Here is a 72,089-nt window from a genome sequence, read left to right as displayed (position 1 = left end):
TACTCATGAGTATACAGTAAGTAATAACCATTTGTGTATTGTACTACATTTGAGTAATGTTTGTGTATTATTAAGTGTACTATACCCATTAGTGATTTAATCTACTGACCTTGTACATGAAAATGCTCCATGTATTTTCCCTCTTGAATAAAGACATTCGATTTTCTAGACCCCATACGTTATTAAAACATTTGTTTATTAGTTTGTAATTGAAAAACGTTTACAGTAAAGCTATAAACCTAAGAAAGATTTATTATAAAATTGTATATAAATATAAAAAGAGGCTTAGGTACTCAACGTTAATTGTTTTTTTTTTAAATTTAAAAGTGTTAACTAGTTACTGTAAATACTCCAAACTAGCTTTCCTGGTTCTGAAGGTAAAGTAACCTAGCCTTCATTTAGACTACAACGAGCAAAGACGGTTTGGACTGAAGATTTGCATGCTGGGTCTAAATAACCTAACTAAGCCAATTATTACAAATTTCTTCGTGTACTTAAGATAAAATACCTGTGAAATCACCTGTTATGGAGCGTTTTGGTTGAAGCAGACGCAACGTTGAATATTTGATGATGTTTAAACGATAATGGTCTTGCTGTTTGCAATGTCTTAACATCAGAAGAGAACTATTTAGAAACGGTATGGACTTTAATAATCACAACTACTATTTGTTCTTCTTATTTATGGGTTAACCGTTCTTAAGGATTAAGTGAAGTAAGATTGTTAGGTATGTGATGGTAAATCACAAAAATATATCCTAGACAAAATCACTGTTTTAGAATTCTCACAAACAATAAACAAATATTTTATAGAACTAAACCTTCTTTGAATTAATTGAGACAACTAAATGTAGTAATGTCTTTACTTATGTATTTAACTAAAAGTGCTTTACAGCCTCTAAAGCTTTGGTTTATAGAATCTAAAACTGTTCTTGGATACTAATTCATGGATAATAAGATAAGCTTTCAGTCTGAAGATACTGTAATCTTAAGGAAATGTGACGGATGTAAACAACTACTTGAGATCCATCAACACTTTTAATGGTCATCAAAAATAACAAGAAAACTTTGGAAATGTTCATGGTAGTGCTCAAATCGTATCTTAGTTATGTGAAATAATATTTTAGATAAATAACTAAATTCAAAAACATTTTTGACTTTTGTAAAATACAAATTTGTAAATTATTACAAACTCAAATGGATTAATTTTATTACAAATAACAGGCACCTAGCCTTGTCTAATTTCAAAAAAATTTTGATCTGTTGTCAGGAAGCAAAGTTAAGAATTACATAATACCCCGATAGGCATTATTTGTGATTAGGATATAATTATACATCTAAAGGAATGAGGTAGTAATCCCTCAGCCAGTTATAAACTTGCACCTCAATATGTTCTAAACGGCAAAACCATTCAGTAAATTCGTAACAGCTTCACAAACGACTTACCTAGTAAACATTATCGTTCAAACCTAAATGGATAAACTCTAAGGTTATTGTTGTATCTAACGTAGCTACAACAATATCAAACAATATTAGCTATGGAATTCGAATATGACTAAAAAAAATACATTTACGTTTAATCAATCATTGAAAAAATTGATTATTGATCGCATTGACCATTGAAATTTCCTTTTTGGATTATCCATATTCGTTATAGTATGTGCAATTATGTGTTAATAGTATGTTGGTGATTCTTGAATCACTACCTTGAGCGTATCCTTTGTGATGTAATTTGAATTATCGTGTTAATTGACTGTAACGGGAATTGCAAGAAGTAGTGTAAGTAATAGTAGGGGCAGAGCTAGTCACGTGGTTAAAGCGCGGGCCTTTTGTCCTGACGCTACAGGTTTAAATACCGTCAACCAATATAGGATTTTAGGTAATAATGTTGCGAACCAGTGGTTTAGGCTTAGGTCCTAACTTAGTATACGTGTCTATAAAACAGTATTTGATTGAACAAATTTCTTCTAGAAGAGGAGAACGGATGTGATTGGAGATATTCTTTAATAAAAAGCCAAAGATAATTTAATAACGATTAGTCGACTTACTGACGTTTGCATAAGAGTAAATATATAGATTTTAATTACCAATCAATTCTGATAAACGTAAATTTAACCTTTAAGGTTACGTACACATTTGGTCGGGGTTGAACAAAAGATTTCAAGTAAGGCTGATCTTCAAAGTTGATTAATCTAATTTACCTTTCCTTCTTGGTTGAACTAACATTGAAGTCGAAAAGTCATTAGTAACGCTGTATTCTCACAGGAATCGGGATTTGACGTGGTTATGTTTGAACTATTTTGGAATTTGTTAAAACGTAATATAATAATTTAATCCAATAATTGTAATTTTTAAGATTACCTACTCTAAATTATTTTAGCATATCTAAAATCAAGGAACACATTTAAGGAATAGGGCTAGTTTACAAATATTCAAAAGGTCCAGTTTGCTTAAAGAATAACACTTACCTTGCAAAAAAAAAAAAAAAAAATACTGCACTTGCATACGCTAGAGTCTGTACAATTAATGTTGTTATGTTAGATAACGATTCCCGGACCTTGTAGATAGCTTTGTTACTAGCCATTATTAATTCATATCTAATTCTCCAATACGTTCTCCTCACCCAACAGTTTTATAGATCTTAACCTACTTAAGACTCCAAACCATTGTCGTGGCAACAATTTTCACATCCCGAAATGCTACTTGTGATTGACTAAAAAAGCACCCTAAGTCTCCAGTATAGACGTCCATCTCTCACTGCATCAGCCGGAGGTGTTAATAATAAAAATGGTTTATAATTTAGAAAATAACATAGCTGTTAAAATTCTATTAATGACAATATTGAAAGTATTGATTCCCTTAGATATGAATTAATAATGGCTAGTAACAAAGCTATCTACAAGGTCCGGGAATCGTTATCTAACATTACAACATAAATTGTACAGACTGTAGCGTGTGCAAGTGCAGTATATAAGTAGACAGTATGTGAGATAAAATTCATTGAGTTTTTTGAAAAGGTTATTTAAAAAAAATAAAAATACCAATAACAAAATATCACAGAATTTGTTGTCGCGTCTTAAGAAGAGCAAGTTTTAATTAAAAGAGCTATTGCTTAAGGTAAACACCCTGCAAAATCATTGATCAACAACCTCTTTTCTTAAGTCTTACAATTGAAGGAAAGTAACGACAAACTTAGATTAGTTTTTAAACATTTTTAATTTTATGTGAAACATGAAATAAGATTGTTTGATAGTGAAATTATTAGTGGGCTTAATATTACTAAAAAATGTGTTTAAACATTCCGGGGCTTAAAAAGATTATTGGACGGTTAGCGATAATTTTGCAATTGAAATCATCTCGCCAATAACAAAACAAATATACAGGCATAATATTGAAATAGAACTATTTCATTTGCAAGCATTCATTGCATAGAACTATTATCAACTAATGCAAAACATAAAAAAATACCAATACATATTTTGAATACAACAGCATTCTGCGAAACCATTATTTAACTATAATGCAAGTTTGTTTTCCTTCCAATTAAAACAATATGTTAAGATAAATTCGATTTTTTTTAATTAATTTAAATTCATGAGATAAATGAAAATTTTCAATAAAAGATGACAGCAGGATCTTTTTATTTACATTGTGTGAAATTTGCTCGATTACACTGAACAATTCAGCTTCATGCTGAACAATATGAATATGCATGAACAATGTTAATTTGTCAATTATTCACTGATTGGTTTGTGATCCTTTCATCACAATATGCTAAACGCAGACTTCCATTGCTAAATATTGTATACACATTAGTTATATTTTGTTTATCAAAATAAATGGCATTTACATTGTGGGCATTTATAAACAAATTTAAGAGCGATTGGCAATAAACGAAATATTGCCAAATATTCTCAATATTGGCCAGTAATTCAGTAAAAGTTTTTCTGCAATACTTTGAAGTATTTAATGTTTGTAAGCAAATAACACATATAGGACTGGGTGGTATATTTGTACTTGGCAAAAGTCTCTCATGATGACATGCACAAATGGCTTTACGTTTAGTCAGTTTTTTGTTGTAAAATTTTTTTAGACCGGTAAAAAATGATTCTAGGAACTTTTAAATGTTGAATAAACTTTCTAAAAACATTCGTTAAATTAATGAGAAATCCCCAAGAAAGATTTGCCAATGAAACACTGTCGTAGTTACGAAAATTTACATATACAGATGCTTTTTGAAGTACCTTCCATCAAATATAGTTTTAACCAAACTGCAGTTATTTTTATTAATAATTATAATGTGGCCAAAACCATTGAAACTGAAAAAAGTGTTCGGTGTATAATATAATATTCTACTTTACATTCTGTTACAAAATGGCATGTGAATGAAAAGCACAAGACATGTGCTCTCTTGGGAATTTAACATTGACAGGCTTTCAAATGTGCCGTGTCACCAACGCATTGTAAAATATACGCATTGTAGGAAAAATGGGATTAAAAAATTAGAAATTTTATCATAGAGAAAGTGAAATGTTATTACCTACTACCTGTTTCATTTGGCATCAAGATTAGCGTTTGAGATTTATTTAGTCTTAAGTTAGAAAAAAAAATTCTTATTTGATATGTTATTATGTAATAACTGCATGACCGTACAATTTTAAGCTGCAAATATTATATTTTTATGTGATGTAGAATTATCCTTGAGTAGTTTAGGAACTAATACTATTATGATTCATATACCTCCAGTCTCTAGTTCAAAGTAAGTTGATGTCTGCGACCTAGGTTTTAGCACGAGGTTATGCTATAATCAGGCGTTACAGTTCGAAATGTTCAGTCCATTGGACGACACAAACACGGATACAATTGAAAAAATAACCAAATGAATCGATTGGTATTTACAAGAGAAAGACGAGTATCTTTTTTAGTTAATCAGGCACAACTTCTTGTAAATTTGTTCGTATCCGAGTTTGTGTCGTGTGAACTGTGTGTAGCAACCAAACGGCGTCCAATGGATTGCATATTTCGAATTGGAACGCCTAATGATAGCACAACTTCGTGCTAAAACCTAGGTCACACAAATTGACCTCTTTTGAACTGGGGACTGGAGGTATTTAAACCATTTTATTAGTGTAAATATTAGTTTATCTACAGTCAGTCAAGATGATAAATTATCTCGCTTAAACAATTTACTCATAGGCCTACAATGGTACTAAAACCGAGCTAACAGATTTTAATATTCTTTGTCTTGGAGATTTATTAGTATCTATTTCCAAAAGACCTATCTTAAAACCTTGGATGTCCATGGGGCGCATTCCCCGGCGATGCAAGGATATAAATATGTCTATATTATTTGATTTGTTATCTACGACTATTGTATTTAGACAGTTTAATTATATTACAACACGAGATAAATGTTTTAGTTTTAAGTGCATAGGCTAAATAAATTTTTACATGTAAAATTATTTTAGGTAAAACTATTTGGTCTCAATAGGGTGTAACAGAAATGTATCTTTGCGAAAATGAAATAGTTGTCGTGTGCTTGTTAGTACTAAATTGCTTTAAGTTTTATAATTAAAAGTAAAACTTAATTAAACTTTGTCTTTATAAGTCGCCTCGTTGTCGTTTTCTTGGCAAACTTGTTATTTCTTGAATTCTTCAGAGTCATTTGTCATCGGCTGGATTACTTTAAAAAAGTTTTAGTGGTCTTATGACGTGATTAAATACATCGTACCTGTTAAAGATAGTATGAGATAATAAATGCAATTATAAATCTTATTGAACTCGATTTTATCCACCCCTTAAAATAAAACAACTTAAGATATAGCTGATTAGATATAGCCTAATTCAAGTTTAGAAAAACTACATGGTAAAAATATTTGTTTGATTCGCTTGAAAAAGTTAAGATTTTTACAATGAACACGTGAAAAGTAGCCACTCATTCATAACATTCTCAACTGATTACATAAAATTTACAAGACCGACGAAAAAAGCTAATAAACACACTTTAACTGACATACATCCCAGAATTCCTTTGATTTTTATACACCCAAATTTTGTATTTAATTATTCTGCTGTCACTAGCTAACCATGTTTAATTTCTGAACGATTAAACCCCTATATAGAGGACATCATACATATAAACATACTATTTTTTAAAAGGTTGGCAGATTAGAATAAAACTAACTACAAATATTAGCACAATAATGAAAATTAACTGCCTTTCAACCTAAGCACCTTTCAACTAAGTATACGTATAAGTTAGATTATCACCTGACCTTGACGAAAGAATGTTCTTCTTGAAACTCATAATTTTTTGTTGGATAATAGATGAACTATAGATTAAGTTAATCTTAACAACCAGGTTTATGTAATATCATAAACACAAACATGGTGACTGATGGGATTTGTACCCGACCCTCCTGGATAGAATGTCTGCGCTTTTATCTCTAACTATACCAAAATGTACCAGATGGAAATTAATTGTCAATGTGAACTGGGGACGACGTAAACGATTTGGAAATGCACCATTTCATTAATCTTTTAAATATGGATTTACGTACTCTCCAATATCTTTCAATTTCGTAAAAAAAATTTATGAATTGAAGGTCTGCTTGGAAGGATTTAAAAATTATCAAGTGCTATCAAGAATTAAAATACATAATTTAGATCAAAACCTGTATTTATGTACGGTTATAAACTATATAGATATATAATATTATGTACATTTTTCCTCATTTTCCTTCTACAGTTATAAAAGAAGACCTTAGTGATAATGGTATCAGTAGGCGGCTGCGAGAAGACTTGAATAATACATGACATGTCACCTCTAGATATCCTCGGAGGCTTCTGCCATTTCTTGTAGTTATTATCGTAAAAACATGATCTAAATATTTTTATACTTCGATATACATTTAAACTTTACGAGTTTAACAAGTGCAATTTTTATTCAAATTTTAAGAAAATAATCTCACACTAATATGTTTGTTTAGGCCACTAATTCATTCGCTGAACTTTTGTACGGGTTTTGCATTTGTGAGCTAAAATTCTCGAGTTACGTTTGGACAGCATATCATCAACACAACACATATCAATAAATAGAGCACACATAATTTTTATTCCAGTTTTATTTAGAATTTCTAGTTTATGAAACGTAGATGCTAACTACTAGTTCAGATAGGTTGCCACTGGCCAATCATAATTTTATTTAGAATAAATATTCAGTGTATGGTTTTTTTCATTTGTCTGTGGTATAATGTAAATGTAAACTTTTATAAATAAATTATCGTAGCTTTTAGGCTCACAACTCATAAGTCTAAATATCTTCCAATACTTAGACTCTGATTTAAATATTGCCAACCACCGATGTTTGTTTATAGTTATGTGTAAATCTCGTAGTAAACCCTGATTAGCCTCTTGATGAACTTTAGCTGTATGCCTAATAACCTAGGAGAAAAATATATGCGTCAAAGTCATGGAGAAGTTTCTCCGTGTGAAGTCCGTTGACTGTAAGCCATGGATAGTAAAGCTTCTGTAGTGATACCCTTTATGATACATTTTAACAGACATACCATGTAGATATTATACTAGTAAACTCAACAATATTTAGTACATTAATATTTATCTAAATAACATAATTTGCTTCAAACTAGTCTGTTTTGAAAAGTAATGAATATATATATATATATTTTTAGGTGGATCAAGCTTAATTCGAGGATTGAACGAAAGGTATGAGCTAAAGAGTGGCGACATTCAAGCCACCTCGTAGGCGATCTAAATATTTAGAGAGGACAGTTCATGGGTTATTCATATCGCATCTCCATCGCCTTTATACATTGTCAAGTGTACTGCCCTTAGAGATATGTGCACCGTCTACCTCTGCATGATAAACTGGTGCAATACACACAGTACAATACACCAATAAAATACATCAGTTTTCTTATCTTACTTTGGCTACAAACATCTTGTGACAATCTGATATATGCTATACATAATGTTTCTTTAATACACATTACAAGTCAATAGAATGAAAAGATGAATATTCTTTGCATTAGCTTTGCTAGTAAATGGTTAAAACTTTTAACTGCAAAATGCTTCCAACAAAATTGGTTTGAAAGGATGGAGCACCAGTTAGTTGCCTACCATATTTAATTTGATATATATCTGGAAGCAAATTCCCTCACTTTTTGGTACTGTCTCAATGTCCCAAAGTACGGTGGAACCCCTTCTGGTGAAAATTATTACTTTTAAGCTTAAGCGAAATCAAAACTGTTTAAGCAAATGATTCTGTATAAAGGATAGAATTGTTACCATTTAAGAAGGATTATTCGTATGCATGGAATTGCCTTCGTTAATTCGCATACGCGACTTCGGAGCGTACTCCTAGTATATAATATTATTAGAAATTACAACAATACAATATCTCTATTGTAACTAGACTCCAGGATTGTTTTTGACATTACTTCAGGCTAGGCTTACAGGTTGCGGAATGTTCACTGAGACAAAAGCTATAATTGAATGGTGGGATAAGAATCCGGGGCCTCGTGATAAAAATTCTGTGCTCCCTACAACATACAGTATCTTTTTAATATACGAACTAATAAAAAAAACTCTTTTATTAGAAACAAGGTAAATATTCTAAATACTTGTGAAAAGCATTTGAAAATAAATCTATTTATCTGATAACTTGTTCGACCAAGCTTTGAAACAAATATTAATTTTTAGCCCTGGTGGCTAAAGGCTACCTTCTTAGTAACTAAATATTTGCTTCGTTATGAAAAAATGGTCTTTTCAGAAAACATTGAACCAGTTTAGTATTAATACTCATGCCGCAAATAGGGCTAAACAGATTTCCCTTAAAGATTTTGATTATAAGGGACTAAGGGCTGGAGAGTCAACAAAAGTGAGCTGTCAAGTGGTTATTTCCAGCTGTCGGCCAACCACTCGACTTCTCATCAAATCCAAACAAAAACTGTCTTCGAACCCTAATTGGAATGTTATAAAAATCGTAAATTTAACCTTGATGAAATTTAACAATACATCATCTACCTAGATTAGGTCGGTCATAGGCCTATGAGTGAATAATGATTCAGAATACAGCAAAGCTATGAATAAACACTGTTTTAAATGTAGATAATGCGTGACTAATTTTACAAAGCTGGATCAACAGATTTGAAATAGGCTTAAAATGTAACTATGGAATACACATTGCAATGAGACTAACAGTTGTTTATTTCATATAGACAGTTATACATACTGTCCACCTTGTTATTTACATTAATATTTTCTGTTATACGTACAAGTTACAGAAATTACTGGAAAATACATTTCAAACAGCAAACATTCGGAATAGTGTAATTTTTTTAACAAAGACGATTTTATTCATATAAATTAGTTAACAGAACTTTTGCAAATTCTTAAGTTTACTAACAACCAACGTTCCCCCAATTTCTTTTGTTAACTACGGATATTTAAAAAGGTTGGAATTTTTCATTATTGGTTGTATTGGTTGTATTGGTATGTATTGGTTCATTATTGGTCATAATTGTTCATTATTGGTTGGTTGTTCATTATTGGTTGGTTTGTTATCGCCTATTTCTTGAAGCTAGCAATGAAGGAATGTAGTTATTTTCTATTTAATATAAGGAAAAAAAACAATTTCATTATACATTATTAAAAAAAACAGGAAAGCAAAGGGGAGTTCCCAGATCCACAGCTAAAAAGAATTCGTCCTAAAAAAAGAACAGATTTAGTTGGGTAGCTTTGGTTTGGAAAAAATCACAGGTAAAGCTAGACTGGATAATCAATTTAGCATAAACCGTGTTCATTAATTTATAATTTTTTTATAATAAGCAAGTATAAAATCACATTTTATAAATTTACTGAAAAGGTCGATTCTTAAAAAGCGTCCCGTGTAAGCCAGATAAGCAAGACACCGTCATTCAAGCCACTCCTACAGTATGACGATATAAATATTTAGAAAGGACAGTTTATGCTTTATTCATAGCGTATCTCCATCGCCTTTGTGTATTGTCAAAATATTGCTGAAAACATGTACAGCCTTTAAACATTCCTCCGAACCCGTATACGTAAAATAATTTGACATAATATGTTTGACATTAGGGATAAACAGTTTTGAGGGCCCGAATGTACTACAGTGATTAAACTCTCTGTTTATTCTTTCGTGGACCAAAGTTCACAAATTGTCCTTAATTATGTATTAAGTCATCATCGTTATGGAAAATTAAAAGAAAATATTTTTGTTGGATAATTTTACAGTAAACTTAAATAACTTTTTAAACCACTTGTCTACTGCCAAGCACCATGCACAATAATCAAAACTAATATGAATGCCTGGAAACCTACAAGTAATATCAAGAACTAACATTCCATAAATTCAAGAAACTGAAATTGATATCTTAGAAATTTAAACTTCATTTTTTTTGCAACACCCATAAATACGGGTTATTTTGAAATAAATTTACGTATTAAAATCTAGAAACAAGTATCCCAAGGTTTTATTAGAAACATTTAACCGTAAATATTTTGCAAACTGTACAGTTTAGACTTTACAGTTTGTATTTATTACAAAAAACTATTAATTTTACATTACTATTTTGAAAATATACAAAGTTAAAAAAAAAACACTGACAAATACTTTTTCTAGTTTACCATTCATGAATAACACTTGAACATACAAACTATAAAAGGGTGCAACCAAAACAATCCTCTTTGCTGATTAATTGTTTATTTGGAGTGTATCGTTTCAGTTAGATAAATTTATTCCGCGGGCCACCTCATGCAGTAGTGTTCGGAGTGGCTGGAAGCCCGTCCCTCAGGAATACTCCATAGACTTGTCTTGCATTCGTAACGTATTCGTGTAGTCCAACTGTTAGCACACGTTTGTACTTTGAGGAAAAAGGAATACATAAAACACACCAAATACTCTGAGTTGAAAATAAGTGAGTACATTCAAAGAATTAATTATTTTTTAAATTGTAATTGAGGCCAAGAAGCCAATCAGTGATGGGAAAATTTGAACGCAATTACTAGATGAGTGTCAATGGTTAAGTTTCGGGTTTGATTAATTTTTTTCTTAACACAAATCATACATGTCCATTCGAAAAAAGGCAAGACATTTTTAATTTAACATATTTAAAAGCTTAAAAGTTCTTTGGATTAATTGAAGCATAAAAAAAAAAGGTTCTTAAAGGGCTCTTATACAGATACTTATCTTTGAGAGTCGTCATTGATTCAAAGAAAACCACTTTACCATGGACCTGCTTGAGACGATGAAGTACGCTCATCCTTTAGTTTGCTTTGATCAGAAACATTTCTATTAAAGTAATATAATTATGATGATGAAAAAAACTAATTGGCTGAATTATCCAAAAAGAGCCAAATATATATTATTTTTTGTTGTGGATTTCATTAATTTGAAATCTTACACATAAAATATGGTACCGGTAGCACATAAAATGATTAGACATAAAATCAAAATTTTTACATAAAAAATAAGTAAAACTCATTTAGGTCAAAATCCGTTACGTGCCCACAAATCTATTATTCCAATTGAACTTCTATAACTAATTGAAACATCTTATAGGTAATAAATAATTAAAAATCCAATATTTTTGGAAATGACTTTTGATCACATGCTATATAAATTTAGTGAAAACAAAAAAAAATAGTAAAATAACTACTGCAAATTTTAAGCTAATTGAGAAGTTTGGTTGGTTAGATTAGGTCCCTATCCCAACCAAACTTCTCAAACAGCTCAAAATTAGTTTTTTTGAATATCTGAATTGAATTAATCGTAATCTCATTGTTGCGACTAAGTTAACAACAGTGATTCATTAATACGGCTGCTGGAGACGCTACAGCGAACCGTGATTTCTCCCAGACAGATAAGATAAGACCAAATGCCTTCGTAAATACCTCGAAATAATTCCATTCTACTAAACAAAGTACTCTGTTTTCCTGGATAGGCTTCCACGGTCACTTTTTGTAGAATCGTGGTCTTCTGGCGACGACTGTGTCAAAAATGATGAATCACTAACACTCACTAACACTGACTTGATTTTTCATCTGTGCGGAGTCAAGTCGCCCTGAAGATGGCACTCTGTATCGAGGCCGAAACGTCGGTGAGTGTTAGTGATTCATCATTTTTGACACGGTCGTCGCCAGAAGACCACGATTCTAAAGTACTTTGTCATTGAAGAACTATATTTTGTACACTTAAATGTGCATATCAAGTCTGGAGTTGTGGACACGTAACCGATTTTGACTCTTATTCCCAAAGATAAAGCGACCGTGTAAAGATAACGTGGACCTAATCCTCGTACTTCTAAAGCTATACAATTTTTATGTGCGCACTTTAATACCTTTTGAATTATTAACAAATAATGACATTTATTTATTTATAGGCTAATTTGAATTATTTTTTGTGCCGGAATTTAAATATATACAATATACATTGATTCCACGTTTAATACATGCATGTTTGAGCTTATTTATCGTATTCACTAGTTATTTCCATACAATGTGCTGTGTTGTTTAGTTTGATTTTAGCTTGTAATTGACTTTCAAGCTTAACTACAGAGAAACATATTCAGTTTTGGAAAATTGATTCGATGTTACACAATTTATATCAAACAAAAATATGTATGGTACTGAGATGTGACGAATTTTAATAAACAATATGTGCAATATTAATGAAAAATTAAATCATATGTAATTTATGGTTTTAGACATAAAATTGGAGTTGGCTGTTTGCGATTGGTTTTACTTTCATCCTGCATCAGTCTAATAATTAATTTGGTTCCCTCAAAAAATGTTTAGTTAATTAATTATACAAAATAACCCTTATTAAGTCCTGGCTGTTAGTGATAGGTAAAACCACCAGTCAAATGTAACAATTAAAACGTGAAGTCATACGATTTAAGTTTTCCACAATAGCTCTTATTAAACCCCACAACGCCATTTTGGAAATACGAATCTTTAATGCCCAAAATGAGTAAGCTGTGCTAAGCTGATTATCGTTTAATTCCAATACCAAGAAAAGATTATAATTAAGACGCTGCATTACCACTCATGTCTCGACGCACTCAAACAACATAAATAATTCTCGTGGAGTAGCTTTCTGAGAGAAACGCAATCCCTTGTGTATAACGTATGTGCTTGTGTTATCCAACAGGAATTATACTGCAAATACTATTTACTAAGGCGTTCGTAAAACAATCGAATAAAACATTTTTATAAATAATATATATTACGAAAACTAAAATCTTCAAAATAATAATAATTGGGTAGATGTCCACATTTCTTACCGTCAGGCATCTGACACATAGCCAAAGCACCTGATTAACCGGTAATTTACTTGATGAAACACAAACGCACAAATCTCTCTCGGAAGCCACAGAGTAATACATTTTTTAACATTGTAGGTATGGCAACAAGTAAAATAACATTCTTGTGTAATATCAAGTAATAAATAATTTGTAAAAAATATTTGAATATTTTTTTGTCCCACAACAATTGTTATTATTTGGTCCACGTCTGATAAATCTTTGGACGGCACAACTTTAAATATTCAATATATATTGGCATTCAGATGCTCAGTTAATTCTCTATTTTAGATCTGAAAAAGTTCGCCAAAAACATTCGCCTAATCAATTTGGATACCCATTTTTCCTTCGACGAATAGTCACTGATGAACGTGTATGAATTTTTTATCATGATAGCAAGTTTTACCTCTAATTAAAATATAATTAAGCTGTTTAGTCAATTTTTTGAAGATATTAAATATAAAAAAAAACAATTTATTTTTGTAATTACTTAAATTCCGAAAATGTAACCGTTATGATTAGGGTAAACAAAATTCTAACTTATGCTTATTCTTAACAGCGCATGCCGTTTCAGCTCAAGATAATTCGTAAAATGAACAAGACTTTTTAAGATAAACTAAGAAAATGTTAGTTTACAAGAAAAGCTCTCATGTAAAATAGAGCAGGTGTCTGTTGTGCTAGAGCCAATAAAGACAAAACTTTTCACGCTGCAACTTTAGATAACTACTTCTGTTAGCGAAAGTTTTACACCACCTACACGTTTTATCGACTTTTTTATAGAAGTAAATTTTGAATAAAGTTACTAATTTTACCTATTTTAGCGAATTTCCCATACAGGGAATAAGCTATTACCATAGTACTCATGATATTACCTGGACTCGGGTACGATTTACTTTTTTGTTTTAAGGTCACCAGAGGCCAAAAACACCCTACCTTAAAATTCATATATATGCGTTTGTCCCTTAGCACGATAACTTGAGCAAAAATTATCCAATTTTGATGAAACTTGGTAAAAACGTGTAAACCTATGTTTGTTCGAACGAGTTCGCGAACCAGCATGATCAGACTATGGGAATGGGGCTTTATAAACGGGCGGTTTTATGGAGTAAAAATTGGTTTTACCATTTTTGACAAAAAAAAAATAAAAATGCACAATTTCTTTTCAGTCCATTTCGTAGAGCTTAAAAAAGAAATAACTTTGTATATTGAAAGATTGTTGTATGCCTAACGGTTACGGAGATAATAAAAAAAAACTTTAAATATAAAATTCCCATGTTATATTTATGGAGAATAAATAACTGTTGTAGTTTGCTTGTTTATTGATATATTTTAATCAAATTTGGCAATTTTGTTTATTTCATACCGGTACTAAGCTATCAACATTTCAATTACAACACACCTCGACACCTTCCCTGTAGCCGCAAACCTAGGTACTCATTAAAAATAATGTTATTTAAATAGGAAATAAAACTGACAATTTTCAGGGAATATTTTAGTAGAAATCTAGCCAGTTAAATAGAAATTCGCATAGTCTGCAGGTTTGCTGTTGCGGGGATATTTTACCTTTACTACATACTTAGGTCTGCCATATTTACACATGAGTGTACAGTAAGTAATAACCATTTGTGTATTGTACTACATTTGAGTAATATTTGTGTATTATTAAGTGTACTAAAACCATTAGTGATTTAATGTCCTTGTCATGCTCCATGTATTTTCTCTATTGAATAAAGACATTCGATTTTCTAGATCCCGTACGTTATTAAAGACATTTGTTTATTAGTTTGTGATTGAAAACGTTTACAGTGAAGCTATGAACCTAACAAAGATTTATTATTAAATTGTAGGATTAATATAAAAAGAGACTTAGGTACTCAACTTTAATTGTTTTATTATTTTAAGTGTTTATTTAAACTAGTTATTGCAAATACTCCAAATTAGCTTCCCTCGTTCTGGAATAAAACTAACCTAGCCTTCATTTAGGCCTACTACAACGGGGGAAGACAATTCAACAATTGTTTTTGGCTGAATATTTGCATCTTGGGTCTAAAAAACCTTACAATGCTAATAAAAATTAATAGTATTACAATTTTCTTCGTGTACTTAAGATACTTAAGACCTGTGAAATCACCTGTTATGAAGCTGTTTGGTTGAAGCAGACGCATCGTTGAATATTTTATGATGTTTAAACGATAATGGTCTTGCTGTTTGCAATGTCTTAACATCAGAAGAGACCGATTTAGGAACGGTATGGACTTTAATAATCACTACTTCTATTAATCCTTTTTATTTATGGAATAACCGTTCTTAAGGATTAAGTGAAGAAGATTGTTAGCTACGTTTATGTATGTTATGGTAAAACACATAAATATGTCCTGGAAAAAATCACTGTTTTAGAATTCTCATAAACAATAATGAAACAGTTTAAAGGACTAAACCTTCTTTTAAATAATTGAAACAACTAAATATACAAATTTCTTCACAAAAAAAATAGTTAATCTAAAAGTGCTTTACATCCTCTAAAGTTTTGGTTTATAGAATTTGAAACTGTTCTTGGATACAAATTCGTAGATCACAAGATAAGCTTTCAGTCTGAAGATACTGTAATCTTAAGGAAATGTGACGGATGAAAACAACTACTTGAGATCCATCAACACTTTTAATGGTCATCAAAAATAACAAGAAAACTTTGGAAATGTTCAAGGTAGTGCTCAAATCGTATCTTAGTTTTGTGAAATAATATTTTAGATAAATAACTAAACTCAAAAACATTTTTGTCTTTTGTAAAATACAAATTTGTAAATTATTACAAACTCAAATGGATTAATTTTATTACAAATAAGTGGCACCTAGCCTAGTCTAATTTCTAATAAATATTGACCTGTTGTCATGAAGCAAAGCTAAGAATTACATAAATAAACGATTGTTCACCCCGATAGGCATTATTTGTGATTAGGCTATAATTATACATCTAAAGGAATGCGGTAGTAATCCCTCAGCCAGCTTATAAACTTGCATCTCAATATGTTCTAAACGGCAAAACCATTCAGTAAATTCGTAACAGCTTTACAAACGACTTACCTAGTAAACATTATCGTTCAAACCTAAATGGATAAACTCTAAGGTTATTGTTGTATCTACCGTAGCTATGGAATACGAACATCATTAGAAAAATAAATTTACGTTTAATTAATCATTGAAACAATTGATTATTGATCGAATTGACCATTGAAATTTCCTTTTTGGATTATCCATATTCGTTATAGTATGTGCAATTATGTGTTAGTAGTATGTTGGCGATTCTTGAATCTCAACCTTGAGCGTATCCTTTGTGATGTAATTTGAAATTTCGTGTTAATTGACTGTAACGGGAATTGCAAGAAGTAGTGTAAGTAATAGTAGGGGCAGAGCTAGTCACGTGTTTAAAGCGCGGGCCTTTTGTCCTGACGCTACGGGTTTAAATACCGTCAACCAATATAGGATTTTAGGTAATAATGTTGCGAATCAGTGGTTTAGGCTTAGGGCCTAACTTAGGATATGTGTCTATAAAACAGTATTTGATAGAACAAATTTCTGCTAGAAGAGGAGAACGGATGTGATTGGAGGGATAAAAAGCCAAAGATAATTTAACAAAAGTTAATCGACTTACTGACGTTTGCATAATAGTAAAGATGTAGATTTTAATTACCAATCAATTCTGATGAACGTATGATAAACGTAAATTTAACCTTAAAGGTTACGTACACATTTGGTCGAGGTGGAACAAAAGATTTCAAGTAAGGCTGAACTTCAAAGTTGATTAATCTAATTTACCTTTCCTTCTTGGTTGAACTAACATTGAAGTCGAAAAGTCATTAGTAACGCTGTATTCTCACAGGAATCGGGATTTGACGTGGCTATGTTTGTAGTATTTTGGAATTTGTTAAAACATAATATAATAATTTAATCCAATAATTGTAATTTTTAAGATCGAATACTCTAAATTATTTTAGCATATCTAAAATCAAGGAACACATTTTACGAATAGGGCGGTTTTACAAATATTAAAAATTTTTTTTGTTAAAGAATAAAATTTACCTTGCATAAAAATACTATAGTTTCGTAAATAATTCATAGAATAATTATCATACGTATGTATAGATAAATGACTTGAGATGTTCATACTTACTTCAAAGGTAAAGATAAATTGAAAGACAACATGTTGATTCTTTTATGTAGTTAAGATATACAAACTAAATTTTACAGCATGCTCAGTACAAAATAACGTTCCGCAGTGGTCGATTCATATTGCTCAGAGTGAGAACGATTAGTGTTGTAGCACTCGTGGTTGTTGTGTTTTGTTACGTTGGTCACATTGTAAACCGAAGATAATCCGATTAATGGATCGTGCAAAACTATCTAACTTTTATGAAGTTGACTTAACACTAGAAACAAACGATTCCAAGTCTGGTTATAAGAAACCATAACGATTTGTCACTAAACGATTATTTATACATAATGTAAAGTTTATAGATATCATGTATAAAGAATAAAAACTTATAGGAAAAATAGGAATGTAGTAATAACAATTCAATTTATTTGCTGTTTTAGTTTGTGAGGGTCTAAGAAAAAAAACACTAACAAATTTTCAGTACTACTTTACAAATTGTGTTGAAACCTGTTGAACTAGGTGTTATACTAGTTAATATAAACCCTAGTATAGGTGATTAATGTGTTTTATGAATTCTAACTTGATGAAGTCTTAGTTGTCTTCAAAAACAGTTTTTCGTAAACAGAACCCGATTAATTTATTAACCTGATAAACTGATAAACCAGATTAAAATTGATAAACATTTTTTACCTTAGAAAGATGATAGGGAAACAACTGTTGTACGATGTAAAAATAAATTAAGAATAAACATGTGTTGTGTAAAACTTCGACTTCAAGTCACGTGATTCCGCAATGCAGAAACGACAAGACTTCCTGTATCAATCAATATACAATGACAACATCGAGCCATGAATCATACATTTATATAGCTTCGATGCAACATTACAATGCAACTGTACCATGCAGCTTGTACAGAAATAATATTTCTCCATGTTTTGTCATGTTTTTTTTTTTTTCTTTTGGAGATTCTCATAAGAAATGAGATTCTAATATACATAGTTTTAGTGGATTCGGGGATTCAATTGAGGATAGAACGAAAATATAGTAACAATGATTGCAAATTGAAATATTCACATGTACCATAAAAGGTAATAAATGGTAGCTCAAAAACAGAGCCTTAAGCCAGATTTTCCTAGACGCGGAAAAGGAGCGCGGAGAGCGGAGGGCGGAGAGCGGAGAGCGGAAAAGCGATTAACATGGCATTCCGCTCCGCTTCTAGGAAAACTGTAACATTAAATTACCTTAGACAAGAGGAGTCCGCTCTCCGCGCTCCACTTCCACGCCTAGGAAAACCCGGCTCTAAACAATGACGATGGTCAATAAGCTGATATAATTTAATAGTTTACTCGTGATTAACTAATTAAAAATTCTAAGGGTCCATATTTAAATGTTGATTTGTATTTTAATCTTCAAAAAACGATTTTTTTAAGAGGTTGGCGGCCTCTTTTAACCTTGCATTTGCCCGTCCACATAGACTAAGCGTCCGTGCGTGGATCGTTTACAGCAAAGCAAGGAGTGAGCCGGTACAGTACAAAGGTGAACTGTACTGATAAATTTACTGTACTGATAAATTAGTTAATAAATAAATAAAACCATACATTATTTCAAAAAGTTGAAATTTTATATTAATAATTTCTATAAATAATCGCTGAAAGAACTTGTTTATAGTTTTTTTTATTCATAGTACTCTATGGTGATTTGTAAAAAATAGTTTTAATTCAATAAATTAGGTTACAACTTTACTGGAGCAAAACTTTTAAGTTTCAGTTTAAACAGGTTAAGATTGTAGCACAACCGGGCAGAAATTTACAAACTGATTCCCGAAAGTACAGTTTAAAACTAGAAACTGCTTGTAACAAGTTCTTATTACTTTGTTCCTCTTGGTCAATCCGAGTCTTTGTGATTGAATAAACTTAGATAATTTGTTTGTAACAAATATTCTAAACTTTTGTAGACTTGTATTCTAATAAAGATATAGCAAACTTTTATTACTGGGAAACTGAATATTTTACATCACTTATCATATTACCTCGTACGGATTGCTACCTACATATACCTTGTGAAATGTCGTATATCTCTACTAAAAACGTTTCAAAACAGTACAGAAGAAAATCCGTGAAAAATAAGTCAACTCATTACAAATATTACTTTGTAGATGATTTATAAATGGAGTGGGACACGGGCATTATTATTGAATTAATACATATGATATTGGTAAGGCAGACATAATGATATCAAATGGGTTTATTTGCTTATTTATGGAGCTATAATCATGCAGTGGGCACGGAGTGGGCACTGTACTTGGTTTGCATATCTTAATAAGTTGTACGATTTGCAACAACATAGCAAAAGAGCGATTAAATAAGAATCAGCATAACATTTAAATGAAGGGCATTATTTTGACTAGAATTGATTTAGACACGAGTTAAGTTCTCATTGTTAAATCATAATGAATTTTAATCATTGTTAAATCATAATGAAATTAATCGTAGAATGAAATTTATAAACTTAAAACAACTTAGGCATTAGAATATCTATAAATTAATAAGCATATAAAGCCCATGCTGCTTTTTGTATACTTAGTCGGTTTTCCATATTTCCAAACAATAGTTTTAAATGCAAATAACAATTATAAAACATCCTCTGTGTTATCTCAGTATATTTTGTTTTTAACAAATTTACCGCACAGTTGCTAAGCTCTTACCGTAATAAAGCTCTTACCGTTGGTCTCATGTAATTTCATATATCTCATGTTGACCATCTCATGTTGGTCTCATATAAATGACCTGGACCTGGGACCGATATACTTTCATCGTTTTGATGTTCCCTGATGTAAAAAGCACCATCCATTCGGATTCATAAAATGTAAATTATTTTATTTTGATGTTATTTTGTACAAACGTGTAAACTTAAGTTTTTTCGAACGAGGTTTTTTAACAATTTAATCAAAACCCCAATTTAACCTTCTCTGTAGGAGAAAACCAGGTGAAGCTGGTCCAGTCATAGAGCGCGGGACTTCGGCCCCGAAAGGGCCCAGAAAAAGCTAGGGACGACATCATGGTTCTTGTCATTCATCTAATGGGTCTGATAATTATTGGAGTGTCCAATCGAAATCGAGCACCATTTACCATCTTTTATATGTTTTTACCATCTTGTCAATAAGTCAAAGAGTATAAAGTATTATTACAAGTAGTGTTATTTGACGTATTTTTGTACATTCAGATAATTTAATAACACGTACGATGCTGATAAAGAAGTTAAATAGGGAATAAATCTGTAAGACATTTTTATTGTATTACTCACAGATATTATATTTAATTATTATTCCTTTTGGTTATGTTCAGTTTATATAGTTCTAGTATCTGAACATAGTATCAGTCGTTACAGTACTTGTTTCCACAACTCTCATGCCGCTGTCTGTTCCACAGTTTGCTAGCAACTTTAGCCATTAGCTTAAGGTTATAAATTAGCTACATATCATAATACCTGGACTAACTTTTGTTAGTAGATATAATTTTTCAAACTCTTTGTTTTCAACATAGGGTCACCGTTTAATGTTTGAGCTCATTTTCATAGTTTGAGATTTGAACTCGGACCTCAAGTAAATGTTTACAATAACTCAACATACAAGACCAGCCAAGCCACGTTGTAATCAGGTTAAAGTCAGTAATTTGCAGTAAATGTTCTGCATTACATTTTTATTTTATAAAACTATTGTCCATTCCTGCAGCAATGAAACCTACACGTTTGGTATATTTCAGGTCAATTCACTACAGTTTTCGACTGTATTCGAACGCTGTACGTGTTGGTAAACTTGATTAGTTTGTATTACACTCCGGTGAAGCAGAAGCAGATCCCATGTAATGCAATGTATGATATTAGGTCAGATACATAACATTCTGATTGAAATCCAGGATCATCAGAAGCAATCATTACTGGATTACAGTTGTATTGGCTAACTTACGCATTGTCGTGTTGTCAATTAACTAACAGTGAGTATCCGAAATCCAATAAAACATTGGCTATAATGTGTTAACATGTAATGTTGATATTAAATCATGTAGCATGTGTTTTTGATAGCTAGTAGGCTGTGTATCTATTGGAAAAGTTAAACAAATGCAGAGTACCGTGTAGCATGTCGTAGTAAAAGGTATTACTCAGTGAAATGTTTGAACTATTTTTGTCTAGAAACAAAGTTTATGAATTCCAATACATGTTAATATTTTAGGTACCTACTTAGGTATTATACGGAGGCCACCCTTATACAGCGCGCTGGGGCGGTTATGTTAGGTTGGGTTATCATAGTAGAAAGTATGACTCGTCTGGTATCGTTTTATTCATAACAAAACGAGGAAAGTCCTACAAACATATTTATGATAACCCAACCTAACATAGCCGCCGCAGTGCTATGTTAAAAAATAGTTAAAAATATAGTTTAAAATATACTTTAGCTATCTAGAATATAATAAAATAATTATAGAAATTTTCTTCAACTATTTTTGATGGAAGACTTGTAATATTAACAGGTATACCTTTGTCTTAAATATGCGTATGAGGAAATTCTTACAAAAGTGAAAATTTGTTAATGTGTACATATCATTTTATTCAGAGACGTCCACACCTTGACAGCATTCTGGATTGTTCTCAGCTGTTTGGCTGGATTTAAATCAAAACTGTTTGAGCCATTTTGGTACAAAATTGATTTTTTATGAACATTTATGGAAAAATAGCAATTAAGAAACACATTTCAAATACTTTATACATATACAAGGAGTCCACAAAGGGACTGCTATTTTTGAATTACCATATCAGACGTACAAAAGACGCTACAACCTTTAAACTCACAGTTACAATAAATACCTTCGAGTGTATTTTTATTATAATTTTCAACCAATACAAATGGTGGAACAACAAATAAGAACTGAAATAGCAAAGCAAGTTTGCTAGCCCGACAACAAAAGCGCACAGAGATTTACGGACAATATTTTGAATGAAGGCATATTATTAAAATTGATTTAATTTATCATTTAGCACTGGCCAATCCCTTGATTTTGTTTAGTTGAGAGCGGTGTAAAAAATAATTAATTTGAAATGGGTTTGTAAATGTAATTACTTTATTACTATTTTAGTGCTCCGCCACTTTGTATTTTATCAAAATCAAGAGGGATCCTTGTGTTTTTAAAATATGTATTAGTTGCTGTAAAGAAGATTCAAGCTTGTAGCGTGTCCGAAGCATTTGCGATGTCAATATTAAAAGATAGCACTTCTTGGGAGAAAAAAGGCCTAAAAAATAAACACAGATCTTGAAAGATTTAATTTTGTACAGAAAATTTAAAATAAAAATATTAAAAGACGAGCCAACTAATAATTGTCAGAAAGAAATATTACTCTAATCTTTGTCTATTCACTGAAACCATCTTACTAATATTAAAAATGTGAAAGTTTGTGTGTTTGTTTGTTTGTTTGTTTGTTTGTTTGAAGGTCAATCACGCTTTAACTACTGGACGGATTGGGCTGAAATTTGGCATGATGATAGCTCATATTCCCGATTAACATATAGGCATATTCTTATCTCAAAAATCCTTTCGGGCTCCACCCCAGTGGCTCTGTAGTTTCCCATGTTAACCTTATGAATATTCATATTTAAAGGGAATTAAAGAATTTAGTCAGCTGTTTCAACTAAAAAAAATGGTTCTATGATATGCAAAAGTATTAAAAAGTTATAAGATTTACCAACAGGGTGCAGCAATATTATTTTTTTGCATTTATGAAATCACCTAATTTGAACTAAGCAGCAACAAAACTGTGATAGGCAATGAGAGGATTGTTTACAGTTATGTTTATGTTTTCGATTGCATGAAAAATTTGTGATATTTTGCAAATTATTAATAGTTTATTTTTCTATATTGTTTAGGTGAAGTGGAAGAACATTATGGCTATAATATATACCGTTATTTTAAAGAAGCAAATTTTATCAAACTGTGTCCTTCCCATTGCAAACGCTAAGTTGGAGTATAACTGCAATAAGCATTTTACACTTATATTCTAACCCCGTACGAAGGACGGGTACTCTGCTAGTTAAAAAATAAATGAAACCATAGGCTTAAGATTTCCCTAAACTGTATTATTAAGCATCAAAACATTTATTTAATGGAAACAACAGAGACACACCTAAGTAAGTCGAAGGCCCGCTGAGGATACACCTCTTTGACAACTTGGAGAATTCAATGTTAGTTCAAGCGTTAAGGAAAGGCAAATTAGATTGTCTAGCCTTTGAAGTAATCCGGTTCAGATAATCTATTCAATGTTGGCCGTCTTTCGTAGTCCTCATTACAAATGATCGAGAGAGTTTACACAATTTGTAGACAGACAATTATGTCATGAGTTTACAGATTATGTGAGTACAGAAACCACGTAAAGTAATAATTACATGTGTTTTAAGATAAATTAAAAACTTTTCATAAATATGAAAGTTAGAAAAATTGGTTAGGAACGTTATCGTTATCTACAAAACCCATAAAATGTGTGAAAATAATAGTTTTTAGCTATAATAGTTTGTATCTTATAATAATTAAGGTCATTTTTTTAAACAATTTTGCATACGACTATAGTTTCTATCCTAAGAATGTAGAGAAGCGGGCTGTGCTGGTTTTGGGAGAGAGCTGGTCTACTGGTAGAGCGCGGGGCTTCGGAGGCCGAGGTACCGGGTACAAATCCCGCCAATCACCAATATACTGTATCTATGTGATAATGCCGTAACCCAATAGGACTAGCCTGAAGTAATGTGTCAAACAGTCTCGAGCTAGAAACTAGCGTCCTAGAATGTGAAGATGGGTCATAATGAAGAAAAACCCCTAAAAATAAAAATATGGAAAAACTATGCCGGGGACAAATTGTATTAGTATTAGAAAAAATCTTTTTGTTATTGAAGTAGGAACAATTTTAACGCAAAAGAAACTCGTAAAAATTACATATTTTAGACATTAAAAAAAATTTGATGTCAAATAAATGTCTTCCATACGGTATGAGCCGTTATAATATTTTATTTAACTTAAAAACTATATCTTTTTAAAGTTATGAAAATTAAGTTATATAGTTTAACGCGCATTAATAAATCAACTACTTAATGAACAAACAAATAATTGAAATTAATATCATCGTATTTTTCCCCTCACGCCAAATACATTTATTTTATCAGTAACAAATACCAATGAACTTTGCACACTCAGTGAGAATGCCCGAAGGCGGTTGCTCATATTTTATTCAGGAATTTTCTTGGTAGTAATTTATGTTTTGTCGTAAGACACTTCTTTATTAGGTTTATGAATAAAAGAATGATTGAAGTTGAAACATTTGAAGTTGAAATGTATTTTTTTTATAAGACTATATTTTATTCTGCATGTGTCCAAGTTCAGCCGATATTTCTTCAAGTTTTACCAGAAGGCGAAAAAAAAAGGAAAAGAATTCACAATATTTTTAATTGCTCTATTTTCGGATGTAATGAATAATATTTATTTAAATTTAAACTTAAATTATATTTAACTATACATAAATAAAATTCTATGCAGTAAGTAACCGTTTTCTACATCTTTTAAATTTATTTCGGTTTCTGCATACTTAAATATTTAAAATAGTGCAATGCCGATACCAAATATAACAGGATTACTAGCAAAACTACACGTAGTCAAGAGCAAACATTAAAGTAACTAATAACAATAATATTAAATATTAATACAGTATAAAAAAATAACTTATAAATATCTTTTAAGTATCATGTATACAAGTTGTATGATTTAATTCTCTCTCAGTGGCATTAAATTAAGATAGGTAGTAATAAGATAAGTATTTTAAACACCGACTCGTAAAGTAATGTATAATAAAACATCAAAACAAATAATAAACTATTTAGAGTTCTGGTAAATTATTCAACGTCATTGACCCTATTTAGTTTTTTAGGGAACGAGATCAACCCTATCCAACACGCCACTGTTTTTTGAGGGTGATTCAAAAAGGACTTTACAACTTTTAAAATTCATGTAAATCTTAGTAAACAAGGTACAGAGCTGGGTTTGGTGTTGTTTTAAAGGAAAACACTTCAAGTTTTTTACCTTAAACTAAAGACGTTCTATGTGACTTCCGTTGGATTTGAAGAAAATAATTATTTAGGTATGAAAAATAGTTAAAACCGTTAAAAATTTTAGAAAAATTTACAAAATTTTGAAAGTAAGGCATTTTGGACGGTGAAGGAGTGCGAATTTCGAAAAACGCATAGTAGTCCAGGCAAATTAGATCAAATATAGGGAGTGCTCCCCAAAAAATCGTCTAAAGCTGGAAAGTGTTTTAATACCTTTTGGGGGTCCCAAATAAGAGTCCTGTGAGTTTGCGACGGATTCTGACGTCTGCTTAAGTTTTGGGAGTCGAAAAACTATGAAAATTTTGCACTTTTTTCAGTTTTTCGCTTATAACCCCTAAATAACGAATCCTACGGAAAATGATGTTCGAAGGTCTCTTTTAGTGCATTAAATTTTGCGTCGTAAAAAATATTAACATTAAATATTAATTTTAGTAAAATTTTTTAACTTTAACTTTAATATATTTTTTTTCAATGAAATGGTGACCATACAAAGTAGGTAGCAATCAATTGCCATTATTGATTGGTAAAAAAACATATTACGCAGAATGTTGTCTTTTCAAACTAACTACAGGTGCATTTTTGTATAGCAAGCGTCGATTAGGAGTTGTAAGCCGAAAACTGGTCAAATAATCAACTTTTTGGCCATGTTAATGAAAATGACCTAACTTTAAAAAGCTACTGCGGCTAAACGGCTCGGCCGATTTTGACGTATTTAACACCAATCGACGCAAAATTTAATGCACTAAAAGAGACCTTTGAACATCATTTTCCGTAGGATTCGTTATTTAGGGGTTATAAGCGAAAAACTGAAAAAAGTGCAAAATCTTCATAGTTTTTCGACTCCCAAAACTTAAGCAGACGTCAGAATCCGTCGCAAACTCACAGGACTCTTATTTGGGACCCCCAAAAGGTATTAAAACACTTTCCAGCTTTAGACGATTTTTTGGGGAGCATATGTCTAATTTGCCTGGGCTATAGTTAGTGTCTCGTAGGAAATTTAATTCCGAACCTACGTTTTTTCCTCAAATCTTTTATAGCTCTTACCGTTTTCAAGCTATAGCCGTTTGAAAAAAAACGTGTTTTGTCGTTTCGTTTTCAGAGGTACGCCATTTTGGATTTTTTTTTTTTTGGGGGGGGGGGTTAAAATTTGAAAATGCGACTTTTTGGAATTTTATGGGTGGTTTTGGGACCAAGAACTACAAGTGTGCGAAATTTCAACTCCCTAGCACATCTAGAAGTGGGAACGTCAAAAAACGCCCTACTTTCAAAATTTTGTAAATTTCTCTCACATTTTTAACGGTTTTTACTATCTTTTCATACCTAAATAATTATTTTCCCCAAATCCAAAGGAAGTCACATAGAACATCTTTATTTTAAGGTAAAAAAACCTTAAGCGTTTTCCTTTAAAACAACACCAAAACTAGCTCTATACCTTGTTTAATAAGATTTATATGAATTTTCAAAGTTGTAAAGTCCTTTTTGAATAACCTACTCGCAATCATTTTATTCTTCTAAACTTCCGTCTAAAATAGTACAGGTATTTCAGATTCAAACCAGCAGTAGTTGTCAAACTTAACCTCTTCGTTTTCAGGATCAGTACTTACTTAGCTAAAGTTTAGATGTAACTGACTGTAACCACCCCCAGATAAGGAAACTGCTCCATAACACTTATCTTAACTTTAACAATAAAACTGCTATCAGTACTCTTTTCCCCTTTCTACAACTTTTACTACGAGTAAGAAACTATATGATTGTTACTTAAGTAGGTAGAAACTAGTTGAACAGGATTTTTGCCGTATTTTACTCGGTTCCCATTGTTTAGTAACCAACTTAGTAGACGTTTTTGTAGATATTAAATCATCAATTTTTACGATGGAGGTAGCCTATGATAAATTCTATAAGTTAAAATTGAATGTTTATTTTCTAAAATATTGCGTTACAAGTCAAGTCAGCCTTGGATGTTGCAAAACACTTAGATTTAGAAAAGGTCTTAGCTTGTACTCGAGCACGTGTTAAGTTCATCGAGCACATAATGGTTAACGTCGGTGTCGTGAGTGCGCTGTTGTTGACTAAGTTTTCCACAGTTAATGCGGGTAAAACATTATATCAAAAGAATAAGTATTATTTATACATAGTAAGTTTCATTTATTTAGATAGTTATTAAGCTGGCAAAACAAGAAACCAATATTTAATTCACTCTTTATATTTTGCACAAGAATATACTTTAAACATTTTGCGATTTCGTCATTGTTAATCTGGAAACATAGAGTGGTGAAAATCTTTTGAAAATCGCTTTGTTTTTTTATAATAAACATCCCACTGCGTTTTATAGGAGCCATATAGTTTTTTAAGTTAAAAACGATTTTGTGTGTGCCTTTCTCCCTTTAATAAATTTAGGAATACAGTATTTAGTAATTTCTCATGCCGTCAAAATGCAGCAAGGCTTACGTTATAGGGGTATTTTTTTTAATGAATCGCACATTCGTGGTGTGAATGCATGGTTCCAATAGTATAAATCAGTTTGATATATATATATATCAAATTAAAACATATTGGGTCGAGTAAAGTCGAATATTTAGTGATATTTTGATGTATGGTCTATACAATGGAGAAAATTATGTTGTATATAAATCTGGACCTAGAGTGAAAACATAACGGTATTTAAGATAGAAGATTGAAAGTATTTTGTGGCATACGTTTAGGTAAACGCAGTCTACGTAGTGTAAATAATTCGCAGAATAATGCACTGTTTTAAGTATATTTAAAAATAAACTAACAATAACTGATGTGTTACAAAGTTTATCACCTTATACAAAAGAAATATAAAAATAAACATACCCATAAAGTCAAAAACCACGATTCATAGTTTTGATAGATTTAAATTTTATAATTGAATAAAAAACTAAATGTGTGATTTACATATTTATTTTAGCTGCTACCTCAAATGTACCCTTTCTGTTTGCTAAATAGCTTTCTCAATACACCTTTGCCTTGAAGAAAAATATAGTTGATATTTAAACAAAATAAACAGTTGAAATATTAATTCTAGTATTTATGGAACTTCAAAATATCAACCATTTTGCAAGTCAGCGTCCCTCTATAACGTTATAACAGCGTTTCACTGCTACAACAGATATAACCATTATCTTGGGAGTACATCCATTAATGTTTCAATGGTAATGATTATTAGGGAAGTCGTTTGTAAAGTTGTAATACAAGTCCTCATCGAGTTAGTACAGCTTAGATAAACTACTGTCGGCCAACATCGGTACTAATCTGTACACAGTAAAATATTCAGTTGGAATTGATGGTAGTTTTAAAGTGTAGCTAAAAGAGCATTATAGTATAAAAAATAACGTAGAAACCACTGTCATTAACCATAAAATATTCTCTTTTGTAAAATTCGGGGTCTCTGAGATATAGATGTTGAAAAGCTTGGAATTCAAAAGATAGAACTTATGAAATTATTGAAAAAAAAAACAACCAAACAAATTAACCCATAATAGAATGAAAAAAAAAACATAATATAAATTCATATAAAACAATTTATGTATTTTATTTGTCGCATAATTTGTTTGAATACAGGTTAAAGAGATTTATATTCATTATTTTAATACTCAAACTGGTATATTTTTGCAAAGCTGTAGCACCGCCAAGAAGCGCGTCAAAACAAATAATTAATGATGTCTGAGTGCACCAGCGTTCACGTTCAGACTTGTTATCTATTTCATGGATATTTCTAGAAAAGAAATGCATATAGAATATTTTAAAATTTGTCTTCTCACCAACAGTAGAATGCCAACTTGTTTATTACATTTATGGATCTGGTATAATAATGCTTGTGATGTTTTAGCTTATTATTATTTTAAATGTTTTTGAGGACAATTAGTAGTACATTATACTGTAGACCATGCAGCAAGTGGTTGGTTATACACGGATGGTCATCAAATGTATCACACTGACCACAACACCTCCCTTGCTACATGTGATATAATGACGACACCCAAGTAGCAACACAATATTGTTAAAATGTTGAAATAATGTTGCTTAACATTGTCAACAATATTGTTCTGAGAATATTGTTTTAATGTTGAAGCAAGATTTTCCCAACATTGATCAACGTTTTATGAAAATATTGTTTGATAATATTGATTAATGTTGAAAAATCATTATTTCAACATTAACACATTATTTTCCCAACATTGATCAACATTTATTGAAAACATTGTTGTCAATATTGAATAATGTTGAAATAATTTGTATTTCAACATTGAAACAACATTAATAAGATTAAAAACTGTTTATGGACTCAGCTCATCCTGAAAATCAATATAAAATAGGATTTTATTAAGTAATAAAGGGAATGAGGTTGATGCTAAAAACAAAATACTAAAATGAAAATTCTTCCCAAACGGGTAGAAACAAAAATATCTTCAATTTAAATTCCCAAGTAGCATAACAATGTTGTTTCAATGTTGTTGTCAACATTTAATCAACATTAATTTAATATTGCCCCAATATTGATCAACGTGGTAACAATATTGTTACAACGTTTTCGTGAAACAAAATACATTGTCTTGACAATGTTGTCTTAATATTTTTCAACGATGTTTCAATGTTGTTTTCAACATTTAAACAACATTCATTCAATATTGCCCAAATATTGATCAATGTGGTAACAATATTGTTACAACGTTTTCGTGAAACAAAATACATTGTCTTGACAATGTTGTCTTAATATTTTTCAACGTTGTTTCAATGTTGTTTTCAACATTTAAACAACATTCATTCAATATTGCCCAAATATTGATCAATGTGGTAACAATATTGTTACAACGTTTTCGTGAAACAAAATACATTGTCTTGACAATGTTGTCTTAATATTTTTCAACGTTGTTTCAATGTTATATGGAAATATTAAGCCAATATTAAGACAATTTTGAAGAAAATTTAGAAATAATCAATTAACAATATTTTGTTAACATTAACAGTATTTTGATTATTGTTTTTACAACATTGTTTAAGTATTTTTGTATCGTCTGTATTATCCTGTCAATATTAAGCTAATATTTTAAAAAATTCACAAAATAATTGTTAAACAATCTAAGTATTCAAAATACTTCGGCCTGCATAAATGCATAATAAAAATGTCAAAACAAAAAAAACTCATTTTAGGTAATACTCTATTGACTGACAAAACTATTATTAATATATTATTTTATTCTTGAACAACAGTAGGCTATGCTATTTCATAAAATCTGCAAAAAGTATTTCTGTGGAATATTGTTGACATAAGTTATGTATATTTATTTCAAGAAAAAGGTAAAATATAACGTCACAATTTAAAAATATTTTGTTTATTCTTTCACAAAGCCCAAAATATACATTTTTTATAGAAGGTCAAATCACAAAAGTAAAAGAGACCAAAAAACCAAACGAACAAAATATTCTTATAATATATCAAATCTGTAAACAAAAGTAAATCACTTTCAAGATTTAAAAATTAATAACTGTAGGCTCAATGTATAGGCCTAGTGATTGTTGAAAAGTGTTTATATCTTCGCTGACATCTCCATAGGCCCGATTCTCTTCGACTGTAGCGGCATCCTTCCCTTTCCTAAAAAAAAGTCTTTGTGTCAAGTTTATTTTGCATGGGAATTGGGAGTATCTGAAAGTATAGAACAAGAACAGCTGCTATTTCATGTTGTTGAGGGTTGGATAGAGCTTATGAAGTACATCAGGCATGTTTGATCTATGTTCCACGCTCTCACAATTTTTATTTCAGCTAATACTGCGGTTTCATTGTGGACGAATGAGAGTAAAAAAATGAAAAAAATATATAAAACCTAACCGTCATAAACTAACATAACTAACTAAACTTGCTAATAATATAAAAAGAGATATAAGATAAAAATCTAATGAAGGTTTACTACCTATTCGAAAAAATTGTTCTGTTCATACAATAAAATTATAAATGCCTCAATTTCTAACAAAAAATGAAGTAATCACATTCTAAGCAAAATCTTTAACAAAAAGTTAGTGTCACTGGAGGGATTCAAACTGGATAACTCTTAGACATCGTTTGAGTACTCTATCCACTACACAACATCGATAGTTGAACTTCGTATCGTTGCGCTAATGGTGTTCCCTCAAGAGAAGAGAGTGACGTCAGACCATGACAGCCAATAGAATGTTCTCATTTCGTCCGTATTGAAAACCGCAGCTGAAATAAAATTTGTGCCTCATGGCCCTGGCCCACTTTAAAATAACTATTTTAAGGTTAAACGTAGCCTTGGAGATTGTAAATGGTTTGGAAGGTCCGTAATTTAAATACTCCCTTTTCCACTATTTTCTCCACTGTCAAAAAATTTTTGCATATTACCATTGACTAAATTGTTGAATAGGGCCTACTTGTATTAATAGCCAAATATAATACAAGACCTATATTAACCTATATTATGTATAAAAGGCATGTATTTAAAAATTTAGTTAGGCAGAGATAGAGTCAGAAGAGAGTATAAAGGCTTATTTATTTACTCTTATACAAGCTTCAAATTATCTAGAAATATTTTAATATTGCTATTTTTTGCCTTATTTTTAGTTAATGAAAACAAAAACTCAACATAAACAATGCGGTAGGCTGTTGTAAAATTAGTCATTCGAGGAACGATTTCCTAAACATACAACAAAACCAAAAGCTATTTTTTGCCATTATATCAAACCGTATATAGGCCTACCAATATATTTTTCAAACCGGTAGTCAATATATTTCTTGGCTACCGTACTTCAAACATTAGGTGTCAGAATCTAACTTAATTTTTTTTTTTAGTGAAATGATCAAATTTTTTAAATCTTTTTAAGAGGGTTAGCAAATTTTTGTACAAAAACGCCATGTACTATCGGTTCAATAACAAAATACTAAGTATTTATATTATTTCGGACCAAATAGGCTCGATTCAATCGATTAATGGTTGAATGAATACATAAAATGAACACTGTTACCGTACCGCGACGGTACGAAGTGCTGCCATCGGTGTTCGAGGTGGAGTGGATAGTGTTCGGCTCATAATCAAATACTTATCAGATCGAATCCCACCGGTGACACTAACATTTTATCAAAGATTTTGCTTAGAATGTGATTACTTCTTAACTGTACATTTTTTTTAGAATTTGAGGCATTTAAGTTATAATTTTATTTTATGAACAGAACAATTTTTTCGATAGTAAACCTTCATTTGATTTTTTCATTAACAGCATGTTTGGTTAGTTAGGTTAGGTTATGACAGTTTGCGAAATCACACGGCGTTTTTAGACAAAAAAGTGCTCACCTTGATAGCCTACCTAGTTTTTACCATCTGGTTAGCCTACTTTACTAATCGATCTTGGCTGAGATTACCTACAACGTAGCCTCATCAGACACAACACTCCCTATGATTATAAATACATGTTTTGTGATTTGATTAATCTAGTCAAACGATAGGCCTAGCCATACAATATGACCCCTATAAAAAAGTAATTTCTGGCCATATATGGCCATATCAAAATTCCATGTATGTTTTTATAAAGCCATATATGGTTTTTTATGGCCATATATGGAAGCAGATATGGCCAGATGTGGTTGTATCCATATATGGGGGTGTCCATATATGGTCATATATGTAGTCTATATATGGAATTATTGGCCATATATGGCCATACATGTTTTCTATATATGAAATGATTGTCCATATATGGCCATACATGTTTTCTATATATGAAATGATTGTCCATATATGGCCATAAATATCCTCCAATATGGAATTATTGTCTATATATGGCCATATATGACTCCCAGGTATGGAATTAAATTACTCATATATGGAATAATAATTTTCCATTTATGCTCATGTATAAATGAGTTTTTGACAATAACTGGAATTATTATAAGGAATTGTTGCCACATTTGGGTTTTGTAACTGGAATCCCAAACACTTCTTATAATATATATAATAGTTTTGTTGCTCTCGCAAGCACAAACTACTGAACTGATTGAGTTGAAATGTGGTACAGTAAGGGGGCAGATAATATAGGCATTTCTCCTTTAAAGTAATTAGTAGTAAAGTAATAAAGTGTCCAGATTTGAACCCAGATGACAAAATCCTGTACATACATCTATTGTACAATTTTATTATAACGCAACAAAATCTTTAAACTGACGTATAATTTTAAAATTGTAAGTGTAGTGGCCTAAATAAGGAGAATATTATATTAATAATTAATTAATTGTACCTTTGCTATTAAACAGCCGCAAATATCAATGTCACGTAGTTAGGCTATTTTAATGATAACATTCTTCAAATGACATAAAATGTCTAAGAAAATCTTGTTTTACGAGACCAAATACAGCTTCTCTTATTCGTAATGGGTTTTGTTGAGTCAACTGATATGAAGCGGTTGTGGTGTAGTGGCTAAAGGGGCCGACTCCCAAGCTGGAGTCCTGGGTTCGAATCCTAGATGGCTGTTAGAAAATTTTGTTTTGAAATTTTCGTATAAAAAATTTTTATCATGGTTTTAATGCATAGTTTATAATATTTGATGTGAAAATATGTTTAATTGTTATTTTTTTATTATTTTTTTTTTATTTAAAGATTTCCATATATGGGGGATTCCATATATGATCATATCTGGTTATATTTGGTCCAAAACCAAATATAACCAGATACAAAAAATTTTATATGGCCATATATAAACTTTTTCATAAGGGGATATAAAGCAATTATTAATATTTAGACAATTACATGCAATTGATACTGTCATGAAAGCTTGAAAAGCACAAGTCAGTCATACAACGGTAAAATATGATACATTAAAGCAAAATAAGTTAATAAGTTCAAATTGTACTAAAAACCAAATAAGAGTACTGATAGCTATATTTTAGAAAAACATCATGCAAGATTAATAGAGCTAAAGTCCGCTTTGAAAAATCTCTAAGTCTGTAAAAGGGCCTTACAATACAATCAACCATGCATACATCACATTCTTAAAACTATCTAGGCTAACATGCTGAGCTGACAGAGGAAATCAATTGAAAAGGTCAATTACCTGTAGCTTCAAAGGATGTTAGAAACTTGGTCAGTCTTGTGTAGAGTCTACTGATTTTATTTTGACCTCATGCCCCATGGTTTTATACGTGCCTGCGTGCCTGTGAAGAATGAGAGTGTTTAAGTTAAGGGATTTTTGTATTTATGTAACTTAAGACACCTGCAAAAATGTACAGGTTGATTACTGTTTCAATTAGGCTTTAATTACTGCGCCATATTCATAAGCAGTGTGACTAAGTTAAAACAAACAAATAAGAATAGCCTATATAAAGTACAGCAAACCTTGATCGGAACAGAACAAGTTAGGCCTACCAACAAATTAATGTAAGTTAGTTAGGGGTACTTTCCTGTTAGAGAGAACATTCATTATTATTGATGATTTTACGATCTTAGTTTTGGTTAACGAAAACAAAAACTCAACATAAACAATGCGGTAGGCTATTTTAATATTAAAGAGTAATTTAATGGTACCTATTAACTAAAATAACACAACCCAACTACACTAATGTAAAGTGAAATGTAAAGTGATGATGTTAACGACTGATATTTTAGTTTAAAATATCTTTTTAGTTTAACTTATAACTGATATTAGGCTACTGTAGTTGTAATGGTAAGTTAGTGGTTGAAATTAACTTAGTAACTTAACCCTCCAAGTGTCTCTACTTTTGGTCTTAATGTTCGCCCATTTATTGCGCAATCGCAGGGGTTTTATTAAAATGTATCTTAGAAACTTAAAAACAATGTAAAGTATACTGTTTTATATATCATTTTGTTTGGAAAATTATGGGCTTCAAGGTAGGCCCTAACATATAAAACATTACAAAAAAAATTTTCAACAATTTTTGTGGGGTTAACATTTCTCAAAAATTATAAAATAGGCTAAATGAAAAAAATTAATGTTTGCGCTCAATAAGTTGTTATAATTTTTCGGTCTACAAATATTTTAAAATAGCCACTTTGTTCAGAATTTTATGAGGATTCCAAAAATATAATAATATAAGGAAGTAGATTTGCAAATAAATAAGTTAAGTTATGGGCAAAAAACCGATTTCGGTACATAGCGTTTAGCTAAGAATGCATAGCCTACCCATAGCTAGGAATCTGGCTGATAATTTACATCAATATCACTACCTACTTCTTCAGGATCATCAACCAGCCCTTCAAAATCACTTAAATCTTCTTATAATGCGCCACGTATATCACTACTTTTGATTTTAACACTAAAACAATGATAAACGTAATAAAACACATCAGTCATCGGTGCGAGGTTAACCAAGCTGTTTACAAATACGCACGTCAGCTGTCTGCTACAATATTTTCGGAACTAAAATGAAGAAACAGACATCAGGAGAAGGCTCTGAATCTGCTGAAAAAAAATGATACCTAACTCGATCCAGTTCAATCCGATTTAGCCAGTCCCAGAGCCGTCGCCGTAAACAGTGTTTGTGAGTCGCAAAAGCGACACATAACACCACAGCGGGTGTGTTATGAGTCGCTTTTACGACACATAACACTCGGAGGGTTAAGGTAGAGCCTGTCGTAAAATCAATTTAGGCCCTAGCATAAAAGTTATTTTCTTAGGTTTTAAATAACATACCGGTATTGTTATTCTGCCTCGTGCCTGTGAAGAATGTGTGTTTAAGTGCTTTTTGTAAGTTATGCAAGAGACAAGCAAAAATGTACAGGTTGGTTACTGTTCGAGTTAAGTTCAAATTACTGCCATAACTTAATCATAAGCAGTGTGACTAAGTTAAGTCATAACAAACATAAGAATAGCCTATAAGTTAAAGTACAGCAACCTTGACCGGTACAGAACAAGTTAGGCCTGCTACCAACGAATTAAATAAGTTAAGGCTAAGTTAGTTAGGTACCTATGAACTAAAATAACACAGATACCCAACTAAAGTGATAGGTAATGTTAACAACTGATCTTTCAGTTTTAAAATAATTTTAGTATAAGCTTAACTTTTTACTGTTAAGGCTACTGTAAGTAGTTGTAATGGTAGGTTAAGCTACTTACCTAACTTTAGAGGTCGAAATTAGCGAAATTAAGTTAGTGTAGTAAAATCGATCAATAAGGCCCTAGCATTAAAATTATTCTTGGGATTAAATAACTTATTAAGTTGTTCCGCTTATAAAAAGGCCAACGGTAACTTAATGTAAGTTAGGCCTAGGCCTACTTTAAATTTACAAATTATTGACCAATTCATAGGATAATTAAATTGTAGCCTACTTTGAAGTTGTAACTTGGCTTTGGTATGTAACTTAAGTTTAGGTAAAATAATATTGACATCCTAGGCTATGTCAAAGGTTAAACTGCAATGGCAAAACAGGAAAACGCATTTTCGTCTAAATTAAGGTTAGGTAAAAAAGATGTGAGATGATTCAAGCCTACACTCATCCTTCACTCATATTTGGGTTAAAATACGCACATAGTGGCGTCCCCATCTTAACTAATTGATAATAATAATAATTGATTAACTTATAACTTCAATTTTCTGGGCAAATGCATTCACAATGATCTCAATGATTAGGCTAGGTTTTACTTTTTCTTTCAGCATTCAAATGAGTTTTTTTTGTTTGCTTATAAAATATTAGCCTTATAGGCCTAACTTATTTAGCCTACATAGCCTTGCATACTATCACACTTACATATTTTATTTGTGTGTTAACAATCAATCTTAGCAGTTGGTAGGTTACTGCATTTGTAGGTTAAAAGATTTTAATAAATTAGGCTTGGCTCTATTAAGTTACGACTAGAGTGCAAGCCTAGCCTACTTTGATAAGCTATGTAACTATGAATGCAAAACTTAACTTGATAACAAGATGCACTTACCTTAAAGCTGGTATCTCAAGTTGACCACCATTAAAAAACTTTATTCAGCCGTAAATAATTGTATTATTATACATCAGAATCTCAAAGCAAAGGGAAAAATACAATCATTGCAACATGGTGTGAAGTAAGTGAAATAAAAATTACGAGATTGAGACTAGGCCTAGGACTAGAGAGAGAGATGATTGATTGAAATGAAAGATGCTCTGGACTCTGGAGCTGCCGAGTGCCGATGATGGAAGATAGATGAGATGAAGAAAAGAAGATGGATGCTACCATTGCTACCATGCTAGATGCTAGCTAATAGATCCATCCGCGCGCGTTTTAATGGCGCGCACAAGAAAATAGTTCTGATTTAAATTGAAGATATTTTTGTTTCTACCGGTTTGGGTAGAATTTTTATTTTAGTATTTTGTTTTTAGCATCACCCTTATTCCCTTTATTACTTAATAAAAGCCTAGTGTATATTTATTTTGATTTTCAGGATGAGCTGAGTCCATAAACAGTTTTCAATCTTATTAATGTTGTTTCAATGTTGAAATAAAAATTATTTCAACATTATTCAATATTGACAACAATGTTTTCAATAAATGTTGATCAATGTTGGGAAAATAATGTGTTAATGTTGAAATAATGTTTTTCAACATTAATCAATATTATCAAACAATATTTTCATAAAACGTTGATCAATGTTGGGAAAATCTTGCTTCAACATTAAAACAATATACTCAGAACAATATTGTTGACAATGTTAAGCAACATTATTTCAACATTTTAACAATATTGTGTTGCTACTTGGGTTAGAACTAGTTTCTTGTGCGCGCCATTAAAACGCGCGCGGATGGATCTTTAGCTAGCATGGTAGCATCCATCTTCCATCATCGCATCATCGGCACTCGGCAGCTCCAGAGCATCTTTCATTTCAATCAATCATCTCTAGTCCTAGTCTCAATCTCGTAATTTTTATTTCACTTACTTCACACCATGTTGCAATGATTGTATTTTTCCCTTTGCTTTGAGATTCTGATGTATAATAATACAATTATTTACGGCTGAATACAGTTTTTTAATGGTGGTCAACTTGAGATACCAGCTTTAAGGTAAGTGCATCTTGTTATCAAGTTAAGTTTTGCATTCTCATAGTTACATACCAAAGTAGGCTAGGCTTGTTGCACTCTAGTCGTAACTTAATAGAGCCAAGCCTAATTTATTAAAATCTTTTAACCTATAAATGCAGTACCAACTGCTAAGATTGATTGTTAACACACAAATAAAATATGTAAGTGTAATTGTATGCAAGGCTATATAGGCTAAATAAGTTAGGCCTATAAGGCTAATATTTATAAGCAAAAAAAAAAAAAAAAAAACTCATTTGAATGCTGAAAGAAAAAGTAAAACCTAGCCTAATCATTGAGATCACTGTGAATGCATTTGCCCAGAAAATTGAAGTTATATTAAGTTAATCATCTCATCTTTTTTACCTAACCTTAATTTAGACGAAAATGCATTTTCCTGGGGTACACTTCCATATCTGTTGGCACTTAAGTAAACAACAGAGTGAAAATATCGATCGATGTATTGATTATTCGATATATCGTTTTGGTTTTTTAGGTAAGGTTAACCTAACCTAACTGACCAAACGATATATCGAACTAAACAATGGAATAATCAATATTACACATTCGGTTGTTTGTGTCAACAGACATGGAAGTGTACCCTTTTCCTGTTTTGCCATTGCAGTTTAACCTTTGACATAGCCTAGGGTGTCAATATTATTTTATCTAAACTTAACATACCAAAGCCAATTTACAACTTCATAGTAGGCCTAGGCTACAATTTAATTATCCTATGAATTGGTCAATAATTTGTAAATTTAACCCTCCGAGTGTCCCTTGTTTTGGCCTTAATGTCTGCCTATTCTTTGCTCATTTGCAAGGTTTTATTAAAACGGATCTGAGAAGCTTGAAAACAATGTTAATTATACTGTTCTATATACCATTTTGTTTGGAAAATCATGGGCTTCAATATTATACATAAAACATATGGAGCATTTGTTTCAAAAAATTTTTTTAGGTAAAAAAAAATATTTTGGAAAATTTTCAAAAAAAATAAGTTTGCGCTCAACGAAATTGTATAAATTATAGGCCTATAAATATTTGAAAATAGCCACTTTGTTCTAAATTTTATGAGGATTACAAATATATAATAATATAAGGAAGTAGATTTGCAAATAAATAAGTTATGGGCAAAAAACAGATTTCAGTACATAGCGTTTAGCTAAGAATGCATAGCCTAACCATAGCTAGGAATCTGGCTGATAATTTAAATAAATATCACTGCCTACTTCTTCAGGATCATCAACCAACCCTTCAAAATCACTTAAATCTTCTTAGAATGCACCACGTATATCACTAACTTACTTTGATTTTTAACACTAAAACAATGATAAACGTAATAACTTAAAACACATCAGTCATCGGTCCGAGGTTAAGCAAGCTGTTTACAAATACGCACGTCAGCTGTCTGCTACAATATTTTCGGAACTAAAATGAATAGCGCTTAGAGACAGACCTCCGGAGAAAGCTCTGAATTTGTAAAATAAAACGATACCTAACTCGATCCAGTTCAATCCGATTTCGTCAGTCATAGAGCCTTCGCCGTAAACAGTGTTTGTGAGTCGCTGCAGCGACAAATGACACTCGGAGGGTTAAAGTAGGCCTAGGCCTAACTTACATTAAGTTACCGTTGGCCTTTTTATAAGCGCAATAACTTAATAAGTTATTTAATCCCAAGAATAATTTTAATGCTAGGGCCTGCATTGATCGATTTTACTACACTAATTTCGCTAATTTCGACCTCTAAAGTTAAGTTAGCTTAACCTACCATTACAACTACTTACAGTAGCCTTAACAGTAAAAAGTTAAGCTTATGTATACTAAAACTAGGAGTACGCTCCGAAGTCACGTATGAGAATGAACGAAGACCATTTCATACATAAAAAAATGTTATTTAACAGTAGGCCTATCCACATTCATATCAGTTGATCAGCTGCTCAAGCAGTTTTAACTTCATTAAGGCACTAACACCAAATCCATAATACTTTTTCACCAAAGCATTTTCTTTACTGTACTTTGGACTTGCGTCATTAAAGCAGGACCAGGAATCAGGGAGTTGGTATATGAAAGGGACCTTGGTCCAAGGTCATTAGGCAGGTTTGAGAAAATTCACTAAGGAACTATGTATAATCACTGAATGTATTTCGATGTATTTAAAAGCAGCAATATTGCTCAAAAATGCTAAATAATATTAGGTTTGTCAATCTATAGAAACTCCAACAATTACTTTGTGATGTTTCATTGCTCTACAACATTCAGAAATAAATTATAACAGTGAGAACCATTATACATTGAGGGTAAGGACATCCCTTACACCATAAGAATTATAAACATTTCAAAATACAAGAATTAAAACCTTTTAGGTGTTGCATGGGAGGAAACACTATTTTTGAACCATCAGATACTGCTGAAATTGTTGTGTGAATGATCAAACAAATGTTTACCCGAAACAGTTTTAAAACTTTATATATTTGGATTCACATTTTAATACATTTACCTACGCCCGTTTATTAAAATAGCCGTTTCAGTTCAGTTGTTAGAATTTAAAAGTTTCTCATAACATCATAGTTTTATCATAACACAGGTAACGGACCAATGAGGTTCAAGTCATGGTGGAAGGAAAATACATAGGTGTGCTATTCCCGTCATATTCTGACGTCACCCAGATTGCAAACGAAAAATCACCTGATTGTACAGTATTGCCATATATATTTGTTTTTGATTTGATTGTTATTGTTTATATATTTTTGTTCTAAATGGTGAAATGGTGTTTGCAATCTTGGTGACTGTGACTTCAACAGCAAATTACGGGAATAGCACACCTTTGTATTTTCCTTCCACCATGGGTTCAACTATTGAGATAGAGGAATTAAAATTGTAATGATTCGAACTAATCGGCTAGTTTAATTGTCGAGTGGTGCTTAACAATCAGTGTTTGGTACAATGTTTCGTTCCATAATTTTCAGTGGCTATGATACTATAAACGAAAACATAACCTCTCTTAGAAGTTATGAGTAGTGATTTTAAGTAATTATAACACTGTCGTAGGTAAAGTGGTGTACGCAACTCGCGTAAATAGTGTTAACGACACTCGTAGAAGTTTTTAAAGCCCTCGCCAAGGGTTGTACCTTAAATTTTCTACTCGTGACGTTAACACTGTATTTACGCATTCGTTACTACTGTAGCCCTACTACTTTACTTTACCATATCGTAAGATACTGTAGTTTTAAATGCAAAATTATTATGCAGGAGTAAATATTTTGTATCAAGTATTTTTTCTCCTGCTACTTCACACCCAACCAGCACATTGCAGAGTACTGTCAGATTGTCACTCTGGAGGACGAGATCTTAAAAATCGATGGTGTTGGTGAGGTGACTGTTTGAAGGGATTTATTCAATGCTAGGGCGGTGGAATGGGGTTTACCCCAAACAAACACAGAGGGTCAGTATGTTGTAGAGATGGCAGCCAGGCTACCTTCATATATCCTTAATACAGGTGACATTTTCATCATCTGTCACCCCCTGGCAAGGAAAGATGATCCCTAACATCTCTCTGGCATCTGAAGCCCTAGCCCACCAGTCACGGACTGGTGAGTCTCCAAGGACTACTCTGCAAGGGACTTATCAGGCAATCGTCTTCAGGGAACTTCCCGAGCTTTCCTGAGTTGGGTATCCATATGCCAATTCAGCTCATCCGTCTCAATGTTGGGACCTCAGTCGTCTTTGCCAGGCCACTTTTCAGGGTTACATCAAAAATCAAACTGTTGGGGACATTAGAAGTGCCGAATTTCAAGCCACATTGAAGATGCATCCCACCATCTTCGGCATTTGACTGTTCCATGCCTAGGACTTTCGCCCACCGCAGAAAGAAGCCAGTTTACTGGTGGAAACCCAAGATTGCAGGACCCCAGAGAATGTGCCTAGGGCTCTGACGAGCAGCGCAGCATGCCAGAAACTGGCCTGAAGGTAATGCTAGATCGGCAGAGCACAAGGCCCCCATGCGAGATGACCATGGTGATATCAACTGGAGTAACATCAGGTGCTGGAAGCAACTGTATCAGGACATCCAGAATAATCCTTGGGTGATAGGCTACAAGATTGTAACCCAAAAGCTAGTGACTTGATCACCTCCTACGGTCATGGATCATGGAACCTGTCGCCGTGGCTACTGTCATTGAAGTGTTATTTCCAAAGCACCCACCGTGACCAGCAAGAGAATTTGGAGATTAGGGCGCGTTACCAGCTTTTCGGGAAGAGGAACTATCCTTCGTTGACTGATCCCTGAGAAATGGAAGAGCACCTGGTGACTACAATCTTACTTTACATTGTAAAAAAGTAACAACAATTATACAGACGGCTATATCACGGCCTCCTTTAACTACAGGCCGCGGCGTTCGAAGTGGCAACACTGCATCGGATGGCTGGATGGCTACTGCTACGCTACACCACTGAACACTCGCGCTCGCGCCGCGGAGGATTGGAACAAGCACGCGAATTATCTATTAATTTAGATGTTTTATATCCGATAACACTGATATGTAGGAAAAGAAGTAAATAATTATACGAGGCTTTCGTGTCAATACAAGAATGTAATACAATATTTATCAAAACCTTTTACGGTACATTGAACATGATTGAACGTAGGCGTATGATTGTAGTTTTCTTCCGTCTCTTCTACGTATTTACTCTATGATTTATTAATTGTTGAACACTTAAAATTTAAATCATATCTACAATGTTATTTAGTTACAGATTATATGTAAGCTATTGTTTTATCATTGGAATGATGACGTTTACTATACAAAGTAAAATTAACAAAAGCAACAAATAAAATTATTTAATTCAAGAAAAGATTGACATTTTTCTATGGTTACAGTGGCTATTATTTTGGTATTTTTTACTTTCGTGTAGATATTTAACAAAAATATTGCTCATTCTCAAAATAATTTTTGATACTAGGCATTTCCTTCAAATTATTTATTCCACAAATACAAACAGTTTCAGTTATTTCTAAAATATCAATATCAGACATAAAAACCACTGTCACCAGCCAACACAGAAGAACAACTGCACGCTAATTATAGGTACATGTTGTCGCTAATTTTAGTTATTCGCTAATTCCACCTAATGCAATGAAGATGGTGGTCGCCACGCCACTATTGGTTGATGAGCGCTAAATTAAAAGTTTTCGGTAGCCCCACCTTCCGATTGTCTGTTGCAAGAATATTATCAATGGATTAGTTATTAATGGTTGCGCAATAACAGAATGAATGAAGTAATATTTGTATTTCTCATAATACTACATATTAACGTGTAAATAAAACACATACTTAAAATTCATAATAAACTACAGCAAAATTATTAAAACTAAAAGGAAAAGGCATTTTTGTTTTAGGCTACGGTATTTAATTACGAAGACATTAAGTCGTGCAGTATTTGATACAAAAGTAATATTCTTGTGGATAACCAAAAGGCGTAATAAAATGCTTGAAATAATTCAGTTGGCCAACTTTAATTAATTATTTTAGCTATGCGATTTTCAGTTGCGGGCAGCGCTACTCGCCGCGCCGCGCCATAAAACTGAGATTTGGTCACTCTGTTCAACCCAAAATTTTAACAAAACTAAGCATGATAGAAAGAAAAGTTAAATACAAACATTAAAGTATATTTAATTATCTACAACTTTCTCACAGACGAAACTTCTCTGACCAACAAACACAAATTTTAGTAGGCGACTAACTTTTTCACTTCACTTTTACAAAATGTTTCTAATGTGTTAGTTAAAAAAAAATATAAATATGTACTATTAAATGAAATTTTAATTTTCAAAACCATTGGCTAATACCATTGGCATGAAGGGTTTATTCCCTAGCTCTGTGCAAAATTTCAAAATTTTACCTCAATTGTAAGATTGTAAAAATGCAGTGTATTTAAACCGCGACCACTAGTTTCGTACTACCGTAATGGTGAAATGGCCGGGAGTTAATGCTCAGTGCGACGTTGCCAATTCTCGCTGGCCGCGGCCTGTAGTTAAAGGAGGCCGTGGCTATATTCAACCCTAAACCACTGCCACACAATCAAGACTTCTTAGTTTTTTTTATAACTATTTTTATAGTTATTACCATGAACTAAACCTAGCGAAACTCAACTAAGCTAAGTGTAAAAGATTCATCTTAAAAATAACCTGGGCCCAATGGCCCAAAATGTTAATATTTGCAATTTCATGATGATTATATTTGATCTAGTGAAACATGTTGATCTTGTTAAACATGTTTAGCTGATGGCATTCCTGCAGAAATCTTAAAGCTTGTTGGTGTTCATTAGACTGTTACTTGACATACAAATCAGTTACCTATACTCAAAGAATTCAGTACACAATACAGCACTTGTAATCATGGACTCTGCTATGCTGTAAGTTAGTTAAAACCAATCTTTAAACTTAAAGTGTGACCCTTTTTTACATTCTAAGTGCTATTGAACTTGGATTTTAATGCAATGTAGTGTAAATTTTAATTGGTTGCTTGTTTTTATGGAATTTAACTTTAAAATCTTAAAGAGGGTAAATATTTTGTATCAAGTATTTTTTTCTCCTGCTACTTCACACCCAACCAGCACATTGCAGAGTACTGTCAGATTGTCACTCTGGAGGACGAGATCTTAAAAATCGATGGTGCTCACCGTGGAACTGTACCGGCTCAACCCTTGCTTTGCTGGATACGTTCCACGCACAGATCTGTAGTCTATGTGGACGGGCAAATGCAAGGTTAAAAGAGGCCGCCAACCTCTTAAAAAAAATAATTTACCAAACTGTGTTCTTCCCAATTGCAAACGCAAAGCTTGAGTATTACTGCAACAAGCATTTTATACTTATATGCCAACCCTTATATGCTTATATGCTTATATATGCTCAAGCAAAAATTATCCGATGTTCATTAAATTTGGTACAAACGTGTAAACCTACGTTTATTCGAAACAAGTTCGCAAACAAGCATGATCGGACTATGAGAATGGGGGTTTATGGGGGGTTTTATGGAGTAACAATTGGTTTTTCCCATTTTCGGCCCTAAAAACACAAAATTTAACAATTTCTTTCCAAACCGTTTTGTGGAAATTAAAAAAGGAAATAATTTTGTGTATTGAAGAGTATTTGTATGCCTAACGGTTACAGAGATGATTAAATAAATTGTAAATTTAAAATTCCCATGATATTCTTATGGGGAATAAATAAACTGTTTTAGTTTGCTTGTTTATGGATATATTTTAATCAAATTTGCCATTTTTGTACTACTAAGCTATCAACGCTATCATACTAAGCTATCAACATTTCAATTAAAAAACACCTCAATACCTTCCCAGTAGCAGCAAACCTAAGAACTCATTAAAATTAATGTTATTCAAATAGGAAATAAATCTGAGAATTTTAAGGAAATATTTGAGTAGAAATCCAGCTAGGAAAATGGAAATTTTCTTAGTCTGCAGGTTTACTGCGGTGGGGATATTTTATATTTCCCCTGTATTAAATAACCGTACAACAATATTCCAATGTACTTATTTACTTGTTTTTCACACTGTTATAATGGTTTAGAGAGAAAATATTTTATTTTGATATGGTCCAAAATGAGAAAAACCAAATTTTACCCATTACCCTGTTCCTGTAGTTCGATCATAGTTCTGCGCTCTCTCGTCTGACCAGATTTGTACAAAATTTCATTGAAATTGGATGGTATATAAATGAATCTGAACGGATAGGGTTTTTTGCCACTGGAACATCAAAACTAAATATTAAAGTGGTCCCAGGTCTATGTCTTACAATGAGACCTGAGACAGTAATAGCTTAGTCTATTCCCAATACTGTATATATGAGAAATTCGTTGGATAGTAGCTAAGAAACCAAACTAAAAAGTTGTAGGTCTAAAACTATTTTAAATTATCCATAATCTTAAAACAATAAGGGGTTTCCCTGTAACATCCTTTTTCCAGCCAATTTACTTTAAAACATAGGTAATGTAAGTGTCAGATTTTTATATTAATTGTTAGGTGTAATTTTAGCTAATAATCAAGCTGCAATTGCAAATGGTAATTTCCGTTAGGGCTTTGACCCCTCTACGTTGAATTTATATCCAGAGTCCATTTTCAAAGATCTTCGATCTTTGGGTCAGCATGTCTGGTATAATGACAAACTTTCTTTATAAAGGTTAAAATCTGCATTGTAATTTACAGTGGCGGTTCTAGGGCCTTATCATGGGGGGCTTGCAGGGTGTTCTTCACCAGAAGGAAGTCCAAGAGCTTCTCGCACGGACAATTTTCTATTTTTAAAGCCATATTTAAGGTCTATAACCACCGTTACGTTTTTATAACGAAATTTATGTTTGAATTTATACTTCCAGGGTCCAATTGGGGTGAGGGGCTTTCTAAAGCCTCTATGCCCCCCCCCCTTTGAATTGCCACTGGTAGTTTAACAGCTGTTACTTTGTTTGAATGTTGAGCCACAGTCAGAATGTAAACAAGAGACTAAGCAGTTCACTTGGTCTATGTAAATGATGATTAGTGGTATTATATGATAGTTGGCAAAACAGTTTTTTTACTTTGCTGCATCACTGGTCCATGGTCTGTGAGTACTGTGAACCAAGTGATACCCGCTCTAGATGTGTAATATTAAAATGTACCCTGGTCCGTGACAATGATCTCAGCATCGCATATATGTGGCAATCGGTAGCGAGCGTGTTGAAAGGAAGACATGATGAGCGTTATTTCACACTCGTTTTAACGGATCAGACTATGATACAAAAATAATCAGATTACCAAGGCACTATTGGCTGTTATTTTGTGATGCATACTGTAAGCAGGAAAACACAGTGAACAGTTTCACAGAGTACTTACGATATATTATCGCATGAAATGTTTGTTTGATATAAATATGTAGGCCTATTCAAATATTTCGTTCAACGTTATAGTTTTTTCTGTTGTTATTATCAGTATATCTATAAAAGAGCCCTGCCACTCTGCTGCATATAGGTTAGGTTAGTTAGAATCATTTTAGTTTATGATAATGACAAAATATATTTTTTTTAATTCAACCTTTTTCATAAGTAGGGACCTAGTCTTTAAAAAGAAGGTAGTTATTACTGTGCCATGAACTAAACCTAGCGAAACTCAACTAAGCTAACCAAATACCCGCAGAACAGTGTAAAAGTTTCTTCTTAAAAATAACCTAGAGGCCCTATGACCCAAAATGTTCATTTTAACATAGCTATTTTATACAACGTGAAACAATATATGTTACCCACATAGCCTATAATATTTTTTTTTGTAATACATGATGTTATGTATGTAGCCTATCCCTACCCAAGATGCGATTAGCGTTACTTTATATGACCAGTCTAGCCTAACCTAAGGGTAAAAACACACATACAGCGACTGGGAACAGAGCGGAACGGCGCGATTTAGAGTGACAAAATCAAACCAATACAATCAAGTAGTAACACGCACACAAACTGCTGTTACGAGCATAGCGGAGCAAAACGGTTAACTTAGGAACAATCTCGTTTGTTTTTCTAGCATTTGGGAGCGGAGCGGGCAACGATTCTGTGGACATTTTTAGGTCCACTTTCGCCAGTAGGCTGCTCTGTATGCCCATTCCACCCTAAACAAAACTTACCCAGAGTGTTTCAGAACCTTCTCGAACCTTTTCTTTTTGAAAGAATGCATTCAAAGGTTGAGGTAGAATGGTATTGCATAAATCATGATTAATACTTCTTAACAACACGTCAGATGTGCGCCGCTACCACACGTCTGTTCCAAATGACGCCACGCCACATTATACGTTCCTAATCCAGTTACTTTTAAAACTGTTTAAAAACAGATTGCCCTCAAAGAAAACCTAGTACCGTATAGGAACGGTAGTGCCTCTTAACCTCATTAGCCGAAATGGATGGAATCAACTTCACTTTATCTGCCCGCACCTATAATATTGATTATGAAATTAAATTGTTCTAAACTATTACATCTAACCTAATCAAACTTGCTGTAACATTTCAAAATACGGTTTGATAGAAGAATTCTGAAATTTAGGCTAACTGTTCTTAACTAACCTAACCTAACTCAACTGTCTGTAGCATTTCAAAAATTGGCCCTTTTGATAACAGAAATGGCTTTCGCGCTCAATTGACTGTTCTAGAACGTTTAATCCTTAACTTATTATGCGCGTCTTTTGCTTCAAAATAGACAAATTTTAAAGGAACCTCCATCTTTGCAGAAATTTAATGTGAGTGAGTAGGTAAGTAATTCACAATGGGGTCTAGAGTAACTGTTTTTTTTTCATTATTTTGCAATACTGGAACGGGAAGGGGTTGTGACGTAATTTTGACATGTGAATAGTCACTTTGTAATGTTTTAAGCCAAGTCTTTTGCCACGGCCACATTTAACTTGTCTAGCGCCAAACATCGCATAAGATAACATGGCAAACAGGTGACACCAGCTCATTAATTTGCATACTATCCATTTAAATTTAGATTTAAGAACATAAATGTATTCAAAGATTGAAAATAAAACATAGAGAATTGAAGACCAAAACAAGATTTAAAAATCAAAAATATATTTTTGTACATTTAAAAGGGGAGTCCATATTTTCATAGCCCAGTACCGGTAAGCAAGTTTTCATATTATTAACAAATACACAAATACTATTAGCTGCCTCAAAAAACAAAACAGCTGTTACAAGCCTACTTGCGATGTTGCCACTTCTAAGGCCGCGGCCTTTTTGCTGTGCTGCAAATTGCTGCAAACTTGCTTTGTGGTATCTTGGAAATGATCGAGCTCCCGTTCGTGTCGCTCTTGCTTAAGTCGCTGCATGTGTCCGACATCAGTCGCTCACACTCTTGACGCTACAGCCCGCCTGCTCCGCTCTGAATTGCTGTATGTGTTTTTTTACCCTAAGACATATTAGGTGGTATAGAAGCACAATTAATTGGACATAAGTTATCTAGATCCTAACATTTATAGGTACGGTACTACAATTCAAAATGGCCTTAATTTACGCAAATCGTAGCCTTAAATGGTATCTTCATTACGCAATTGGCTATTATTAAAAATTGAAAACAGGGCACACTGCATTGGAGTTGCTTATTTGGATAAACCCAAGCAAAAAATTGCCAACTACGACTTGGCTTATTTTCTAACTCTGTCGACTATTAGGCCCCTACAGGCCTAGGCCTAACTAAGTAAAATTAGGATGAAACATGTATTCATGGTGATCCCGGTACTCCAAAGTCAATTAAAAACCAAGAAGTACATGCCTAGGAGTAAAGTTTGGCAGAGAACCTGTGATGTATTAATATCGTTTTAAATATAAATAAATTGAGGCCTGTATCGATTTTGATTCAGTTCGATACATAAGAAGCTATCGTTTCCACAATATAATTTTGTTATTTGAATGTGTGTCGAATTGAGCTAAATTATTGATTTTCAGTAAATGAAATTATCAATACAATGCAAGTATTGAAAAAAATGCAAGCATTTTTGAAAAGGTAATTTGAAGTGTTTTTCTCAAGATTTTAATTTTACAAAAACAGTATGCAGGCGACATAAACTAACAACTCGATACATTATAACCTAAACTTTACCTTCCTAATCTAACCTAGCTTCAAAACACTTAATGCAGTCACCAATTCGCATAAAGCACGACCTACCACCCTGACATGCCTAAATGAGAACTGTAATTTTACAGTTGCTTGTCGTGTGGTTGAAAACAGTCGACTGTAGGCTTAGTTAACCCACAGTTCATTCCACTTGTAAATGTTATCCATCCTACCTTGTTTACTGTAATGTTGTATATTTCTACGGCTATATCTTGAGAAATATTCATCAGCGGTGAAAAATAATAGTATATTTGGATTCAGAAGGTAAAAAAATATAAAGTAAGATATCAAAATTAAAAATTCGTTTGAAGGCACCTATACGGAATAAATACGTATCGTTTGGTTAAGTTACTTGGGTAGGTAAGGTTAACCTAACCTAACTAACCAAACAATAGGCTATATCGAATTAAACAATCGAATAATCAATATTACCCATTCGGTTATTTGTGCCAACAGATATGGAAGTTTACCCACACAGGCTGCTATTCTTGTCTTAAGTACAGTAATTTAATTAGCCTACTGTTTTCTAGAAGCGGAGCGACACACATTGTTATTCGCTTTTCCGCAATCCGGGCCGAGAAAAACCTAGCTTAAGTTAAGGCCCAGAGATAGATATAAGCTACCTACCTATCTAAGTTAAAGGCAAGAAGAAATTGATCTATATAAGGCCTAGGTCCTTAAGCTTAAGTTAATTGGACTGTAGAATAGGCCAAGGTAGGCCTAGGCAATTAGCCTACCTTTGATTGTACGCTACCCGAACACGAACGTTGTCAGTTTTGATAGGGCACACTCTTGTCAGTTTAAAATGGACCAACACTTGAAAGATCATATCTCAACAATGACAATTAATTTTTAAACAACACAGTAATACATTTCCTTCCTTGCCAATGGCCATGAATCCCTCAGATTTTCTTGGTTAATGCATCGAGCCTCTTTAACCTGGATCTAGTCTTTTAGTTGCGATTGACGACTGTAGTATCACAAACTACACTTCAAAGTGTAACCATAACACCCTAACTACTACAATTAATTATTTTATTACTATTTAACTAACGGTGTTAACATCAACATAAAACTCAGCTCAGCAGACAGCACCCAACAACACGAACACACAATCACGAATCACAATCCAATCGACGACGACGATAAACAAATTTTGAAAAAAAAGTGACTCTTTAAAAAAAAAATAGTAATAATTAGGCTGATATTATTCAAGCCTACTGAACAAACAACCATAACAACATGTAACTACCTAAATAATTTTATCGAATGTAAGTTAATAAATTTCGGTGGATATTTTTAAATCCGATATTTATTTCCACAGATAAATATTCTTTTAGTTATAAGTTAGTGTAAAGCGTTCTTAAGCGTAAAACTGTTTACTCCATGGATGAAAGAAATAATAGACAATTTGGTCTCTTTGTCTAAAGCAAGAAGCAAAATAACAAAATTGTTGCTCGTAAAATGTAAACAAAAAAAAGAAGAAGAAGGTAGCTCCTAATGTTATTCTTATGGGGGAAAATTAAAATGGTTTTTTTAGGATTAAATAGTAATTACTGAACAAATATGCCCCAAAAACGATCCCCGGCATGATATTATACTATAGAATCTTTGTGCAAAACATCAAGTTGATAGATGTAATCGTTCTCGAGTTTTTGTAATCCATAGAGATGCTTTTCGTACCAGTATGAGAATTCACTTCGTTCATTCAATTATTTTACTTAAAACTGAAAGATCAGTTGTTAACATTACCGTATCACTTTAGTTGGGTATCTGTGTTATTTTAGTTCATAGGTACCGGTACCTAACTAACTTAGCCTTAAAACTTATCTAATTCGTTGGTAGCAGGCCTAACTTGTTCTGTACCGGTCAAGGTTGCTGTACTTTAACTTATAGGTTATTCTTATTTGTTTGTTATGACTTAACTTAGTCACACTGCTTATGATTAAGTTGTGGCAGTAATTTAAGCTTAACTGGAACGGTAACCAACCTGTACATTTTTGCTTGTCTGTTGCATACAAAAAGCACTTAAACACACATTCTTCACAGGCACGAGGCAGAATAACAATACGTTATTTAAAACCTAAAATAACTTTTATGCTAGGGCCTAAATTGATTTTACGATAGGCTCTACCTTAAGTTAAGTTACTACGTTAATTTCAACCACTAACTTACCATTACAACTACAGTAGCCTAATAGTTATAAGTTAGACTAAAAAGATATTTTAAAATAAAATATCAGTCGTTAACATCATCACTTTACATTAGTGTAGTTGGGTTGTGTTATTTTAGTTAATAGGTACCATTAAATTACTCTTTAATATTATAATAGCCTACCGCATTGTTTATGTTGAGTTTTTGTTTTCGTTAACCAAAACTAAGATCGAAAAATCATCAATAATAATGAATGTTCTCTCTAACAGGAAAGTACCCCTAACTAACTTACATTAATTTGTTGGTAGGCCTAACTTGTTCTGTTCCGATCAAGGTTTGCTGTACTTTATATAGGCTGTACTTATTTGTTTGTTATTTAACTTAGTCACACTGCTTATGAATATGGCGCAGTAATTAAAGCTTAATTCAAACAGTAATCAACCTGTACATTTTTGCAGGTGTCTTAAGTTACATAAATACAAAAATCCCTTAACTTAAACACTCTTATTCTTCACAGGCTCGCAGGCACGTATAAAACCACGGGGCACGAGGTCAAAATAAAATCAGTAGACTCTACACAAGACTGACAAGTTTCTAACATCCTTTGAAGCTACAGGTAATTGACCTTTTCAATTGATTTCCTCTGTCAGCTCAGCATGTTAGCCTAGATAGTTTTAAGAATGTGATGTATGCATGGTTGATTGTATTGTAAGGCCCTTTTACAGACTTAGAGATTTTTCAAAGCGGACTTTAGCTCTATTAATCTTGCATGATGTTTTTCTAAAATATAGCTATCAGTACTCTTATTTGGTTTTTAGTACAATTTGAACTTATTAACTTATTTTGCTTTAATGTATCATATTTTACCGTTGTATGACTGACTTGTGCTTTTCAAGCTTTCATGACAGTATCAATTGCATGTAATTGTCTAAATATTAATAATTGCTTTATATCATATTGTATGGCTAGGCCTATCGTTTGACTAGATTAATCAAATCACAAAACATGTATTTATAATCATAGGGAGTGTTGTGTCTGATGAGGCTACGTTGTAGGTAATCTCAGCCAAGATCGATTAGTAAAGTAGGCTAACCAGATGGTAAAAACTAGGTAGGCTATCAAGGTGAGCACTTTTTTGTCTAAAAACGCCGTGTGATTTCGCAAACTGTCATAACCTAACCTAACTAACCAAACATGCTGTTAATGAAAAAATCAAATGAAGGTTTACTATCAAAAAAATTGTTCTGTTTATAAAATAAAATTATAACTTAAATGCCTCAAATTCTTAAAAAAAGATGTACAGTTAAGAAGTAATCACATTAACCTATAAGCTGGAATTCTCAAAAAAAAAACCAACTTTTGCTGGATCACTAATTCTAAGGAAATTGCCTGCCTCTATAAAGGAGGAATCAAATTATAAATTATTTAAATCTAAATTAAAAAAACATTTAATAGAAAAGGCGCCTTATACAATGGAGGAACTCATTGAATAAATACCTATTCATACTTAAAATGTATTTATATCTTTAAGCTAGTTTAGTACTTTATACTTGACACTATTTTTGTACCCATGTACATGTAAGGAAAATAAAGATGTTTTGATTTGATTTGATTTGATTTGACATTCTAAGCAAAATCTTTGACAAAATGTTAGTGTCACCGGTGGGATTCGATCTGATAAGTATTGATAAGTATATTTGATTATGAGCCGAACACTATCCACTTCACCTCGAACACCGATGGCAGCACTTCGTACCGTCACGGTACGGTAACAGTGTTTATTATATGTATTCATTCAACCATTAATCGATTGAATTGAGCCTATTTGGTCCGAAATAATATAAATACTAAGTATTTCGTTATTGAACCGATAGTACATGGCGGTTTTTGTACGAAACTTTGCTCACCCTCTTTAAAAGATTAAAAAAATTTGATCATTTCACTAAAAAAAAAAAAATTAAGTTAGATTCTGACACCTAATGTTTGAAGTACGGTAGCCTAAAAATATATTGACTACCGGTTTGAAAAATATATTGGTAGGCCTATATACGGTTTGATATAATGGCAAAAAATAGCTTTTGGTTTTGTTGTATGTTAAGGAAATCGTTCGACGAATGACTAATTTTACAACAGCCTACCGCATTGTTTATGTTGAGTTTTTGTTTTCATTAACTAAAAATAAGGCAATAAATAGCAATATTAAAATATTTCTAGATAATTTGAAGCTTGTATAAGAGTAAATAAATAAGCCTTTATACTCTCTTCTGACTCTATCTCTGCCTAACTAAATTTTTAAATACATGCCTTTCATACATAGGCTAATATAGGTTGATATATGTCTTGTATTATATTTGGCTATTAATACAAGTAGGCCCTATTCAATAATTTAGTCAATGGTAATATGACAAATTTTTTTGACAATGGAGAAAATAGTGGAAAAGGGAGTATTTAAATTACAGACCTTGCAAACCATTAACAATCTCCAAGGCTACGTTTAACTTAAAAATAGTTATTTTAAAGTGGGCCATGAGGCACAATTTTTATTTCAGCTGCGGTTTTCAATACGGACGAAATGAGAACATTCTATTGGCTGTCATGGTCTGACGTCACTCTCTTCTCTTGAGAGAACACCATTAGCGTAACGATACGAAGTTCAACTATCGATGTTGTGTAGTGGATAGAGTCCTCAAATGATGTCTAAGAGTTATCCAGTTTGAATCCCTCCGGTGACACTAACTTTTTGTTAAAGATTTTGCTTAGAATGTGATTAGCCTACTTCATTTTTTGTTAGAAATTGAGGCACTTATATGATTTTATTTTATGAACAGAACAATTTTTTCGAGTAGGTAGTAAACCATCATTAGATTTTTATCTTATATCTCTTTTTATATTATTAGCAAGTTTGGTTAGTTATGTTAGTTTATGACGGTTAGGTTTTATATTTTTTTTTTCATTTTTTACTCTCATTTCGTTCACAACGAAACCGCAGTATTAGCTGAAATAAAAATTGTGCGCCGTGAGAGCGTGGAACATAGATCAAACATGCCTGATGTACTTCATAAGCTCTATCCAACCCTCAACAACATGAAATAGCAGCTGGTCTTGTTCTATACTTTCAGATACTCCCAATTCCCATGCAAAATAAACTTGACACAAACACTTTTTTTAGGAAAGGGAAGGATGCCGCTACAGTCGAAGAGAATCGGGCCTATGGAGATGTCAGCGAAGATATAAACACTTTTCAACAATCACTAGGCCTATACATTGAGCCTACAGTTATTAATTTTTAAATCTTGAAAGTGATTTACTTTTGTTTATAGATTTGATATATTATAAGAATATTTTGTTCGCTTTGGTTTTTTGGTCTTTTTTGTGATTTGACCTTCTATAAAAAATGTATATTTTGGGCTTTGTGAAAGAATAAACAATATATTTTTAAATTGTGACGTTATTTTTTACCTTTTTCTTGAAATAAATATACATAACTTATGTCAACAATATTCCACAGAAACACTTTTTGCAGATTTTATGAAATAGCATAGCCTACTGTTATTCAAGAATAAAATAATATATTAATAATAGTTTTGTCAGTCAATAGAGTATTACCTAAAATGAGTTTTTTTTTGTTTTGACATTTTTGTTATGCATTTATGCAGGCCGAAGTATTTTGAATACTTAGATTGTTTAACAATTATTTTGTGAATTAATACTTTAATTATGTTGTAAAAACAATAGTCAAAATACTGTTAATGTTAACAAAATATTGTTAATTGATTATTTCTACATTTTTTGCAAAATTGTCTTAATATTGGCTTAATATTTCCATATAACATTGAAACAACGTTGAAAAATATTAAGACAACATTGTCAAGACAATGTATTTTGTTTCACGAAAACGTTGTAACAATATTGTTACCACGTTGATCAATATTTGGGCAATATTGAATGAATGTTGTTTAAATGTTGAAAACAACATTGAAACAACGTTGAAAAATATTAAGACAACATTGTCAAGACAATGTATTTTGTTTCACGAAAACGTTGTAACAATATTGTTACCACGTTGATCAATATTGGGGCAATATTAAATTAATGTTGATAAAATGTTGACAACAACATTGAAACAACATTGTTATGCTACTTGGGCAACACCTAAGTACATTATACTGTAGATCATGCAGCAAGTGTTTGGTTATACACAGATGGTCATCAAATGTATCACACTGACCACAACACCTCCCTTGCTACATGTGATATAATGACGACAACACCTAAGTACATTAGACCATGCAGCAAGTGTTTGGTTCTACACAGATGGACATCAAATGTATCACAGTGACCACAACACCTCCCTTGCTACATGTGATATAATGACGACAACACCTAAGCACATTATACTGTAGACCATGCAGCAAGTGTTTGATATAAACATGTGATATAATGACAACACAGTACAACACAGTACATTATACTGTAGACCATGCAGCAAGTGGTTGGTTATACATGGATGGTCATCAAATGCATCACACTGACCACAACACCTCCCTTGCTACATGTGATATAATGACGACAACACCTAAGTACATTATACTGTAGACCATGCAGCAAGTGTTTGGTTATACACAGATGGTCATCAAATGTATCACACTGACCACAACACCTCCCTTGCTACATGTGATATAATGACGACAACACCTAAGTACATCATACTATAGACCATGCAGCAAGTGTTTGGTTCTACACAGATGGTCATCAAATGTATCACACTGACCACAACACCTCCCTTGCTACATGTGATATAATGACGACAACACCTAAGTACATTATACTGTAGACCATGCAGCAAGTGTTTGGTTATACACAGATGGTCATCAAATGTATCACACTGACCACAACACCTCCCTTGCTACATGTGATATAATGACGACAACACCTAAGTACATTATACTGTAGACCATGCAGCAAGTGTTTAGTTATACACGGATGGTCATCGAATGTATCACACTGACCACAACACCTCCCTTGCTACATGTGATTTAATGACTACATCACCGAAGTTCTGTACTGTAGACCATGCAGCAAGTGGTTGGTTTACTAATTACTAGTCTTTAACATATAGACATATTCTTATCTCAAAAATGCTTTCGGGCTCCACCCCAGTGGCTGTGGAGTTTCCCATGTTAACCTTATGAGTACATTCAAAAGGAATTAAAGAATTTTGTAAGCTGTTCTAACTGCACAAGTTGGTTATATGATATTAAATAGAATAAAAAATTTAGGTTTACCAACAGACTGCAGCACTATTATTTTTTTTTACATTTATGACAACAGCTAATTCGAACCAACTAGCTACAAAAAACTGTGGTACACAGAACTTTCTTTTTCTATGGCTCAGGTGCAGTGGTAGAACATTATGGCTATGGTAAGTGTGCTATACTATAGCCTACCATACTAATTAAAATAACAAAATTTTCTTAAGCCTAAGTAGAATTTTATACTTATATGCCAACCCCGTACGAAGGACACCCACTCTGCTAGTTATGTATATTTAGTGAAATTAGTTTCGACCTCACTGCAACTGATCATAAAGTTATTTGACACAGTGAAAGTCTCACACTGACGATATAATTACGTTTCAGTACCTTGCCAAGTTAAGTAAGTGTAACTATCTGAAATCTAGTTAAAGAACAATAGAAGTGTTTAGCAGCTGCAGTTTACGATGTATTAACTTTTACTTCATTTTGACTGTTTTTACTGTCGAAGTCACACTCATTCCAAATGTTGATTGATCAGATATTTACGTTGCTGTTACATTTCTTATTGATTTTGTATTTTGTCTCCTCAGAAGGTAATTTAGTTTAAGATTGTATTTTAGCAAATCTTGATCTAACTTTCTAATGTGTAATAACTTTGTAGTCTTGTGGTTCCTCTCGGTGGCCTTTCTCGCTATTGGGGACTTCATCCACCAAAAGCCATACTATTTTATTAATATCAATAAAACAGTATTACATAAATATTTGGTGTTATATTATGAAAACTTTACGTTTTTATAGGAACCGCTTCGAATGGTGATTTCACTTGTTCAAGTGGTGAAGATGACGATACAGGAACCAGAAGCTTCCTGCTCGACCCTTTGACTCATTGGCCCAATGGGGTTGTACCTTACACAATAGATCCTGCATTCTGTAAGTGTTGATAATTTGCATTTTGACTATACTTATTATAACAGTATGTAACTAGTTTGAACACCTTATTATTAATTAACTTGTTCATTGGACCACTAGTTTCGAAGCTTAACTGCTACATTTGTGGAATTTAAGCGTACGTTTTAAGACCTTTAACATTGATTACGAGGGACTATAGACATACAATAATTATTTAAAAATCAAGGAGGCAAAACAAGAAAAACTACGTTGAACGGTAACGCGGAAGGTTAATAGTAAAGACATGGACTGTATGTAGTTTTGACGATCTATTTTAAAATCAATTAATGCATTCATAAAACTAGTCATCAGTGGTTTGAACAAGTGGACTTTTGAAGACAAGTAATTTAACCTTGATATTCGTATTCATTGCGACAACCATTGGAGCATAACATAAATTGAACTTTCTATTTGCACAGGCAGATTTTCCGCTCGTATTGAGGACTCGAGTAAAGAAACCAGAACTTTTTGTGAGAATTATTTATTTTTTTTATTCAAGTTTTACAACTAAATATTATTACGTTTCAGCACAAAAACAAGTAAAAATCCTAAAGAAAAATATGAATTTATTAGCAAGAGTATCTTGTGTGAGGTGGATTCCTCGGACGAACCAGAAAGACTACGTTGAAATAGTTCGCAGCCAAGTTCCAGAATCGTAAGTTGAAATATATTTATTTTGTAGCTAGGTATGCACTTACAAAGTAATACATCACATTTAAGCTACTGGCACAAGGGTATGTCAACATATCTAGGGAATAGACAATTTGCGTAAGCTACTTTGTTAGTTAAGGGTGGAGTGAGCTAGTATACGCTAGTACTTGACCCCAAGCGCGACACATCGATAGGTATTGGAGCTGCTTTACTTATATTATTTTGGTTTCTATCGATGAAAGTGCCACTGGTGTAGGCACAAGCAAGGATATTTTGCGACTAAGGTTTTGATCAATGTCTGATTAATTATTTAACTCTCATAACCTCGTTCCTCAACCCCTCAACGTAAAGGAGCGATTTCGAAGGAAATGGTCTTACAACACAGCAAATTTTGATGGCAGATTCAGTAATTCAGAAACTGTAAAACCGATTTTTTTTGTAATAATTTATGCGATTTCCTTCAAAACAACGACTGTTTAAAAATTGTGTAACCTGACATCAGTAATACCTAAAAATCTTTCATAAGTTATATAAAGTATATAAAGTAATTTTCTCGTATTACAAAGAAAACTGAGGATCACATCTATAAATTTATGTATGTTAAATCATTGTTCAACTTCAGTAAAGGTTCATACTATTGACTGGTTTTAGCTACGAAGGATTCTAAAGTGTTTCATAAAAAAACCAGTAAAGACCACCCTTACCTTGACCACCTTAACGCCGTCAACTACTGTAGTTTATGCTCAAACTACATCCGCTACAACATCCGCTATGGACGTCTGGGTTTGGATCTCATTATCTAACCCTTTTCCGATGTGATAATGCCATGGATCATGTTCGATGATTTGAAACCAACATTAAGCTGCAAGTTCAGCTGTTTTGAATCAACAACGGACAAATGTCTCAGGTATTGAGATATATATTCATTATGATGACATCCGGAATCGTCAAAATAATATTTTACTAGGCAAATAACTGTGGAGATGGAAAGTTCAATTGTGGACGGAAGGGAATCACTTTTGTTTTGATGAATTCCATGGTCTAAGCTCTCACTTCTCCGTCTGTAGTTGCAGCACAACTGTCGGTCGAATAGGAGGTAGACAGACCCTCGACCTGGGAGATAGATGCTTCGGCGCGATGCATGGCTACAGAGGAGCCATCCGCCACGAGATGTTACACACCCTGGGCTTCATACACGAGCAACAGAGATTGGACAGGGACTGCTTCGTCTGGGTCTACAACAAGGCTATATGTAAGTCGGACAGATAACAGAAGCGCGTGTGGACCTGGCAAGTTACAGCATGCCTTAAATGTAACTTAATAACTTATTAGCTCTACCAAATTACCAAATACAATTCGCTTAAGTCACGACACAGCCTCTGCATGGTAAGTTATTAAATAAAATAAGATTATACAAAAAAATGTCGTCGTGGTTATACTTTCAAAATTGCATGGTCCATGAGAACGTTTTTTTAAAGCTTTCTCTTGAAGCCCCTAAAATTTTGCATTAGATAAAGAAAAGGATGAAGTAAATTGTAAAACTTATTACTTTGTAAACTATGTTTCTCTGAGAGAATGCTGTTCACTGACAATTCGTTTGATGAGTGAGCTGTTATGCAGTGATTAACAATAAGTAGATAATATTTAAGTTTTTACGAGAATGAAGGTTTTGGGACGATGATCAAGGGAGACCTCATAATTGTAGTTAAGTATTGCCTGAAAGATGTTTTTCTATCCACCATGACCACTATACTGTCAGCCTTCTTCTGGACTCGCTAATTAATTTTTAAACTTGGTTAAACATTAAATACAATTGAGGAAAACGTACAAATTTTCAGCTAATTCTCTTTGCTCTTTTCCGTGGAAAATAATGTTAAGCTTTTAGGATAAACTAACGTATGTAAGGAAACTATTGGATTTCAACAGGATACTGTTTGGTAGTAATTTTACTTTATTTTTTCAGTAGAAAGTCCGTATGACTACGCAGTCACACTGGACACATCCACGTCATTTCCGTACGATGTGAAGAGCATCATGCACTACCCACCAAGCAAAAATATGGTTCCTATACAATTAGGGGTGAGTAAATTTAATACATTTTTCATCCCCGTATGTTTGTGAAGCAACATTCTATAAAGAGTGTATAGCTTATGAGGACCTTTTAATACAATGATAATAACCTAAATGACAGGGTTAGTTTGATGTCCATTTTTACTCAGAGGGTACTTAACCGTCCCTCTTAGAATTAAAGGTGCCAATACATAGTAAGTATATACTGTTGTAACGTAAACTAAATTGAACTCTTGTTAACTTTCAGGAAGACATCGGTAACAAAGCCGGCCTTCTATCCAAAATGGACAAAATGAAACTGAACTATATGTATTGCGGGGGAAAGTCTTACTGCGAGATAGATCCATTTAACTGCAAAATACTCAGACAAGTTGTGAAGAGGTGTAAACTAATGCTGGATAAATCGGATAACTATGTGACTCATGAATACCGTGGATGAGTTCCTTACCATTTCTGTTTCTACTTCCAAAGATAAAATAAAATCTAATTATTACTAAGGATATTGAATATACATAAGGATTATTGATAAGTTTGATATAACATAGAAATACAGAATCTAATTGTTTTACATTCAATAATGTGATTGATCAATTTTGGTGATCAAAGTTTGTTTGTTCATTTTTTTATTTAAAAAAATCAAAAGTGTCTTCATGTATTCAGAAAACGTGCTGATTCATCTATGCAAATAAAAAACTTGAACTTATTAAAAGTAAATTGAACATTTTTGTTTACGGTTCCTTTGACAATCAGTTATCCTGAAGGAATTGGATTAGCCTATAGATGTAAGGGAAGGAGTTCTATAGGGACGATAAGTATCCTTACGTAAGAAAAACCTATACAAATTTTCGATTTTTGGATGTAGCCTACAAGTACAACTTAAAATGGTTTAGAACAACTAGATCATAGCACTAATTCATTGGTAAAAGCCATTGATCCTTAATAAGATTCTAATCTTGGTCAGAAAGAACGCACTTCTAGTTTACCATATATTTCTTCATAGTCACTTGCAAACCAATAAATCCTTAAGAAGATGGTTAAAGGAAACTAATACAAATAAATGACTTAGTTTACAAGGGTTCACCCATCGTTACTGTCAAGACACCTTATTTAAAAAACTAGAACTGAGCTCATTGAGGAAATAAATTATCACAGTAGTGTTTATAGTATTACCGCAGCTAATTCTGTTCACATCAATGTACATGTACTTGTACTATTTATCACTTTTAATATCTTTGATGAGGTTGAAGATATTATGGATATAAAAATTCATCCAACATAATACGAGATATAAAATATAATATCTGGATTAGTCAGACCAATATCACAACTGATGAAGACCACACAATGGAGTCAATTTGTTCCACGTAATATATCCTTTATTCCCTCTGGAGCTTTGTCAGGGTTTTAAGAGATATGGGATGAGGTTTTGGTTCCTGGCTATATTACTCGTGGTATATTTTTATTTTTCCTAGACATCTTTCCAAAATGAAGGTAATCAATTTCTGAAATCAGAACCGTATTCTGCAAGGCAAACATTTTAACAAGAGGTAGAATTCTTTTATACATTTCAAATACATTAAAGGTGTATGTATTAAAGTAAATGCATCTATTTACTTGGCAACCATCAATTATTTGAACACGTTCTTTGAGTTCTATTAAAAGGACAAGAGTAATTTTACTTATTTATTCGGTATTTTATCATACATCATTTTAGAAAGTAGCACCTTTAAATGTTGTTTAGATAGGTCGAATAATAATACTGTATTGTATGTTTGTGAAATATTGATTTGTGAAATTATAATACAGTATTTTAATGACGACACATTAGACATCCAGTGTCATTTAGCATGCGTTGAATAAAAAAGATATTCAGCCAATCGTTATTAATCACCAACATATAATTTTTGAAATACAGATACTGATAAAATATAAAATTACTTTTACGCATAACAATGTTTCCAATATAGACACGTTTTCCTAATATTTAATGTTTGAATATTTTAGGTGGATGAAAAATAAAACCAAGTTAATAAAAACATGAACAAAAAATTCAAAATAAAAGATTACACAGGCGATAAATACTCTTCAAGAATATTTAATAAGTTCACTGAAGTATTTTCATGAAAGCAGTGTTAAGCTTTTGAATTGTTACTAAAGAAGTGTTTGGTGATTGAAAGTTTAAGACTCGAGGCTTCAAAACAAACTCTTAAAACCATTAAAACTTTTTGGAATTCCAATAAACTGTTAACATCAGTACTTCCACTCTTTTACTTATCTTTGTTTAATGACTTGGAATATATTTTTCCAAGAAAAATAAACGCGCTTGATGCAGACTTGCTCCATATTCTACTAAAATATTTATTAGCAACAAAGAAAAAAGAAATAATATAAATGGTTTTAGGTGTTGGAGGCTTCAAATGCGGAGAGAGCAAATTTTGCACAAAAAGGCCTATTATTTTAAATGTGCATTTACTTAAACTACATATTGTGCTGGAAGACCGACATTGTAAACAAATTTAAATGCATCGGTGTTTTACGGGATGTAAATTTAGATCCCTAAGCTAGAAGTCTCGAGCTTTAATCTCACCGAAAGACCGTTGTGTCATCGTGCAGAATACACCTTTGTTTTTTGTTAAATTAATTATTTAATTATTTACTTCTAAGTTCTTGTAAGAACCACTATATTCTAAATGTATCGATGGGCATAAATGTCAAAGTTAATATATGTAATAAAGGAGAATGATCTTGAGCTTTGAATTATTAACAAATGACAACAACAAAAAATATACTTAAGTGAAATATTAATCGTTACAATAGTTTTGAACATTACTTTACTAATTTTAATGATATGACAACGACAATGAGATTTGACTAATTTAATGTGTCGAATGTACAATATTTATATATATAAAACAACATATCAACACTTAACATCTCAATTATAAATAAATATATTACAGTTTGTAGAGTTCAGTGATTATTTAAAACATATAAATCAATTTTGTAAAATAATATAACATATTAATAATATCATAATATAATACTGGAATGATTCTGATTCAAAATGATGAATGTTTTAATGTCAAAACTAATTAAAATGTAATTAAAAAATTATATAGTTAATAAAACTACGAGTTAATTGTTTGGAAACCACTAAAGAGATTAGGTTTTTATTTAGCATGTTGTATGAGTTCAGAGTATCATTTTGTTAAAATCAATAATGGATTGTTAATGAAGAACGTAATTTAATTACTTAAAATCAATTTGGCCAAGTTTTATGCATTTTAATCATGTTTTGGTTGTTGTTTTCATATTTAGTATTTAAAACAAAATCACTATTAACATTTGTAGGAAATGCTTAAATTATAATAAATAATAACGATGTATTATGTTGTGTTATTATGCGAAATAAAAAAAAATTTGTTTCTAGATATTAAATCATAAGCATTAGGCGAATTATAAACAACCAATTAAACTATTCGGTCTTGATTAGAAATATTCTTTTGGTTAAAAGTGCATGAAATGTTCTCGACTAACATTTTGACTTTCACTAGTGTTTAGTGTATTTTATACATTGTCGGGTGCAGAGGAAATAAACTTTTAGCCACGGTCACAACTGTCCTAAATGGTTATGCCATAAAACGATCACACTTCCCCAGGGAATGTAACTTACCGTATAGTTCATCACAAAAACGAATTGCTCGAAAATCCGTTATGATGTATCGGTTTGTAAATCTATTGGGTTGAGCTGTCACGATATTAAAGGAATTATCCAATGGTGTATTTACATTAAGTTTTGTAACAAAAAAATCATATTATGATTTGGCATATTATAAGATATATTTTTGATTTATTACCAGACTTAAATTACTAATTTTACAATAAGTTGAGACTAAACAAAATGTCACTAGAAACTCTGTCCTATAAAGTGACCAAATTAGTCCTTTTATGAAGGTATATTTTCAAGATATTTTTTGTTTTAGATATTGCTGTAGGTTTATCATCAAGTTTAAAGTAGTTATTGACATGTATTATGAAAATGTAAACTACTATAATTTTAAAAAATCGAAACAATATTATTTTAAAGGAGTTAACACATTTTAAATCTTATCTTAAATATACCGATTATGCATAAATGTTCCATTTAATATACATGTTATTGATGTGCATAATTGTAATTCATTAAGAAGACGTCCAGACTCTTTAAAACGTGTCCTATGAATTTTAATGAGGTTAACATATTTTTGTCAAGTACCGGATCCTCGCCAGGACATTATAAGTGGTCCGCTATTGAAACAAAGACCTCGTTTGGAGATGAAGTGTTCTCATCATGATATGAATACACGAGTCAAAGAAACTTTTATCCTGATAGTGATTACATTTCAAGTATAGTATTGTATAAGAAAGAATGTCTTCTTAAACTCGTTAATGAGAATAGCCTTATCCAATAAAAGGAATTATAATTAACATTGAATATAACCTTATAACGTCAACCCCTTGACCCACAAGTAATCATTTATTAAAAGGTCAAACGGTTAATAACAGCTAGAATTTTTTTCATATTATTAGTGTGTTACAGTATAAAAAAAAAAAAAAAAAAAAAAAAAAAAAAAAAAAAAAAAACTACAATAAGTTGATTCTGTCAAGTTGCCAAGGAAGTACTTAGGATTACTTCATACTTTCACTTAATCCCATACGTTATGTTTTTAGTCTTTTTAAAAACCCTTTTAATGTAATTTCGTTTTTTGTACTCATTAAACATCACTTAAACGGAATTAAATTTCTGTCCCCACATATGCCCCTGACGTTATTAATTTCAACTATCTGTTGATAACATAATAATATACCAGAATTGAAAATTACCCATTAAATATAACCGTCCATTACCAGACCAAGCATTGTCATTCAATTTCAATGTAAACCGATTTCGGAATGGTTTAAATATAGTTTGAATGTCTCTTCCGGTTTTCAAGATGAGAAGTTGGTTTTCAATGAAACAATAAATGCTAGCTTTCGTATTTTGTGCTTTTGACATTAATTCTAAGTTAACCGAGAACCAGAAAGCAATCCATTAAAACTTTTACGTCGTTACACTCAGCGGTGTTTAGATATCACTCGTTGATAGCCTCACTGGTATATTTTTGGTAAAAGTATTTTTTTAAAGATCTACTATATACTTTCAATAGTTGATTATTAAACCTATTAAAAAATATCTTCGATAAGGATTTTAAATAGGCTACTTTTAAATGGTATTGGAAATAGACAAGTGTTTAAATGAAATTACTCTGTGAAATACAGACCAGCTTACATATTGATATCCCTGTTTTCTTTACCCCAGTGATGATTATCTAATATGCATTGATGTATGGATGATGTATGTATGGATATGTAAGGTTTAGTTTAATTGATAATCTATGGTAAATGAGAATCAACGGGGTTTTTTGCAAGTTGAAAGAAAGTATGAATTGTAGGTGTCAGTTAACTTGTTTTCCACAGATCGGGTTTCCTTAGATCTTTCATGACAATTCCATGACAAGTTGGAATTTTAGGAGTAAATGTAGGAAATACATTTCGAACTTCGCTTGGTTAGGATCAAAAGGCCTAATTTATTTTTAATTTACTAAACGCTTTGAGTAAAAAAAAAATACCATATTGAGTCGTACTCAAAATAAATTTGCAATAACACTTAGACTTATAGGTAACTAACTATACATCAATGCATATATGCTGATCGGCAATAATGTGAGCTTGTTTTTTAATTTGGCTGGTGAAAAAAAACATTCTGTATATATATTTTAGGCGCGTACATTTCACAACATAATAAAGAGGGAAATAAGATGCCCCTCATGGCAAAATTTTGTTTAGCTTAAGCCACATTGGGTCTTTGATGTTCTAGTTCATTGCTAGTCAATTGACTTTAATTAATATCCTTATTAACTCGTTTTTTTTTAAAGCATAACATTTAGTATTATTAACATAATTTAGTACATTACAAACTATGTTATAAAACTTAACCAAAACACGATACTATAAAATAGAGTCTTTACTTTCACAGTGTTACTGTGGATGGTTGGCTATGTTTAAAATCATGATGGCACACTTTTTGTTTCGTATAGATATATTGTAGTTAATGCCTATATTAAAAATTCGTAGTGAAAACTGAGTAATATATGCAAAATGACATACTGCCTATTATACACTACTTCAATAATAAAGATATGCAGCAAAATGGAATGTAATATAAAATATAATGAAAATTACGTTATTTATATAGCACTCATTAGAAATTATCGGAGAAAATGTTATCTAAGTTGTATAGCAAACATTTCAATTCAGTCTAGTCAGTGGGGTAAAATACGGACAGTGAATACTATCTTCCTTCTCCGAGTCTCAAAATCCGTTTAGCAATTCCGAAAGATAAATTGGGCGATAAGCGAGTTTACTAAATTCACTCTTCTTTATTTTATTTATAATGAGAAACTGTTACATAGGATATAATGTGCTCCTAGAAGATTACTTTTAATTTAATCATTTGAGAATATTTTTTTAGTCTAAGAACGGAGTTATGAAACGTAGTAGGTTTTTAGGGTTGAATTTTTCGTTTTATAAAACAAGATTTACAGTGTTCCCAAAACCAAACTTGAAGATCAAATTCGTTCGGTATGAGTGAAATAACTTTATTTAAATACAATATTAGATTTTCGTACTTAGCTACACGTCTTGTTTGTTTTAGACCGATTTGGTTCCCTATTGTGGTTTAACGGTTCAATGTGTGTATTAAACTCATTAAAACAATGTTTGAGTTTAATTAGCATTACTCCTTCTTCCTGTCCTCTATCAGTTGATGAAGAGGAGATTTGTATCAATGTACGGATCTACGGATTTCAATTCAATAGCATTGAATCAATTCTTTTGTTCAATAAAAATCGCCATCCTTAAAACAAAGCCCAATACAGAGAATCCTAGGATGGTATAAGAATATCCAACGTTTCATTAATTATTTAACATGTATAGAAAAAAAGCAATTTAACTTAAGCGTTGCGTTAATAACTGTACGTCTTACAAGAAGGAATTATCCTCAATGTACATCTTAATTAATGTACCTTTTATTTGGCTCCCTTATAAATCAACCTATAGCTTAAGCTAGGCTCTAAACCCCAATTTTATTGCATTACCAAACATAAAATGTCCATGGGTCTCAGTATATGCACCCAGACCTGCACTCTCACATTTAGATAAACCTGTGTATAACTGCAGATAAATACCATTAGTTGGCTAATAGAAAACATAATAATCTTTGATTCATAATAAAACATATATTACTGATGTATCCTTAGAGGTTTCGTTGATCTTAAGCCTGAAACTGTTCATTCAAATTTTTGAATCAAGAGTCTCTTAGTAATATTTTGCCTGCCTGATACATCAAATATGTTCTTGATTAATGAGACTACACTATGGTGTAGCACACTAAATTCTGGAAAGTGTTTCCCGCAGAACGCGACTTATTATTTACGGGAATTATTTATGTTGTCTGAGTGCATCAAGACTCGAGAGCTAAAGCGTCTTAATAGGAACAACAACGTTTACATCGGATTAACATTTTGTAAAGATATTAATTTAATGTATGAAATGTTTTCTTATGGAAGCTCAACATCTCTGGTTAGCATGAGAACACATGTACGATTTCAAAGTTTTAATAACAAGTACATATTAATAAAGTAATTCCATGTAAACAGAATTTCTTAGGTGGAGTGTATCAAGTTAAACAGAAGTTTACCCTAATGTTAATAATAAAAACTACATAATTGTAGTAATTGGATTCTAGTTATAAAAAAATCTATATTTATTATGTGTTGGCTTAGTTGTATTACAGTGCTTTAGAAAGATTACCATTTTTCGGAACTGAAATAATTGACCTACAATTTAGATTTTTAAAATAAATATTCGTGTTGTTACATTTAAGGCGAGAATGGTTGTCAAAATAAAAAGATATTGGAGAATGTGTATTTGAAGAGATACTTTACTAAATCTACAATAAGTTTCCATGGGTGATTGCAGAACAGTTAAGCTTCAGCTGTACACTGAAGAAATACGATAGTGCAGGTAGGATACCTCAGCCAAGCTTGCGCACTGCGGGTAAATAAAATAAAGGTTTTATTGAGGTCTGAAGAAGCGTAAGAAGATATAATGAGAACGAGAATCAGTTAAATGTATTCTTGTTGTTGTAGTTTTTTCCCAAAACATATTTATATTGACGAAAATATTTACAGTACCGTACTGTCTGTAAATTTTCCAAAATTTGAAAGATATTAAAACTATAGAAGCTATAAAAGTTAGTTTTGGATCCTTCAGATAAAAGTTAAAAATAGTGTATTTTGATTATTTGATGTATAAATCACCTGTCAGTATATTAAATATTCACGAAAAGACTATTTCCCGTATTATTTTAAAAACTTGTGTATGATATGGTTAATATTATTTTGTGAATATGTCGTTGTAGTGTACAGTAGTAATATCACATACAGTACAGTACATTATACAGTAGTCGTGCACAGTAGGTATAAGTAGTTTTTTTTACTGTCTTAGAGCTTGCATGCATCCCTATTGTATTGTTCATCAGTTTTGCATTGTTACTTAGTTTTAGTTTTAGTATTATTTAGTCATGATGAGTATCTCACTAGTCACTATATTGTAATTCTTATTGTAAATTGGTGAAATCCGTTGGCAATAAATAAATAAATAAATAAATATAATAATGCATATTGCACATACAAATACTTAGTCTACAAAAAATATTTCGACAAGTTTGTTAGTCCTCTCTTGATTTTGTACGCCACTTTAATATAAGGAGATTTTTGCAAACTAAGAGAAAATTAGTAGTAGCCAATAAAAAAATTCAAATCAAATGAAATACCTTACATTTTCTTGATTCTAACAGTACATTACTTGTGGAAGTGTTTGAAGCTGAAAAGATACCATCAATTCAGTTTAGGCAACTTTCAATTACGCTAACATTAAAGGATAAAGACTTCATTACAGAACAGACAATACTCTTGAGGCCTCAAGTTTTCTTATCTCATTCATCAACGTTATATATTTTAGAGAATTTGAATATTTAAAAATGTAATTTTGTCAATTAAGGTGGAAGTGCAATCTGTTGAATAAAGTTTCAATTTTTAGGGGGTTTCCTCAATTGGAAAGCCGCTATTTCTGTAAGAGTCACTTTGAGATCTAGACCCGGGACCGATTTATTACAAAATGTGTTGTCCCCACCGGTCAAACAATTTTCCGTTTAAACATAAAGATGTTCATATGTTTTTACAAGATAAAAAATTTAATGAGGTTACAAATCCTTATTAAATTCGGAGTTTCACTTAGGAATTATAAGTGGTCCACTATTAAAACAGACACCTCGTTTGGAGATGAAGTGCTCTCATCATGATATGAATACATGAATCAAAGAGACCTTCATTCTCACAATGAATATATTTCAAGTATAGTACAGTAATGGAAGTCTTCTCAAATCTTCATCAATGATGGTTCTGGTCCATTGAAAATATAATGATTAACGTTGAAAGAAGCTTTATGATTACCATACTTTTATCCACTTGCGTTTGATTTAATTCACATTTCATGGGACATAACGAACGTATTATTTCATATGGACAATCCATTGTACTAGGATAGTTTTTTTGCAATATTCTTGCCTTGAAGCGGGAAATTTTATCAACAATCTAATAATTAATGACAGCTGGGCCCAGATACGAACCTTCTAAAGGCTCCTGACTTAGAATCAGTACTTTTTTGATTGTCCGCTGAGAAATATAACCAAACAGGTATCCTGATACAAGTAGTTCACCAACAACAGGAAGGTTTTTGATGCCATTTACGGTAATGAGATCGTTGTTAACCAAAGTGTCTTTTTAAATTGTTCTCAATTCTATGAACCGTAAAATCATACAAGGCCTTAAGAAAATCCTTGCAGTTATGTTGGTTATCATACATTGCCAAACAAAACAGTTTTGTTCCTCATAAATAAATTTGAAAATTGTCATCTTTCTATTTTACGGTGTCGATTTTACGGCTATTCATCAAAACAATAACTGCCAACTTCAGTATTTTGTACCTTTAGAACTAATTTTAGGTTAACCGAGAACCTGAATAGCAATCCATTAAAACTTTGACCCTGTTACACTCGGGCGTTGTTAAAGCTCATTTGTTGATAACTGATAAACTGTTTGTGTAGATGTTTTTTAAAGAGTTTTAAAATTATATTCAATAGTTTACTGATTACACTACCTATAAAAAACGTATTAAAAGACTAGATTATAAATAGCCAACTTTTTAGCGAATTTCCCTATAGGGAAGTAGCTATTACCGTAGGTGGCACGATAAGACCTAGACCCGGGACCGATTTACTTTTTCATTTTGATGTCCCCAGAGGCCAAAAACACTATTCGTTCAAATTTTTATATATGTATATATATATATCTATATATATATATACGTCCGTGAACGCGATAACTTGAGTAATTTTTGTCCGATTTTGATGAAATTTGGTTTAAAGGTGTAAAGCGGGATAAACTTGAATGAGTTCGCGAACCAGCATGATCGGACCATGGGAACGGGGCTTTACAGGGGGTTTTATGGGGTAAAAATTGGTTTTTCTCACTTTTGACCCTCAAAACACAAAATTTCCCAATTTCTCTTTAGACCTTTTTA

The 72,089-nt window shown here is 32.1% G+C and overlaps 1 protein-coding gene and 2 long non-coding RNA genes across 4 annotated transcripts; 2 read left to right on the top strand and 1 right to left on the bottom strand.

Annotated features, from left to right (window-relative positions):
* Positions 1 to 30,985: 30,985 nt before the first annotated feature.
* On the bottom strand, positions 30,986 to 37,741 carry LOC128987052 (uncharacterized). The gene is made up of 3 exons (XR_008490187.1): positions 37,541 to 37,741; positions 34,706 to 34,805; positions 30,986 to 31,241 (listed from the first exon to the last, which is right to left on the bottom strand). It is a non-coding gene; the product is annotated as an uncharacterized LOC128987052 (long non-coding RNA).
* Positions 37,742 to 38,426: 685 nt separating this feature from the next.
* LOC128987053 (uncharacterized) lies at positions 38,427 to 55,844 on the top strand. 2 transcript variants are annotated; one of them, XR_008490189.1, is made up of 3 exons: positions 38,427 to 38,637; positions 52,969 to 53,059; positions 55,613 to 55,844. It is a non-coding gene; the product is annotated as an uncharacterized LOC128987053 (long non-coding RNA). The 2 variants fall into 2 exon arrangements; XR_008490188.1 differs by having other exon boundaries at positions 52,961 to 53,059.
* A 2,356-nt stretch (positions 55,845 to 58,200) lies between these two features.
* On the top strand, positions 58,201 to 62,043 carry LOC128988073 (zinc metalloproteinase nas-12-like). Its single transcript, XM_054409268.1, has 6 exons — positions 58,201 to 58,291; positions 58,497 to 58,628; positions 59,175 to 59,301; positions 60,365 to 60,549; positions 61,261 to 61,376; positions 61,615 to 62,043. The coding sequence occupies exons 1-6, from the start codon at positions 58,222 to 58,224 to the stop codon at positions 61,804 to 61,806; spliced, it is 822 nt and encodes a 273-aa protein (XP_054265243.1). The 5' UTR covers positions 58,201 to 58,221; the 3' UTR covers positions 61,807 to 62,043.
* The last annotated feature ends 10,046 nt before the right edge of the window (positions 62,044 to 72,089 follow it).

This window comes from Macrosteles quadrilineatus, unplaced genomic scaffold (assembly GCF_028750875.1).
Source record: "Macrosteles quadrilineatus isolate MER2022 unplaced genomic scaffold, UCM_ALF_1.0 Scaffold_2__2_contigs__length_208266976, whole genome shotgun sequence".
In the NCBI taxonomy this organism is placed as follows: domain Eukaryota; kingdom Metazoa; phylum Arthropoda; class Insecta; order Hemiptera; family Cicadellidae; genus Macrosteles; species Macrosteles quadrilineatus.
The sequence above is the reverse complement of the archived record's forward strand: the minus strand, read 5'-3'. Positions and strand labels throughout refer to the sequence as shown.

Coding starts and splice junctions, on each gene's coding strand:
- LOC128988073 (XM_054409268.1), top strand. CDS start 58,222: ATGTTGATTGATCAGATATTTACGTTGCTGTTACATTTCTTATTGATT. Junction 59,302..60,364: donor CGCAGCCAAGTTCCAGAATC/GTAAGTTGAAAT, acceptor CTCCGTCTGTAG/TTGCAGCACAACTGTCGGTC. Junction 61,377..61,614: donor TGGTTCCTATACAATTAGGG/GTGAGTAAATTT, acceptor GTTAACTTTCAG/GAAGACATCGGTAACAAAGC.